Here is a 72,089-nt window from a genome sequence, read left to right on the forward strand (position 1 = left end):
ATTTCTAGGTATCATGGAAGGTACCAGGGATGCAAGGATAATGAAGCATGATTCCTGTCCTCAAGGAGCTTATAATCTAGCAGGAAAACTGATTAATAGATCAATAATTATAACATGGTGCAGTAGGGAAAGCAATGATGGAGGTGTTTACATCATTTGATGGGCTCACAAATGAGTCCTGTAGGTGATTAAAAAGTGACTTGCGTTGGGTGGCTGTCGTTCTGCCCTCTATGCATCTCTTCTTGTCTTGTCTTGACTGGGAAAGAGGCAGCGTGGTGGGTGGACAGAGTACTGGGTAGGAAATCGGCTCTGGTCTGGCCCTTCAACTAGCCCAGGAAACCTTTTTCATCTTTTGTCATTTGGTGTACAAGACCTTTCTCTGCTTCCAACCTACATTTCCAGTCTCATCTCCCACTGTTGCCTTCATTGACTCTGCGTCCTGCTTCTCGCCTGAACTCTCACTGTCCTCTTGACCTTCCAGACCCTTGAACAACTTGGTGACTTGAAACATACTGTTGTCTTTACCTCTAACCCAGGCTTCTCTACCTCAGCACCATTGACCTTAGGGGCCAGATAATCCTTGGTTATGGGGCTGTGCCGTGCCCATGCCTTGCAGCATCCCTGGCCTCCGCTCTCTAGAAGTAGTAACCTCCCTCCAATTGTGATAATCAAAAATGTCTCCTGACATTGTCAGATGTCCTCTGGGGGAAAAAGTCTCCCCAGGTTAAGAACCACTGCAGCCACCAACCATGTAACCTCGGAAAGGTCACTTAACATCGCTGGGCCTGAGCCATCATCCAGAAAGTCGGGACATGGAAATAGGAGCAAGCAAATATCCTGTGGCTGTGATGGTCTGTGGTTCAGTCAGGTTTACTGGGCTCCCTGCATCTGCTCCACATTGTGCTATGGGTTAAGGGGACACTGGGAGAAGTTCCTGTTCCTGCTCTCTCAAATTGCTGGGGAAAAAAGTGTACATATCAAACAGTTAACAAGCAACAGGCTGCAGCGTGTAAACTGAGTCCAGTTCTGAGGCCCTGAGCGTTCCTGCACTGCAGTCCAGCTGGTGATGCCGTTTCAGGGCCCTGGGACAGTTTCTCTTCTGACATTTGAGCTTTGGTACCGCTCACAGATGGCAGTGCTGGCTGACATCTCTCAAGAAGCCACATGGGGCATCTATGGTTGCAAATCCAAATTTCCAAAACCTCCCGGAGGCCTCATGTGGCCATTGCTGTCCTGGGCTTCTGGGGGCTGCTCTGGGCAGTGCCATGAAAGCTGGGCACTGCTGGCTGGGTGGGAGGCCCCGTCACCCAGGGCTCATCTGAAAATGCTTCCTGTGGAGAAGAACAGCAGGCAGGGGACTCGGTGAAAGGAGAAAGGACATCCACTAAACCATCCCCTCCGTTCTCTTTGGATTACCATGAAGTTTTAACAGTCAACTTCTGTGACTCCAAAATCCCCAAGCTTTGGATAGACACCTGGCATTGGGTCGAGCTAGAGCCTCTTCCTAGAGAAGGACTCAGTCTCTCCCAGGGGACCTAGATTAACCCTGGTGTTTGCTCACGTGGCATGGAACCCAAGGTTGACCTGGTCTTGCCATCAATGCCCTGAAACACTGTGTCTCTGCTAAGGCGTATTTCTCGAGCCCTTGTTCATCATCTTGTTTGACTCCCAACCACGCTGGGAAGTAGGTGGCAGTGTCTTTATTCTACCAATGGGAAATTGTGGTTCTGCGAGGTTTCGTCACTGAGGATGGACAGAACCAGGACCCGAAACCCAGGTCTCTGCCTCTCTCCATGCTCACTGCCCGGCCCCTCAGGAAGCTCCACCTGAAACACACATTCTCTGCCCCCTGTTCTTCACTCCTCTCTGTGCAAGTGCGAAGGGAGCCTCGGAGACAGCGGAGGGCGTGGGAGGGAATCCCCTGCAGACAAGGCTGGACCAGCTTCTAGAGGCCAGGCCCCAGCAGAGCAGGCAGAGACCCAGGGAACCCCCGAAGAGAAGGGTGCCCCACAAGCGCCTGAGCCAGGCCTGACCGCCCTCTGGGGCAGCTGCCAAGGCTCCCACCATGCTGCCTCTGGAGCCCCTCCCCCTCAGGAAGGGCAGTGGTCCTCCAGGCTCAGCGCCCCAACTCCCCCAAGCCACAGGAGTCAGGATCCTCAAGGCCGCCTCTTTCTCCAAGTTCTTCAGGTAAAAAGAGCAGGCACATTGCCAGTGTGATGTGAGAGAGCCCCAGACTTGGCTTGAGAAGAAGCCAATTCAAATCCCAACTCATTCCCTCATCTACAAAATGCAAATAATAGCATTTCCTCCTCCAAGATCTGTGTTAGACTTAAAAATAAAAGTTAACTCTATTCAATATCTTATAATAACCTATGATGGAAAATAATCTGAAAAAGAATATATATATATATATATATATATATATATATATATATATGACTGAATCACTTTGCTATATATCAGAAACTATCACGACAATGTAACTCAACTATACTTCAGTTTTCAAAATGGCAGCGGGGGGGCAAGAGGGGAATCACTGCCCAGACCAGCACACACAAAAAAATCACATACATAAGATATTTTACAGTACCTGGTCCATGAAAGGCAATTTTTTTTTTTTACTAGGAAATGTTTCTTGAGCACTTATTATGCACCAGGAACGAGAAGAGGCCCTGAGGACCTGGGGGAATGAGACAGGCTCCGGGCATCCTCGGTGGTCTGGAGGGACGTTGGTCTGGAGGGCCCGACTGGGCTGCTCAGACTCCCTTAGGGGGCGTTTGGGAAGCTCAGAAGGAGGAGCGTCACAGGCACTGTCCCAGGACTCATATTTGTCTCCTCGCGAGTCGAGACGGTCTCCTCGGTCAAGGAGCTCCGACCACCTGCATTCCCCATACAAAGCTGGCGTTATTGGAAGTGTCCACGCTGCTGGGAAAGATCTGTAACTTGATGCTTAACTCAGTGGGACTGGGGAGAATTCCATTTTGCTATCGGGAGCCAACTTCCAATGCATCCATCTGAATTTTTAAATCAATGGGCTCCTTAAGTGAGCACATCTGGCAAACAGCTCCTTCTGCCTGTTGCCCACGGCTTGCATATTCTTTGACAGAACCGCCAGGAGGTGAATGCAGTGATTTCTATGAATGAGGAGCTATTCTGGCACCATGGAGCTGGGCATTTGTTGTTTACCCCAACTGCTTCGAACCAATCAAGCCTAGTGGACAACTGGTTATCGATAGCATAATGGGAAACCCTGTTATTATTTTATTAAGGTAAACCACATTTGGGACTCCTGGGGTGCAGCAGGGGTCCATTCTGGGGTGCCGTGGGGTGGAGCAGCTCACAGGCAAGAGTCCAAGACTTGCTGCAGAGCAGCCGGCAGCAGGGGAGGCACCTTGACAAAGAGAAGCTTAGAAATCGGAGTAGGAGGCTGGGCTCCTGGGCTGCAGCAGGAGCCGGCTGTCAGCTTGGTTTCCGTTGAGGGTGCAGATCCAGCTGGCTCGGAAGATGGGTCAGCATCTCCGAGAGAGCCCTGCCCTGGAGGAGCCAACCCAGCCCAAGGGCTCAGCTGTCCAAAGGAGAATTTTGCCAACTGGAGCTGAAAGAACTTGACAGGAGTCCCATTCTGCCTCTGCCCTGGGGGGAGGCACAGGTCATGCCGATGCAGTGCTGAGGTGTAGCATGGGCAGCCCACACCCACTCTCAGCCCCCCCGTTTGCACACTGCACACACACCCTGCACTATGTTTGGGTGAGGGCATGGGTAGTGTTCCGGGTATGGGTAGCCCAGAGCTCTGACGACCAAAGCAAAATTCCGTAACTGAAGCAAATCCAGATCACTTCCCCCTCCACTTGCGTATCTGCGGGCAGAGCCCATCCCAAAGGCCACGGAGGCCCCATTCTGCCTCCAGGGCACCCAGTGCGCAGGCTCTGGGCCCCAGTGGGAGGTGACTGAGGTGGCCACTGGCATGGATTCTAAGTTCTTTCTCTCTCCTCCTGCACACGAAATAGTCCTTCCTAAGGCCTGTTTTCCTGGTGGGTTAGGGCCCTTGCCCCTAACCCCCATCTCTACTCTCTACCCCTTCTTCATTTATTTATATTACCTGAAGATTCCACGCCAGAGCCTGGACACAAGTCCCTAGCAGAGCATGGGCCACGGGGAAGGCATTGGGTACAAGGGGCTTCCCTCCCATCCCCTCCCTCTTTCCCTCCAGGTTTTGGTGTTCACTCTGTTACCCCGAGGACCCCCATCACTTCTTCCAACCCATCACAGGCCCTACAGCCCTCTCCCCTGGCCTCGATCCTATCTGCCAAGATATCTAGGGGTCAGGGAGAGTAAACAGGGGACCAGTATGTGTCCTGCTGCCTGGAGATTTGGAAAGTCCCCAGAAGTATCCAAAAAACTGAGACTCACAAAGGTTTTTGCTTTCCATCCATCACTCACTCAGTACTTACTGTCTGCCAGGTTCGGTGTTAGGGACTGGGGCCATAGAAATGAGTAAGTCATGTGGGTCCCAGGCTCCAAGGAACTCACAGGACACACACACACACACACACACACACACACACACACAGCTTGATGCTCTTCCTGTGTCCGAAGCCAGCACTCTCAAGGCAAGGAGGACTGTCAACTGTATCCATTACTTCACGGCTCTGCAGGGACCTACGTTCTAGACCCGGTGTTAGTTCCCATACCTCGTTGGGCCTTAAATTAGTCAGTTCCCCAGGGAAACAGAACCAATGGAATGTGTGTATATAGAAAGAGAGATTTATTTTAAGGAATTGACTCACAGGATTATGGGGCTGGCAAGTCTAAAGCCTGCAGGGTGGGCCGGCGGGCTGAGCACCCAGGGCAGAGCTGCAGTCGGAGTTCGAAGGCCGTCTGCCGCCAGGATTCCCTCTCACTCAGGGGAGGTCAGTGATTGTTCTATTCAGGCCTTCAGCTGATTGGATGAAGCCCACCCACAAGCAGAGCACGTTGGAGGGTAATCGGCTTTATTCCAAGTCCACCGACTTCAATGCTAAATCCAAACAACACCTTCGCGGAAACCACCAGGATATGTTTAACCAAGTATCTGGGCACGGGGATCAGTTGACACATGAAATTAACCATCACTGTCCTGTTAAATCAAGAGATTGAACTGCAGTGAGTTGGAAGATTCCTTCATTTCCGGTATTTTAGGAGGCTAACAGCTCTGGTAAACGAGACACAGACAGTGCTTTCCCTGTTGGAACTTTTTAGAGAAGCAAGCTATCCTTAGTGGTTTGCCCAAGATCAGTGATGCCGCCAAATGATTCCACAGTGGACCCCCCCTCCCCAGCTGACTCCAGATGACGAAACCTCAGGACATGACTTTGTTCAGTGGCCTAGTTCTAATGTTTATGGGAATCACCCGGGGACCTTTCAACCGAGCAGTTTTCCAACCCATCTGTGAAGATTCTTATTTGTTAGATGTGGCATCGTGTTGGGGGCCTGGGCCCTAAAACCTACCCAGCAAGAAAGTAGCTACTTGGGACCTGGGAAGAAACACCCCCGGGGCAGGAGGCTGCCAAAAGTACCATGACTGCCTCCCCAGGAGGCTGCTTGATTAAGGAGCCCCCAGGTGACTTCATCTGGTGTGATCTGTGGACACACTTTGAGATATGCTGGCCCGGCCTCTTCAGAGCATCCCAGGCTGAAGCAGTGAGGGTGGGGGGGTGAGTGCAAAGGGGGTAGGTAGGTGCCTTTGGAGACACATCAGTTAGCAGCTCGCCACTCCCCTTTGCTCTTTCCTACACGTCTCACTGCTCACCTGTCCCTCCTACCCGGTGGCTGAAACTTCCTCCCCACAAACCTCTTCCTCAAATTATCCCAAATTATGAACCATCCCTGCTGGGCGGGAGGGGAGGTGCCCAGGTCGGCGTTTCACCTGTACGTGTGCTGCCTTTCACTCTCTATCCCAGAAACCCTCTTAGCAGCCTCGAGTTTCAGGGTCTGCTCCTCCAAAAAATGACCAGGAAGGAATTTAGCATCCTTCCTGAGCACCGTACCCAAAAATCTTACTGCTGTGTTTTGTTTTTAATTTGTAGCGTCTCTTTCCTCCCAAACAACACGGGGAGATTTCATCAGACCTGATGATTTGGAGTCTAGACTAGATAAGAACTCCCGTCAGTGAGAGCTACACTGGGTCTGTCTGCCCAGGGAAGCAGCTGGAGCCTCCCTGCTCTCCAGGCAGGGGGGGGAGGTTGTGGTTCCCTGAGATTGCCCTCTCGCCACCCCCCTAAGACAGGGAGCAGGGGGAGAGGAAGGGGTTTAGGGAGCAGGGCTGGGTCAGAGGATATTAAGATATAATTAAGGCAAGAGGATGCTGTTTTCTATTGATGGATGCTCAGCCCGTCCACAAGAAGTGTACAGATGGGCCTCAGATCTTTGGGTCAGGAGTCGATGCCTGCAGGACGGAAGCCATGTCTGGCCGGATTAGTCTGCACCAAATCTATTGCTTCACCTGAAAATGTTTTTTAATAAAGATGTTGATTGGTGACCAGATGATCTTACATTGGTCACTTCTAATGGTTCATAGCCACGGAGGAAACCAGTCATTCATTCACCAACTACTTTTCTAACTGCCCGCAGGCACCAAGATAGAGCCTGGCGATACAGTGCAGAGTAGGAAAGACAGTGATGCCCTACCCTGGTGAAAGCCCACAGCAGAGCCGGGAGGAGAGGCAGGCAAATGATTAGTCAGATGGAGGATGAATAACAGTTTAAGTACTCGGAAGGAGAAGCTCAGGGAGTACTGTAGCATGGGAAGGAGTACGGGCTCCCTAACCAGGCGCTGCAAGTTCAAATATTTCTGCCAAATGGTCTCAAACAAGGCTAAACCTCAGTTTCCTCGTCTGTTAAAAAAAAATAATAAAGTGAAGGGATGAAATGTCTTTCCTTGCAGGTGGGTTAGTGATGACTGAGATACAAGAGTCAGAGCCAGAGCATCTCACACAAGGCTTGGTCTGTATCCCTTTGTAGCAAATGTTGGTTCCTCTTTCTGACCCTCCACCTTCCAGTGGTGCCGATGTCCGTTCCCTTGCCTGCCCGGGGTGAGACGTGGAGCCCAGGCAAGGGCTTCAGGAAGAAGCCAAAGTGAGTCTTCCTCCAAGGCTGTCTTGAGGAAGAGTCCCAGGGGGTCCCATGAAAGTTGAGGGAGCGTCTCTCGTTGGGCGTGACTGGGTGGAAATATCAGGTCCTTCAAAGCCTGTGCATAATCAGTCGCCCCGTAATCACTTGCAACAGAGACATGATGTGCTTCGCCTTCCATTTTATAACAATCAAGGCATTTTTTAAAAGATTCTGTTAATTGCCATCTGCAGACGATTATTATCTATTCAGAATCCCCTGGCGCAAATGAACCACACACCGTACATCGTGTCTGAGCTCTCGCAACCCGTTCACTGACCCCAAATGCCGCTGGGACTGGAGAGACAGGAAGAGAAAGGGGCTGAGTGGCAGGGAAGGGGCAGAAGTCTTGGGAGAAAACCAGAAGGCTCCTTCGGGTGTCTGTAGGTCGGAAGCGGGTGAGTGGATTTATGATCTCTCTGGGGTATGTTTAAGGCAAGAGAAGAGAAAGGTAGCGAATGGGTGGATTCTGCTCACAACTGAAGCAGCAGAGAAGGGAGGACCCTGGCCAGCTTGCAGCACGGAGGCTCCACCCCACACCCAACCGGGGCTCCCAGCTGCTGGCTCCATCACCGTTCCAAGTGGAGCTGCAGTTATCCTGACTCTGAGGCTTGGAATGTGGGAAGCAAGGAAGCTGGACATGCCTACAGAGTCTAGCCAGGAGTTTTTAATGGAATCTGTAAATCCTCCCATAGAGGGAGCTGGGAAAAACAGTAATCACCAGCTGTTACCCACAGAGTTCTAGCTATATGCCCAAAGCTCTGTCAAGTCAACCCAACTAGTTATGTATTGTTACCTTCACTTTATAAATGAGGAACCGAGGCTCAAGGAGATTAAGCCAGTTGCCTAAGATCACACAACTCGTCAGTGTTGAAACCCACATCTTCTGATTTCAGAACCCCAGCTGGAAACTGTATTATATTCCTCTGCCTCTCCCCTGGGGGCCAACCTATGTAATCTCACCAAAGACAAATTTTTACTTCCTTATCCTTCACAGGGCCTAGTATCAAGCAGGATATTCAGGAAACATTTAATTAAAAGTTGCTAAATGAAAGAAGGAAGGAACCAGGGGATTGAGAAGTCTGTCTGTGCATTTCAATGTTAAATGGAAATATGCAAAATGCATGAATATCGTATGCAAATCAACCTCTCTCATTCTCATCAACTGCCTGTATTGGTGTCCCATTGGAGAGAGGAGAGGGTTGCATGGATTTCACTGGGATGGGCTTCCCTTCTTGATGACAATATCTTTCAATCATGGCTCCTGTTGACTTGAGCAGGTATTGTAGGATGTGTGTGACTCCGGCCTCTCTTGGTCATCTATCAAAATTCTATCCATCCTTCAAGATTCGCTTCCACAGAGCCTACCCTGACTACTGGCCCTGATCGAATCTATTAACCCCCTTCCATGTTCTGGGTCCTTTGCTAGAGGAGACACTTGTAAGCAGGTAAATCTGTTAGACTTTGTGCAAAATAGAGGTGTGTATGAAGCATAGGAATAAGAAAAGGAGTGATGGACAGGAGACAGGGCCTGCAGGAAGGTCAAGGGAGGCTTCACAAAGGGAGAGATACCTGAATGAGATCTTAAAGGCTCTGTAGGAGACTGACAGGTAAACAAGACAGAAAGGAGATCCCAGGGGACAGCCTACACAGAGGCATGGCAGTGTCCCACAGAAATGTGTATTTTGGAAGCTACGAGTACTATTTTATTTTTAATGATTTTGAAACATAAACCAGATTATGCTATTTCCCCGCTGAAAATGCTTCACTGGTTCCCACACACAGAGAAAGCAATCCTGACACCTCGGCATGGCCTGCCGTGTTCTGGTGCCTGCATTCTGCTCAGACGCCAGGTCCCCTTGCTCCCAGATTCGTCAAGCTCCAGCCACAGCAGCCTTCCTTCTGTTCCTGAAGGGTACCCAGCTCATTTGCACCTCAGACCCTTGGCACTTGCTATTCCATGTGCGTGGAATTCTCTTTTCTCAGCTCCACTCCCCCGCCCCCATTTTGGGGAAAGGATGCTCATATTCAAGTCTCAGCTCAAATATCACATCCCCCAAGAGTCCCACTCTGACCACCCCATCCAAAGTACTCTTCCAACCCACCTCCAGTCACTCATCACCCTGTTTTACTTTCTCCTGTGTACTTCTCACTGTTTGAACCTACCTCATTTATTTCTTTACTTTTTATTGTCAGTCTCTTCTACACACACTAAACCATAAGTTCGTAAGATCCTCAGCCTCCCTGACCGATTCACATGCATCCCCAGAGATCAGGGACACACAGTGCCTGCACCTAATAGGCCCTCAGTATTTGTGGAATAAGTGGATGGATGGATGGATGGATGGATGGATGGAATAAATAAATGAATGAATGATTGTTGTTGGACAAGGCTGATACGAGGAACCCTAAGGATGGAGAGACATTCAGGGAGCCAACCCCACTGGACTTTGGATGTCATGCAGATCATTTATCCTATAGCTGATGGGGAAACTAGGAAATTATCATTCTCACCAGACAACTTAGCATTTGATTATCTCTTGCTTTGCATTGGCTTTTGAGAGTTTCTTATGCCTGAACCTTATCTCACCAAATCACCAACCAGATAGCGTGAACCAATTTTTGCAGAGAACTCTACGTAGTCCTTCTTTTACTGGGTTTTCATGGGCAAGTTTCTCCTTGTAAATCCCTCTAGCACTTGGTTGAACATAGAGTAGGTTCTCAATAAATATCTGTTAACTGATTGAATGTCTGAGGTGGTCCTTTAAAAGAGTAAAAAGAAGGAAACTGACATATCCAGCATGGTGATGTCTGGACACCAGGCTAGGGCTTTACATATTCAGTCCCCATAGCTGCCTTATGCAGTGTGTGTCATTAGCCCCCTCATGGTCAAACTAGGGCTTAGAGAGGATTGACAGTGGGTCTTACAGCGGAGAAGCAGCAGGGCCAGGACTCAAGCCTCAGGCTCAGGACTCCTTCCGTTGGTCCATGTTGCCCTGCAATCCGTCCACAGTCCTGGCCTCAGCAGCTGCTGGGAGTGTCTGTCCCAGAGGCAGACTCAGTGTCCACAACTTAGGCAAGAGCTCAGTGGGCTCCTAAGTGTATCTGGAGCCTAATCACTAAGGACGTGATTAGGCCTCTTGCCCTGAGGATGCCCCCAGCCCCATCCCATTAGATTTGGTAGAAAATGCCCTTGGACTTTCCAAGAGGCCCTTTGACCATGGGGCTGGGTGCCTGGTATAAAACACGTAGAGAGGTAGGCTGATTCCTAGGCTTGCTTCTCCTCCTGTGTCCTGGTGTGTACTCCCAGTGCCTCCGTCACCCCCATTTGAGCCTGACACCCCCTGGAAAACCCAGCACTTCCACCAAGAGGCTTCTAGCGTTGTTCCTAAACATCCATGCTCAGCAGGAGTCTGGGAGCCTCAGCCTTGCACGTCTCTTTGTTGTGTTAAACCAGCCTGCATATCTCATGTTGAATGTTCCCCATCCCCACAATGCAGCCACGCCTCAACCCCCTACTGTCTGCAGAGCCCTCAGTCTCTATGCCTGGACCAGTCCCTGATGGCCAGACAGTTAGTGCTTTGACCCAGCTCCCTGTGCCTCAGTTTGCCCATATGCCAAGTGGAGCAATCTCTTTCTCTCACCTCCACAAGGGAGTCCTAGGGACTAATTACTGTAAGCAAATCACTTTAATCATCATAATTATCAACAGCACTTTATGATCCCCAGTCAGAAAGATGATCATTAAGTTCTGCGACACCCCTTCTTCCCTGCCCAAGGCAGAAAGTTAATTTTGTAAGTGCCTGTTGAGACTATGAAAGCCCCAGCAAAGAGCATCCGTGAACAGACTGCATTTGGGGAAATGATCATGGGATGACACTGCTGGCTCCACCATGGTTCCCTCAGACCCCAGTGATACCTTCCCCTTCCCAGAAAACGTGTTCGCTGGGTTAGCGATATATGGTTGCACGCTTGTTTATCTATTTAATGAAATAAAGGAAAATGAAAGAGAAATAATGCCACTTCTTAAGAGGAGGAAAGAGAGAAAGAAAGCAAAACAGCACAAGATTTCAACCCTGCCCCCTCTCTCCCCAGTTTTTTTCTTCTCTAGGTAGGAGTGAGTGTTCTAATTCTGCAATGCTGTCATTACTGTAATGGGTTTGGCAGGTCCATATTACAGCACCGAGGCTGTCAGGAATGGATGACATGCTGTCTGTTACGGGCTCCTGCTGTTCTCAGCCAACAGAGGGCCAGGAAGACAGGGGAGGAGGTGGGGGACAGAGAGACTCCAGTTGGTTTAGGCATCCTAAGAGATGATCGTTTTAACCCGCTCACAACATTAGGGATGAAGTGATACTCGATGCCACCCCTGGAGGGCTGGCGAATGCAAAGGGTTATGGGGGTTGGACGTAAACAGCACCACGAGGAGGTGAATTAACTCCGCTGAGAGCTGCTTTCCACTGTGGCCAAGCTCAGACGGCTTGCGATGGATTCTGCAGCACAAAGTGGAAACCACAGAGCACTGGGTTATGGGGCTTCGTGGGAAGGGGAGCGGGGGCTGCTTCCTTATCCACGTAGCAAATTTAAAAAAAAAAAAAAGTTTTCACTGGGAAAAAAAAGGGTGAGCTCGAACCTAGTGAGAAGCTGGCTCTAATCACTTCCTCACCTTTCAGCCAGGTGGCAGGAGCGGGAACGATTGATCACCCTGAGGAGTGAGGTGGGTCCCACTCTCTCGGCTGAGGTCAACTTTGTTGCTGTGCAGCTCCTTCTAAAACTGCCTGGTTCCCTTTGCCTGACCTTTGACCTCATTAAAGGGAGACAGTGAAGAAAATTATAGGGGCTTCCCTGGTGGCGCAGTGGTTGAGAATCCGCCTGCCAAGGCAGGGGACACGGGTTCGAGCCCTGGTCCGGGAAGATCCCACATGCCGCGGAGCAACTAAGCCCGTGCGCCACAACTACTGAGCCTGCGTGCCGCAAGTACTGAAGCCCACGCGCCTAGAGCCCGTGCTCCTCAACGAGAGAAGCCACCGCAATGAGAAACCCGCACACCGCAACGAAGAGTAGCCCCCGCTCGCCGCAGCTAGAGAAAGCCTGCGCACAGCAACGAAGACCCAACACAGCCAAAAATAAATAAATTTAAAAAAAAAATTATAGTAGCACCCTCTTCCCAGAGCCCTAAGGAAAAGGGCTTTCTGTGATCAAAAATAACTGTAGAAGTAAATAATGGTGTCCCCGCAATTATCAGAACATTGTTTATTCCACAGCCAAAAGCTGCAGCCACAGTCCTGCCTGAATATAGCCTGAGGAGCACCTGTGATGAGGAAGCCCGCCTGCCGCGTGCCCCGCGAGGGCCGAGGAGCAGGTGCAGCGACAGACTCGCCGGCTGTAAGGCACCCCTGGTCCTCAGGAGGACGTGGGCGCATTGGTCTAGGCTTTCCCTTTGCTCTGCACTGTCTGCCATCGGGAGCTGGCCCGGAAAGGAGAAATACTGGGAAGAGAGTGGAAAAGCACACAGGGGCTTAGCTCTGTGGGGTTTTAGTAAGTAGATAAATCCATAGATGAACTTGACGACCATTAGGTCAAGACTTTCCTATTTCAGCCCTAGAACGTTGTCCATCATCATGGCCTCCATTTTACAGATGGGGAAACTGATAACCTAGCCAGTAAAAAGAGTTTGCAGAACCATGGAATATGGTTGGCCTGGGGTATTTGGTGATCATCAGGGGCTTCTGAATTACCACTCTGTGGCCACAGAAAGCTGGGAGACTCTAGGCACTTCTTATTACACTCTGATCTTTCACGAAAGGCTTCCTTTCTCCATCTCTAGGATGTCATGATGGTCCCCTTGTGCTGTCTCTAAGCTGATACCTTTTACTTTTTCACCTGTATACCAATTGATTACACCCCAGAATTCTTCAAACTGCAGCGAGGAACTCTTTCACTTGACAAACAGAGCTGAGGTATCGGTGGGAGTGACACTTAGATGGTTCAATGCAGGCGATCCAGGAGTGTGGGACTCCTGGCCTAAGGCTCAGTCTTAAGGTGACCTGCCCCTTTGGGTCCTGAAGTCAGATCATGGAATAGCCATGTTTATGGGGCCCCAGAGGCCGACAGCGCAAGCCCCAAGCTCCACTCATGTGTAAAATAACTTATCAGGTTGGCCCAAAAGTTTGTTCGGGTTTTTCCATAAGATGATACAGAAAAACCCAAATGAACTTTTTGGCCAACCGAATACGAACCCAGCATTCAGGACCTACAAGTCCAGAGAGAGGGAGACGGTGATAACCAAGATGACATTAACTGAGACCCATGGAATGAGTGGGGAATTGTTTTGGGGATGGAGGTCTAGCTGTCATTGGCACATGGAGGGCTGGCAGGAGACTCCTGAGGCGGTGGGAGTGCCATAGAGAAGGAGGTGGGCATCGGAGATGGATGTGAGAGGAGAAGGTCCTCAGCACCCCTGGAAAAAGTGCCTCTGCTGAGAGCAAACCGGGAGCAACACAGCCCTGAAGCCACCGTGCCACCTGTTTGTAGGACAGACATTCGTAGCTTCCCCTGAAGGCAGAACACAGCACAGTGCAGTCATCTTCTTCCGTCAACATCTAGCTAAGGAAGGTGGTGAGAGGCAGGACACAGGGCAGAACCGATACTTGCCAAGACCACTGGCACTGCTGCTGTCGGCCCATTGACCACAATGACCTGCTGTCTGATGGCTTTCCTGGAGAAACTGAGTTATGTTTCATTTTGTCCCAGGGTGTACGGGTGAGTGGGTTAGACAGGGGGAAGGTTAGCATTCTATTCATTCCAATCTGAATCCTTTTTCAAACTCAAATGGCGTCCATAATCTTCCCCTTAATTAGAGCTTCTCAAATATCACCGGGCATCTGTATAACACCACCTTTCCTTGCCCTCTACAGAGAAGGAGGGTGGGAGAGCTTGGCTGGGGAAAGAGGTGGGGGGGGCTGGGTTGTGCAGAGTTGTAGGGGAAACAAAGATACGGGAAAAGAGAGGAAAGATTCAGGGGGCAGAAGCCAGGGGAGTTGGAATGTTGGCTGGAAACTAAGTGGGATCTTTAATCAGAGTCTGATGTTTTCAGAGAAGAAAAGGAGTGAGAGGGAGGGCCAGAGAAACGGAATTCACTCAGCACCTACTGTGGGTCAGGTGCTTTAGGAACATTCCCGCCCTACATGTGCACATGTGAGGGGGGCTGCTTGCATCATCCTGACCTGACAGGTGAGGAAACTGAGGCTCCAAAGCCCGGAAACTCATTCAAGGTCATATAGCAAGAACGGGGGCGGGCAGACTTCAGTCCTGTGCTAAGGGCACCACGCTCACCTCTCCCCGAGCCCCACCTGAGCTTTGGCCTCTCCTCGGGGGCACACTACTTGAGTCACTTATTAGGCTGTTCTCACAGATTCTATGCATGTGTCGTGTGGCTCCAGAGAGACTAGCCCCCTCAAGCCGAAGGTGCCTGTCAGCTGTCACCTTTGTAATGCCTGTCGCCCCCTGCACCCCCATGCCCTCACCCCTCCCCCTCCACCAAGCACCATTCAGGGCTCAGCAAATGATGAGAAGTGAGCAGAGCTGCTCTGCCGGGCCCTCAGCACAGACGTGGACCTTCCTGAGGTCGTTTGCCTTGTGTACTGAAGATAACACCGCAGCCACAAGGCTGGCCGTGGAGTTGTCACATTATGGAATGCCAAGCTGGAAGGAATTCCAGCCATCAGCTAGCCTAGCTCCTTTATTTGGCTCGGAAAGACAGAGAGTTGTTCAAAATCACACAGCTGGTTAATGGCAGAGCCAGAGTCAGCTCTCGAACCCAGCCCAAGACCAGACCATGAGAAGAATTTGTTTGGGAGTCAGGACGGTGCTGCTGGGCCCCTGCCCCCTCCTCCTACCTTGTCATGCTCTCAAACTTCAACCCCAGGAGCGCAGAGTATGAGTGGCCTCTGAGAGTGTATCTCCAGAGCTGTCAGACACAACCAAAGAAAACAAAGGAGAAATTTGGGGCCAAGCGTGGTTTGGAAGGGACTGTTGCAAAAGATGGCCCCAGATTCAACAGAGTTGGGTCCCAGCTCCTACTTAGCTTTTACCTGCAGGGACCCTGCCTAGCAGGTTGACAAAGGAGAACAAGACAGGAGCCCCCATCCCAGGTCCCCCACTGAAGGTCTCCATAGCAAAGGTTTCTGTTTAGGGTCATGTGACAAAGACCCAACTTAGCAATGTTGTAAACCACAAAAGCATTCATTTCTCTGTCACAGGTAGTCAGGAGGTAGGCAGCAGAGCATGACTCCCATCTCTGGTCCCCCATGGTTTCTCCAGCTCCCACTGTCGTGCCCAGATGCCAGTCGATGGGAAGGGGAGAAACAGAAGGGAAGCACTTGTCTCCTTCTCTTAAGGGCAGAGTCCAGAAGTTGTACACATCCCTTCCGCTCACATCCTGTTGGCCAGGAGTTGATCGTATAAGGCGCAAGGGCAGATGGGGAATGTGGGGCTTATTCTGGGCAGCCTCATTTTCTCCTAATATTTAGGGTGTCCTTTAGTAGTAGCTAAAAAAGCAGAGAAGAATGGATATTAAAGGACATCTAGTGGAAAAAAAAAAAAGACATCTAGTAATTTTTGTCTCAGTGAAGAGATTATTTCTAATGAACCTTATGCATCTTCTTTGGGAGCCCAGTGCAACCCAGATACCCCAGCCAAGAGAGGGATCCTTCTGCAAGGCATTGCAAAATGAAAGGTGAGTAAGCCAAGATGAACAACCAGGAGACCCAGAGTAAATTCAATTACGGGAGATTCAGAGCTAGATATCAGAAAATGAGATTGAAAGCAGGGAGCAACCTCCTGGGGAGGCTCCCTAAGAGATTTTATAGGAAAGAAGATAAAACCAAGAAGAAACAGCACAGATCATAACTCTCCTCCAGCCCCCAGGGGCTGAGTGGGGTGCCCACTGGTCTACATCGTATGATCCAGCGATACACAGAGACTACACGGTAATTACATTTGTACAAGATTAGTTAGCATTAAGAGTAACTACGTCCCAAAGTAATAACAGTATAACCATATAATCTGCTTTGTGAGTTAGGCTTACGTTTGCTTCCTAAATCCTCTTCCCACTTACTGATCTTGACATTACTCGGCGGGGCGGGGAGGCAGGAGGAATGGACTCTGGACACTGCCCTCTGCTGGTGACCAGCGGCGAATCACCATCCCTGCAAGTCTCAAGGAGTAAGAAATTGTCCGGAGAGGCCAGTCCACTGCAGTCCCCCCCAGTGAGCCTCAGGGAGGGAGAGCTGTCAGTAGCCTTTGCCTGGGCAGAGCGCTGGGGCCTGACAGGCTGACTGCCATCCCTCTTCCCTTATTTAGGCCGTGCATGACCCCGAGCCCCTGTCAACTCCATTTCCACCCAGAGTTTCCATTCTTCTCAGACTGGTCAAGACAAGGACTCCAAGCCCTAGCCGACTCCTCAGAAGAAGGGGTGGGTTGGAGGAAGTGGACCACCTCCGTGTCCATCCCATACGTCTCCCATGGTCCAGCATCAAGGAATATGAACTGATGAACTGATCTTCAGCTTCTTATCCCATGTATGGTTAGCAGTATTTGCCCCAGAGGGCAAAAATGGACAAGAGAATAACCACCTTCCAAGCCACCCCAAACCAGACTGACCACCTTTAATAGTAACTCCTAAACGTGCATGGCACTTTCCAGCTTATAAAGCATTTCCACAGCCACTGTCTCATTTAATCCTCAAGACGATCCTATCAATAGGTATTATCACTCCTGTTCTATTGCTAAGACTCAGAGAGAGAAGTAGCTTGCCCAAGGGTAGGTAGCCAATCAGTGATGGAGCTAAGCCTGGAATCCTGACCATATGACGTCAAGTCTTCGACTTGTTCTAGTACATCACAGTGGCCTCCCAACTCCTAGCAGACCCTGAGTAGAGCACTAGCATTAATGGGTGTGGTGCTGTGTTATAGTGGGTATGTCTTGCTCTGTGATAATCCTCCTGTGTAGTCTTGGGTTTCTGGTTGATCCCTCCAACTATGATGCAAGTCAATGAGAACAGGCACTGACTCTTACACCCTCCTTTGGATCCCTCCAGCGTCAAGCTCAAGGTGGAACATAAAGGAGGTTCTCAGATATGAGTGGATTCGTTGTTGATGGTCCACAGAAGTGCAAGCTGTAAGAAAACGCTAGGATGAAACCATCTGAAGGAGCAGCTACCAGGAAGGAGTGAGGACGGTGCAGACAGGCTGGGCGTGGAAGGCTCCCATTCTCTGTGACAGCTCTCCCTCTCCTCCTACTGTTGGAGCTCTGTTGGAACATATTTGATGAGCTACAGTTCTCAGTATGGGAGCAATGAACAATAAATAGGAGCCATGAGTTGGCAGCCTCCCCAGAATTCCAGAGTGGAAACCAATGGGTGACTCCCAGCCAAAGAGGAGGGAGGGAAGGAGAATCTCAGGCTGATCAGAACCATGCCTGACACATCTTAAACACCCAGTAAATATCTGTGATTGAATGAATGGGGAACCAGAGCAAAAGGTTCTTGGGAACAAGGAGAACTGTGCTAGATAAAAATCAGTTGCATGGGAAATCTCAGAGGTCTTTATGTCTGTGTAGGGAGTCCTGGGGTTGAGTTGGGTTTGGGTAGGGTGCCTTTGGACGCTAGGCCTATGTTTGGGCTTGCTTAGCTGGCATTACATATTTCCCACTTCTTCTCCATCTTGGCCATTCTTCTCTGAAAACACCTCATTCTATTTTATTCCAGATGTATTTCCTTACCCAAAGAGAATTGAATCTCTTTTAGCAATATTGATAACTGTATTTCAGAAAAGCATATTTATTATTGTCTGAATAGAAAAGTGTATAAAATGTTAGGTGTATTTATGTCCAATTCTTATAGTCAGGCTTCCTTATGTCATAGAAGTACCTTCTCTAACAGTATATTTGTTCATACAGCTAATGAGCTTTTCCTTCTAGAAAATTCTCTTTAAAAGCAGGCCATCCTCCTGGCCAGCATCATAATATATGTTGTCTACTAATGATTGCCAAAGATTTTTCTTTTATCACTAGCCCCTATCTGTAAAAAATTTAGCATATACCCAGAGTATGTGCATTTCTACATAAATTATACACATGTACTCCAGTTCCAATGTATTATATGCATTAAAAATATATCTGCAAAATAGGCAATATAGAATTAAGAGATGAAGTACTTTTTTTCCTGTACTCCAAAGGATCAGATGACTTCCTGGGGTGCCCACAGCCCATTTTGGAGGCCACTGGCTTACACAAGATGACACCCAATGCACCCAAACTAAACATAATCAAAGAAGAATTTTACATTGTTTTCCAAATCAGTGCTGAAACATCTCATTCCAAAAGGTCCCATTCCATCTTGTAAGGGTTGAAAAAAATACCAACATGCCACATTTCAGATCAGTCAAAGCTTTTTCTGCCCCAGAAGCAGTTTTGAGGGAGAAATTGTCATCTAGCGCTACAGTTATGCAAATGTGATAGTTATTTTTGACACTAGTAAATAATAGTTCTGTATGCACAAGCACTGTGTTCTTATCTTATCATGCAAGGTCTCAAGTCATAATTTAGACGTTCGTAAGTGATTAGCATTTTGGAGCTATGGTAAGCAATTTGTGCAGTGTTCCCCATCTATCTTGTGTGTTGAAAAGGTGATTAGCACCTTGGTGGTGGGGAAGGGAATACCTAACAAAATGCTTCTCTGATCAAGGCAAATCAAGCTGGCTGACAGATGACTGGCTGATGTACGTATACAAGCCATACCCTGGGTTGTCCTGTGTTCATGTTGGAATTAACGAAGCCTGCTTTTATCAGAAATACATCTGACTTCTCTTCAAATGGTATGAAAATCACTACCCCTCAAAATAGTAGTACTACAAATTATTTGATGCAGAATAAAAATATACACGCAACACTGGTAATACAACAAGCATAGTACTATTATAAAAATCTTTAAAAGACTACAAGACAGCATTGCCAGCCCACTCTAAAAATAGCTAATTGAGAAAGATTCCTTTATGCTAATGCTCTTAATTGCCTGGGCAGCTTTATAGAAAAGTCAGTTACTGGCTAGTACTTTGAGAAGCTTAATAGCCAAAACCAGGAGCCCAGTTAAATAGTGTCACAGCGGGAACACTGGTTCCTTCCTGCATGGCTGTACTGGATGTCTTTCTGGCTAATTAGTGAATCACAGCCATTGTGCAAATGAGCACCTCCTGATTGGCAACAGCTTGTATCTCTCCCCACCGCCCATGCAAAACGAGGCCAACTGAATGTCTGTTTGTAGTCCAATGCAGAATGAGGGAATGGTAAAGTGTTAGAGCCAATCTCCTTCAGAGATCACATAGTCTAACTTCTCAATTTACAGATGAGGAAACTGAGTCTTCAGAGATTAGGATCCTTGCCTAAAGTTCTTCAGTTAGCTAGTGGTAAAGCCAAGCTTAATTTCAGGCTTTTAAACTTGTAATAGACTCTGTTCTCTTCTGCCTTTAATTTTTATTTCATCTTGGAAACGTTGGGATGCTACACACAGAAACTCATGAGACCCTATTATAGTGACAGGGAAACTAAGGTTGATAGAATGAAGTGTCACCAGATCAAGGACTCAAGAGACCTGTCATTTGAAGGATACTAAAACCACAGACTCTCTGCCCATCATGTGGGAATTGAGCCTTTTCCCATGGGAAGATTCGTGGGTCATCTAACACCATCATGAAAGGACATAGACATGACTTTCATGAGTCCTTGAAACACCCCCCCACAGTGCTTAGGAAGTACCCAGGGTTTTCCTATTCCCCCGCACCCCGAGATCTGAGCTGAGGCCAATGGCTTCAGTCATAGCAAATTTGGATTATGAAACCTCTTCTCTTCTGAATTGTTGGGACTGACTTTTTCTTTTCTTTCCTTTTCTTTTCTTTTTCCAGTTCCTTTGTAATCATCTCAAAGCCAAGTGCTCATTTCCACCAGAACTTTAAACATTGTGCCTCTATGTAGCACAGCTTTTAATTTTCCTCCCTAACAGAAGTGATTGTTTATGTTGTAAATGCCACATTAGTCTCCATGAAATGGAGATGGAATTGATTTTCATTTCAGAGATTTCACAGCTTGCCCCAGAACTTTATGCTTGATTGCCAATGCTCAGAAATGCATGGGCTTCTGAGAGGTTCAGAAATGATGTAACATGGCATATAAAAATGTGAGAATTGGAGCCGCATTTGTTGGGAGATAGACCCCTGTGTCTCAGTAGCTGTGCCTGTCCAGGTACTCAAAGAAAAACAATGCCTTGAGGGACTTCCCTGGTGACGCAGTGGTTAAGAATCCGCCTGCCAATGCAGGGGACACAGGTTCAAGCCCTGGTCCGGGAGGATCCCACATGCCACAGAGCAACTAAGCCTGTGTGCCACAACTACTGAGCCTGCGCTCTAGAGCTCGCGAGCCACAACTACTGAACCTGCGCTCTAGAGCTCGTGAGCCACAGCTACTGAGCCTGCGCTCTAGAGCTTGTGAGCCACAACTACTGAGCCTGCATGCCACAACTACTGAAACCCATACTCCTAGAGACCGTGCTCCACAACAAGAGAAGTCACTGCAATGAGAAACCTGCACAGAGCCATGAAGACCCAACGCAGCCATAAATAAATAAATAGATAGATAGATAAATTTATTTATTTATTTATTTTTTAAAAATGCCTTGAGTAGAGGTGACACCTTCAAGAACCAGACTTCAGTCTCAAGTCAGCTCACCCACAATACCACCATCTTTCCCCTCCAGAAAGCTCTGGAAGATTTATTCATGGATCGCTTATTTCAACAAGCATTTCCTGAACACCTGCCCAGAGCTGCTTGGGCATTATAGGAGTGAAAGGAGGAGTAGCACGCACCTTGGGAAGTTTATAACCTAATCGGGGAGACAAGACGCAGGATGCCACCAGCGTATTTGGCAGGGACACGTGGCTGCACTCCAAACTGAATTCAGAATGTACACTGCTCAAAGCAAAGGAAGGGAAAAGCTACAGAGGCACATGAGGAATGGAGGTGGAATGAAGGGCAGGTGTCAGATTGACCCAAAGGAAATGTTTTGTTTTTACTTGTCTCCCCTGCTGCTTACAGAGCTGCAGCCCCCTCCTCCTTGGGGAACCTGTTGTATTTAACTGCTGAAGCCAAGATGACAGATGGCTCCACTCTCTTTCAGAGATGTGAGATAATGCCACTGGCATTTCATGGGCTTGGACAAATACTACATCTGTCCTGGTCTTGGTCATCTATTGGCCTGATCATCCAGAGGGCATGCCTTCCAAAGGACCTGCCTTAATTTCCTGGAAGCCCCTTCCTCTTCAAGAGCTCCTTTGAAACTGGAGTTTTTAGAACACAGTTAACATTCAATACAATATAATTAAGATATTCCCTATCATTCTATTGACTATTACATTGGGCAGACCATTTTAAAGGTCTACATTTTCATATGGGGTGGACAGAATGACATCTCTGTAGCACACTACTTTTTTTTCTGTGCAAGTTTGTTTATTTTCTAACACAAATTTCAAATGTTTTCATTGAAGTATAATTGACTTACAATATTATATTAGTTTCAGGTGTGTAACATAGTGACTCAATATTTTTATGTATTACAAAATGGTCACCATTATAAGTCTAGTTATCATCAGTCATGATACAAAGTTATTACAATATTTTTGACATGTATATATATATGTAATATACCTTCAAGCAACTTAGGCTGCTTCCATATCTCAGCTATTGTAGATAATGCTGCAATGAACACTAGGGTGCATAAACCTTTTCAAATTAGTGTTTTCATTTTCTTCAGATAAGTACCCAGAAGTGGAATTCCTGGATCAGATGGTAGTTCTATTTTCAATTTTTGGAGGAACCTACATACTGTTTTCCATACTGGCTGTATCAGTTTACATTCCCATGCAAGTGTTCCCTTTTCTCCACATCCTTTCCAAAACTTGTAATTTCTTGTCTTTTTGATAATAGACATTCTGACAGGTGTGAGATAATATCTCATTGTGGTTTTGATTTGCATTTCACTGATGATTAGTGATGCTGAGCATCTCTTCATGTGCCGTTTGTAGTACCACACAAATATTAGTATTATCTATTCCAGTTCTGTGAAAAATGCCCTTGGTATTTTGACAGGGATTACATTGAATCTATAGCTTTCTTTAAGTAGTATGGACATTTTAACAATATTAATTTTTCCAATCTATGATCATAGTATATCTTTCCATTTATTTGTCTCATATTCAGTTTTTTCATTGATGTCTTGTAGTTTTCGGAGTACAGGTCTTTCACCTCCTTGGTTAAATTTATTCCTAGGTATTTTATCCTTTTATTTTATTCTTTTTGATGCAACTGTAAATGGGATTGCTTTCTTATTTTCTCTTTCTGATAGTTTGTTATTAAGTGTATAAAAATGCAAAAGATTTCTCTATATTAACTTTGTACCCTTCACAAAATTAATTCAAAATTAATTCAACTTTTTGGAATTCATGTATTAGTTCTAGTAGTTTCTTGGTGGAGTCTTTAGGGTTTTCTATATGAAATATCATGTCATCTGCAAATAGTGACAGTTTTGCTTCTTCCCTTCCAATTTGGATGCCTTGCATTTTATTTTTTCTTGTTTGATTGCTGTGGCTGAGACTTCCAACACCATGTTGAATAAAAGTGGCAGGAGTGGGCATTCTTGTTTTCTTCCTGATCTTAGAGAGAATGCTTTCAGCTTTTCACTATTGAATATGATGTTAGCTGTGGGTTTGTCATATATGGCCTTTATTATGTTGGGGTATGTTTTCTCTATACACACTTTGTTGAGAGTTTTTATCATAAATGGATGCTGGACTTTGTCAAAAGCTTTTTCTACATCTTTTGAGATGATTATATGATTTTTATCCTTTGTTTTGTTAATGTGGTACCTCACATTGATTTTTCAGATATTGAACCATCCTTGCATCCCTGGAATAAATCCCACTTGATCATAGTGTATGATCTTTTTAATATATTATTGAATTCAGTTTGCTAATATTTTGTTGAAATTTTTTGATTCGCTGTTTATCAAGGATATTGACCTGTACTTTTCTTTTCTTGTAGTGTCTTTGTCTGGTTCGATATCAGGGTAATGCTGACCTCATAGAATGAATTAGAAAGTGTTCCTCCCTGTTCAATTTTTTGGAATAGTGGAGAAGGACAGGTATTAACTCTTCTTTAAATATTTGGTAGAATTCACCTGTGAAGTCATCTGCTCCTGAAATTTTGTTTGTTGGAAGTTTTAATTACCAATTCAATTTCATTACTAGTAATCAGTCTTTTCAGCTTTTCTGTTTCTTCCTGATTAATCTTGGAAGATTGTATGTTTCTAGGAATTTACCCATTTCTTCTAGGTTTTTCAAATTTTTGGCATATGATTGTTTACAGCAGTCTCTTATGATTATTTGTATTTCTGTGGTATTGATTGTAACTTCTTCCCTTTTATTTCTGATTTTATTTATTTAGGTCTTCTCTCTTTTTTTCTTGATGAATGTGGGTAAAGGTTTATCAATTTTGTTTATCTTTTCAAAGAACCATCTCTTAGTTTCACTGATATTTCCTATTGTTTTTTATTCTCTATTTCATTTTTTCCATGCTATTCTTTATTATTTCTTCCTTCTACTAACTTTGGGCTTTGTTCTTCTTTTTCTAATTTCTTTAGCTGTAAAGTCAGATTGTTTATTTGAGATTTTTCTTGTTTCTTGAGGTAGGCCTGTATTGCTATAAACATCCCTCTTAGAACTGCTTTTGCTGCATTCCACACGTTTTGGAAATTGCATTTCCATTTTCATTTGCCTCAAGATATATTTTGATTTCCTCTTTGATTTCTCCATTGACCCATTGGTTGTTTAGTCTCCATGTGTTTATGTTTTTTCCAGGTTTCTTCTTGTAATTGATTTATAGTTTCTTACTGTTGTGGTCAGAAAAGATGCTTGATATCATTTCAGTCTTCTTAAATTTATTGAGACTTGTTTTGTGGTCAGACATGTGATCTATGCTGGAGTATGTTCCATGTGCACTTGAAAAGAGTATGCATTCTGCAGTTCTGGGATGGAATGTTCTTTATATATCTATTAAATCCATCTGGTTTAATGTGTCACTTAAAGCCAATGTTTCCTTATTGATTTTCTGTCTGGATGACCTATCCATTGATGTAAGTGGGGCATTAAAGTCCTCTACCATTATTGCATTGCTGTCAATTTCTTCCTTTACATTTGATAATATTTGCTGTACATATTTATGTGCTCCTATGTTGGGTGCCTAAATATTTACAAATGTTATATCCTCTTTTTGGATTTACCATTTTATCATTATGTAATGCCCTACTTTGTCTTTTGTTACAGTCTTTGTTTTGAAGTCTATTTTTTCTCATATTAGTATTGCTACCCCAGCTTTCTTTTTGTTTCCATCTGCATGGAATATGTTTTTCCATCCCTTCACTTTCAGTCTGTGTGTGTCTTTAGATCTGAAGTGGGTCTCTTACAGGCAGCATATAGAGAGGCCTTGTGTTTGTTTGTTTGTTTTTTTAATCCATTCAGCCACCCTTTGTCTTATGATTGGAGCATTTAGTACATTTACATTTAAAGGGATTATTGATAGGTATGTATTATTTCCAGTTTGTTCATTGTTTTCTGGTTGTTTTCATAGTTCTTCTCTGTTCCTTTCTTCTTGTCTTTGTTTCTTCTTTTGTGGTTTGATGAGTTTCTTTAGTGTTATGTTTGGGTTCCTTTCTCTTAATTTTTTGTGTGTATATTGTAGGTTTTGGTTTGTGATTACAATGAGGTTCATATATATCAGCCTACATATAGCAGTTTATTTTAAGCTGGTAGTTGCTTAAGTTTGAATGCATTGTAAAAGCACTACAGTTTTACTAGCCCCTCCATGTTTTATGCTTTTGATATCATATTTTACATCTTTTTATTTTGTGTATCCCTTAACTACTTATTGTAGTTATATTTGATTTTACTACTTTTGTCTTTTAACCTTCATACTACCTTTTTAAGTGGCTGCTCCACTGCCTTTGCTATATATTTGCCTTTACCAGTGAGATTATTTTTCTTTCATAGATTTTCTTATTACTAGCTATGACCTTTTCTTTTCTCTTAAAGAAGACCCTTTAACATTTCTTGTAAGGCTGCTTTAGTGATGGTGAACTCCTTTACTTTTTGCTTTCCTGGGAAACTCTGTATCTCTCCTTCAATTTTGAACGATAACCTTGCCGTGTAGAGTACTCTTGGTTGTGTTTTTTCCTTTTGGCACTTTAAATATATCATGCCACTTTCTTCTAGCCTGTAAGGTTTCTGCTTAAAAATCAGCTTATAGCCTTATGGGAGTTCCCTTGTATGTGACTAGTTGTTTTCTCTTGCTGTCTTTTAAATTGCCTCTTTATCTTTAAATTTTGCCATTTTAATTTTAGTTTGTCTTAGCGTGGTTCTCTTTAGATTCATCTTGTTTAGGACTCTCTGGGCTTCCTGAAACTGGTCTCTTTCCTGCCCCAGGTTAGGGAGGTTTTCAGTCATTTCTTCTTCAAATAAGTTTTCTGCCTCTTTCTCTCTCTCTTGTTTCTATGAAACAGCTACCTCTCCCAGTCTTGAAGGCATGACCTTGTGCAGGTGCATCTGCTGTGTAGACTGTGTGTGCTGGGTGGCTTTGGTAGGCTGGGTGGAGCAGGAGTGGTCATGGGCTGGGGTGAGGAGGAGGGGTCCCAAGGTAAGCCATGCAGTGTATAATTTACATGGCAGTGTTGGGAGATGGAGTCTTCTGCCGGAGGATATCAGGAAATCTTATTTTGAATGATTATCATTATTTTTATTATAAACATTTCTACTTAATTATAACTAGCTCCATTGAGTTATAAATACGTATATTTTAATGTTAACAATATGAGCTTTATTGGCCAAAGACATAATCAGTGATTAAAACAGAAATCTCTTGATGTCTAAAACAGCCACCCTAAATTAATGATACTGTGTATAGAGCCCCAATTCCACTGCCAGTCAATGAACGAAATTTCTTTACATCAAGATAACAACTGGGTGTGATTTAATATTTCTGAGTGAGACTTCAAAATTGAGTGCTGGGTCATGTAGGCTGGCGCAAGACTCTCTCCCTGTCAGTCTGTCTGTCTCTCTTTCTCTCTCGCTCTCTCTCTCTCTCTCTCGCCCTGAATGGCAGATGGCAGACACACATGTGCAAGGTAGGGGAAAGGGGGTGGAAACAAGTGCAAATAAGTGGCATGGAGAAGAGTTACTTGAAGCTGTCAGGGAGACACGTTTTGACAGAGAGAGCTGGAATTAGTTGGCTGCCAGGGGAAGCTCTGGAGCAACAGGAAATGGGGGAGGGGGCAGCATAGATACTCAGGGAAGCTTCTGTCAGTATGCAGACCATTTCCTATGTAAGCCTTTTTCTTCTTATTCTCTGTTTTCTCTCTCTCTCTCTCTCTCTCTCTCTCTCTCTCTCTCTTTCTCACACACACACAAACACACACACTTTTTGGTGTGTTTCTTCTTTAAACAGAGTAGGGGGAGGAGGTGGCTTTATCAAGTCCAGTTCTCATTTTGTGTCGAAGAGTAGTATTGATTTTCCACCCATGACTGCTGAAAATTAAAATTTCTTCATGAAGCTGGGTTCTATTCTTGTTGTGTTCCTTATCTTTCTAAATATGATTACCTGCACTTCAAGGCTTCATGGCTAAAATCATAATGAACTTCCCCATCCACCACAGTGCACAGGATCAAGAGAGATTTGCCTGCAGGCCCGTGTTTGTGGCTGTAGGAGGGGCGGCTAGGGCCTTGGGCTGGAATAAATGTTTTTCCTCTGGTTACTTAATGCCCTATCTTTGGGCCACCGGCTTATTGACTTACTACTAATTTTCCTGTCAGGATAATTCTTCCAATCAAGATTTAAAACAAACTAGGAGGTTACTAAAGTGCTGAGATTAAAGCCTAATGCTTCTTTTTATTTGATTAAGATACTCTTATCTGGTTTCTTTGGGCCCAATTTAGACTCGGCACAAACCTTCCTTAAAGGGCCAGGCTTGTTTGTTTCAAGCAGACACTTTCTTTCACATCTGCCTCCTGCTGTGTATTTGCTCACTGGGAAGAAGAAATAGATTATTCCCCCCTGAATCGACTTTCAGGCAGCTGCTCAGGGCAGCTTTCTTCAATGTCTTGCCATGGAAAAAGAGACCAGTCATTTCCTAAGCGGTGATTTGGGGTGACTTATATTTTTGGAAACTGTTGGATTCACCATCACCTCCTCTTCTTCCAACATGTGGACCCAAAGCCTGAATAGAGAACTGCACTTAGAGGAGAGATTATTGAGAAAGGAGAGACAATCTGGGAAGAACACAGCATGTTCACCTGACACCCCTAAATGCACAGACTCACCATGACTTTAAAGGTGGTCTTTTAAATTTATCTCTTATCCCCATTGTTTGCTTCACAAATGATGTTGAGCCCCTTCACCAGTATCTGAGGAAGATATTATCCAGTTTATAGCCCATAAACCAAGTAGACTTTGCCCATCCCCTTATGTTATTTTCTGTATATGTTCATTTGAGCCCCCGAGAGAAAGGTCCCCAACCAAACATCCAGCCCAGCTACATAGTCTGAGTTGAAGGCCAGAGACAGACGTACAGAGAACATGAAGTTAGTGAGGAAGGTTCTGTGGATGCTGTTTTCAGCACTGAACATCTTTATTTTCCACCAAGTTTTCTTTTAATCTCTCTTTCTATTAAAAGTCTTCTCAATGCTAATGCAATAAATTTAGATCTGTAGCCAGATGCAAAGCAAAACTTTTGGCAGGGAATACTCCATCAAAAGACATTGCAAATGAAATATGCTCTCCCTTGGGGATTATTCTACAGTTTAATTTAATTTGATATTTCAAATTAAATTAATTCAAATGGTTATGCAGTTTCCAGGGAAAACAGACTTCATTTATGATGTTCTGCCACCAAATTGTTTAGCAGCCATCATACATCTCACATTGTTAACTAAGAAAGATAAATAGTGACAAGGTAGGCTCTTCCCCTCATTTCCCAGTCCCGGCCTTAAATAGAACACAAGGAAATCCTTCCAATATCATACGCTCCCTTACTGGGCAGCATAAATATTTATTAAGACCATTATAATTAAGACTATTACTATCTGTGGACCCTTCTATCTAATCATTTCCTAGCATGTAATGAAGATGTATGGAGCCTCATGAGAGGAACAGATGTGATGATTCCTGTTTTATAGACCAGGAGACAGGTGGTGATGGGATTTACCCAGCCTCACACAGAGCACCCGGAGGAGAGGCAGGAGCTCAGATCCAGCCCCCAGGTTCTCAACCCTTCACTGTATCAGGTTATGCTCCCTGCTTGTAGCCCTTCACTCGGTCTTAATATGATCTGAACTAGGTCTGCACTGTCCGAGCAAACAGAAAATGAAGTCATTGAGTAAATGAATCAACATAGGCATGCCATCTGGGGAGCTAAGGAGAAGAAGACTCATGTCCCACAGCTGTCTTTTATGTCATTTTATTTTTTAGATTAACAGACAGAAAATTGCCTCTTTTCTTCAGTTGTCATTTTTGTTTGTTGTTTGTCCTAAATAATCTAGGTTACCCACGCTCTTTTACGAGTGTGGTTAGCCGGGAAGGGAGCCCTACGTCCCTGTGGTGCAGGAAGGAGCTGGTGGCTCCTCAGGGTCACTACAGGACCCCCCTGCCTGGTTCTGGAAGGCCTGGTTGGCTGTGAGTTGGAGAGGAAGATGCAAAGCCCCGCCAAGGCAGCGAGCTATGCTTGGTGATCTGATGCCAGGTCACTTGGATTGGAAAGGCTTCCTCCAGTGTGGAGAGTGGGCAAGCAAACATTTACCAACATGTTACGTCCTGGGGACCTTTTTTGCCTGTTTTTCTTCTTTCTTTTATAGCATAGGTTTATTGAACGCATGCTGTTCCTCGAATCTACTAACCTCATGTCCCTAAATGTTGACTGGAGGAAGGCAGACCATTTGTGGAAGGCTTACGTCTCTGCTATTGCCTTCGTGCCCACTGGCCACATGAAATCTCCAAGGCTTCGCTGCTAAAACAGAATTTAATATTATCACAAGAGACGGTGGCAGAGCACAGAAAGCTAGATTTACAGCAGTTCATTGCTACTTCCTTCAACAAAGGACACAAGTTTTACAGAACAAAGGGGGTGTATCTGTACCAACATCTCATGCCATCAGCACTGTTCAGCTCAATCCCATGTCCTCCTAACATCCACAAGGAAACATGCAGACGCCTTTATTCTTTTTTATGCCTTCACTTTAGGAGAGTTCTTTTTCAGGGGTACAGCTAGGAGAATCCATGGATTTAGATTTCCTTGACAGGAGAAACGGAATTTTCATTCCTCTGACATGTGAACCTTTAGGGGAAAAAACAGTAATTATTAGAACAGTGATACTTGGTACAATAGATGCTTGTAAATTGTTCCCAAACATGAAAGCCTTCAGTGTCCTATAGTTCTGCATTTGTTTTCAGGTACAACACCCAGTGGGCTTTTTCTGTTGTAAGGATAATGCTATTATGCAATCAATATTATTAGCACAGTAATAATAATGTAAATGCTGCAGCTACATAATCAACTCACCAGCTACTTAGCACCTGGGATCTCTTGAACTCATAAATGCCTAACTAATCCTGACATTTTTTAAAGCCATCGTTTCAATTCTTGAAAAAGAAATCCACAAAATCCAAAAGTGAGGAAGCTCCTAAAGATAATTTTGAAAGCCAAGACCCATAGCCAGCTACCTGGTTGAAGAGAATCATAAAGGCTACAAGGTTTTGAATACCTACCAAGAGCCTGGGAAATGTTTAAATGCAGTATCTTATTCCATCTTCACAACTCAGAGATAGGGGTTCCTGTCCCCACTTTGCAAAAGAAGAAACTGAGCCACAAGGAGGTGAAGTAACTCGATCAAAGTTGCATGCCCAGGCAGAGTTGGGATTTGAAACCAGTTCTTTTTTTGCTGTCAAGCCCAGATTCTGACTGACTGTATATAATTCTCTGGCTGCCCTGGTTACAGATAAACACAAACCGAGGAGACTGGACTTTTGTCTCTCTTTTTCTATTCATCTCCTTTCACTTTTCCCTTTGCATTTTTTTTCCCCTCTGGCTTTCTTCTTATAATCAGATAGACACTGGAATTTTACACTAGCTCTCACCTTTATTTTTTTCTCTTTCGCTTAACAAAAATATTTGGTAAGAATCCATTTGCAGCAGGTTTTGTAACAATTACTTTGCACAGTTTTTTAACCGATGGTCCCTCTTGCCCCTAAGATCTCACATTCCAAAATTATTTTAACTCTCTTATCAAAGGGCTAGATGCGTAGAAAATGATCTCTCTCTGTGACAAATACTAAATGAACTGAGTTTATTTAGCCAGCAGAAGAGAAACTTGAACAGTGTTTTTAAAACAGCTTTCGAGTTTATAACAGAGATATTGAAACCTTCCCAGCTGTTCTCCACTGCTAGCAAAAACGGAACAGAAGGAAAGTGGTTCACTCAAAGCAATAGACATTCTGATTATGTGTAAGAACTTTCTGGCTGTGAAGAACTGTTAGACAAGGACATGGTTTACCGAGGCGGGTTGTCCTTGAACACCTTTCTGAATAGGACGGTTTGCTTCCTGGGGCACTTTTGACTTAGGGGGAGTAGTTTGAATGAGCTGAGTGGACGCTGAGTCCAGGCTGGGTCCTCAGCTCCTCCAGGCTGAGTCCTCTCATTGTACAGAATGTGTTTAGGTAGTTTGTCTACACTGTCAACACGAAGTGGAAGCTTCATCAATTTTCTGGTAAATTCTGAAGCACAGATATAAGATAAAATATATTTCATCTAAAGGATCCAAATTGATTTCTCTGTCCAAATCACATGTATACACATCCATATAGAGAAACTAGACAAGATCATATTAAGATAACAAACTTAATTGGATTTATAAAAATCTATAAATGTTGTTAGCTTCTTAGAGGTAGGTGCCATGTAAATGTAAGCCATCTCTAGAATGATAGCCACTATGCATTTTATTAGCACAATTATGGAAACGGAGACAAATGAGCATCGGTCACTAAGGACCTGGGTTCAGATCCTTGTACAATTCATGTGATATATCTGAGAGCCTGCTTTCCTCTCTATAAGATGAAAAAAAGATTACGCCTACTCCCTGGTATGGGGAGAGGGAGCTTAGATTAGATAGCATTTGTACATCACCCCTCCGAGTGCCTGCCAATACCAGTTGGTTCTTTGCTAATAAAATGTTCCATGGCACCTCTTGCATGGTCCAGCCCAGGAGCCCTGTAAGGCCTCACTGCTACATTCACTGGCAAGTTGAAACCACATGCCTAAGCCTCTCTCAGCCAGCTCCCCTCCCACCCCCAGTCTGGGCCCTCGTTTCCAAAGAGGATAGGAGAGGAGTGCTTCTCTCTGGTTTTGAGCTCCTACATGTTTGAGCATTGAGTATTTTTACAGCCAATGTGTCATAACTGAAAACATTTTCATGGCACCTCTAAGGAATAGGAGTATGTTCAATGGGATGGGTATTGAGGAGGAAGCACCATAGTAGAAGCAGCGAACTGGGGATTAAAGGACCCGAGTTCTGGATGCAGGGTTGCCAAAGTGATTTGGGGCAGGTCACTTCACTGCTCTGTGACTCAGCAGCAATTAACATTTATTCTGTGCCTACTATGTGCCAGGGACCTGTTTACTACCTTCATTATTTTCAATATCCACAGTACCCCGAGGTAGATAGACAACACACCCTTCCTTTTACAGATGGGGAAACTGAGGTTCAGCCAAGTTGGGAAGGACCCCTGATGGCCGGTGAACAGATGAGCTGACATTAGCACCCAAGATGCAGGACGTCATAGCATGAACCCGTCCCACTCCACAGCCCTGACTCAGTTTCCTTGTGGAAAAAAATGAGGTTAGGTGAAGTTCTCTAGGGTCTTCTATGTCCCAGATAGTTGATGAATCTAATTCTGGACTCCTTCCCAGCCTCACAGCCAGCCTGGACTCATTAAGGGTGGAGTCATGGAAACGGTCACAACCATCAATTTCCACCTCTCTCACTCCCACCCCTTCATTTGTCTCCCTTCCTCTCTAAAGACTATTTGGAAGTTCTCTTTTATTTCCTTCCCTGAGAAATAATTGTTGACATTTTTTTGAAAAGAAGGGCTTTTTGGTGAGGGGACAGAATCGAAAGAGTACTTTGGTAAAAAAGTCACTTGAAAAATGATCCTATTTCCTTTGGAGATGCTCTCGTAACAGCATTATGAGCCATCTGTTAAGCTCCTCTCGCCTTGCATGATCTTTCTGATGCTCATTCCCCCAGAGAAAACCGGCAGGAAGGGAGGACGAGCCCTCCTCATTGGGCACAGAGGAATGGGGCAGTGCTAGTCAGTGCATGTAGCAAAGGTGTAGACAATCCAAGCCAAACACAAATACCAGCAAATGTTCTAGGGATTAGCAGATAAGTCATATCAGGAGAGGGCCAGGGAGCCAAATTTATATAGCCGAGAAAGGATCCAACTCCAAGGGGACACAATCACGGTCTATAAATACCTCTTCAAAAACAGTATAAATGAAGTAAGAGAATTAATCAATCGTGTCTCCAAGGCCAGGGGGACAAGGTGCAGTAGCCCTCAGCATGGAGAGGGAGATGGAAAGCACAGTAGTAAAAAGTTCAGAGCTCAAAGGGGTAATTGGGCAAAGGGCTGGGCTCTCCAGGGCAAGTGGCCATGATCCACCGCTGTCTGGAGACCGGGGCAGGAGGAGATTAAATGCGAATTGAGCCGGAGTCCAAGAAGGCCCAAGAAGGCTAGATGGGGGTCAAACAAGATGACCCAAGTGGTTCTTCCACCTATGATTCAATGAACTGAGGAGTAATTACTTGCTCTTGCAAATTGCTTGGTAAATACGCTGAGTAAATCAAAGAAGCATTTTCAGCAGCAGAGTAGCTGGGGACGAGCAGATTGGCTGCAGATTCCAGAGAGATCCCGTGCAGCGTTGGGTTTGTCAGTGAGACATTTTATCATAACTTTGGATGGCACACCTGCCCCGGTTTAATCCACGTTTATTAACCTGAAAAGCAGCTTCCCTTGTCAGAGGTCAGGCACTCCACCAAGGGCCTTATCCGGCCTCAGCCTGCCTGCCCCTGCCCCTTCCAGAAGAACCTTCCTCCTCTTCCCTCCCCGCCACACACTATGCCTGCCCCGCCCTGCCCTTCAACAATATTAATGGCTCCAGCCTAAGTACTTGAGCGGAGCCAGGACTCTCCTCCACGGAGCCTGTTTAGGATGGCCTGAATGCCTGCCGAGAATAAATCTAGCCATAGGCAAGCTCAAAAATTATTGATGAAATAACCTTTTGGGGCCCGAGTCTGGGGTTTGGCAGATGCAACGGCAGGATTATGGTTTAAGTGGGGACTTGATCAGGCGGTGACCTAGAACACATTTAGTTCCTTTATTGCTTTCGCAGCTTCCTGGGGCTAACACTGACTTCTGCCACGGAAGCCTGGGCAGCTTGTTGGGGAAGGGAGTGAAAGGAAGTGGACGGTGAGATTGTCTGCACGTCCAGAAGGCCAGAAAGTACCGAGGCAGCATCTTGCCCCGGGATGAGAGGGCCCCGGGTCTCCCTTGCGTCGCCAGGACTGGAACGGCGTAAAATAATTCAGCTTTGCAGTGACTTGCTGTTTTCACCTTAAAAGCTCAACCTCACCAGGTTCGAAGAGCAGATAAATCAATGACGAGGGAGGTGGTTATTAAGGCAGCACCCCCTAACAGGGGCCACAGTGCTAGGCTGGAGACAGACCTAGAGGAAGGTCCTCTGGGAAGGCCACGTCCAGAGCCAGAGGGGCAGGAAAGAGGGCAGCACCCTTGTGGTGCTGGCTTCAGCTGACCACGGGTCTCTAGGGGGCAAGGGCCACAGAAAGCACTGTCTGAAAAGAACCGCTCTGCAACACATAGAAAGGGGTGTAGGGATCTTGTCTCTACTCCCTGCACAGGGTTGTTTCCTCACCCGTTCATTTATTCACTCAATTTGTACTGAGTACCTACCCTGTATCGGGCACTTTGCTAGGTTTGGAGATTCCACAATAGATAACATCGTTTCCAGTCTCATGCTCAGGGAAGATGCACTCCCAATCACATCGGGTCCTTAATACCACAATGGAGGGATAGACAAAGCCTTGCCCACTCTCACAGTGGCAACTGCCAAGAGCACTGCTTTGTAGAAAAGTAACACATGAACCTTTGAAGGGTGAATAGGAGTTTTCCAGTCAGAGAAAGACCATCCAGATAGTGGCAATGAGATTGCATGACTAAATCAAGGAGTAATAAATGGTCCAGGATAACTGGGGTATAGAGTGCCTAGGGGGGAAAGCATGAGATAGTATAGCTTTCAGTATTAAGGTCTTATCACACACTGGATACATGGCCAAGAGCTCTGTTTCTGTTATTGTATTTAATCCTTATAACAGCCCTCTGAAGTTTAGAACGATTGTGTAACTTGATGAGGGTCACAGCTAGTCAGGACGGAGTAGGGGATGAAGCCACACCCCAAGCTCTACGCTATTGAGTCACGTTAACTGAAGGAAGGGCTAGGAGGCTTGAAATTTTAGAATCCAGTGCGCCAGAGCTATAAAGTATAAAGACCAACCTGCTCACCGGATAGAGAAAAAAAACAAGTTAGTTACACAGCTGAAAGAATTCCATTCATTTTAAGAATGTCCTTCAGTACCCCATTAAGAAGTTCAAGGAATTCCCTGGTGATCCAGTGGTTAGGACTCTGTGCTTTCACTGCCGAGGGCCCAGGTTCGATCCCACAAGCTGCATGGAGCGGTCAAAAAAATTTTTTTAAGTTCAGAATCACTGAAGGCAGGACATGAACGTGTCTGTTTCAGAATATACTCTAGAGGCAGCAAGGCCTATTAGAGCATGGTGGAAACTGAAGGCAGAAAGACACCACTTATACACAGTGTGGTCCATAAACCACTAACCTTGGAGCCACTGGAGGCCCTTCCCCCAGACCTACCTAACCAGACGTTCTAGGCCAGGGGCTGGAGAATGTATGCTTGTAAACAGCTCCCCGTGTGATTCATAAGTACAATGGTGTTTGAGACCAACAAGTTGAGAAGTGATTGAGATATCTGATATCTGCAGTACTCCAGATGAGAGATAACAAGGGCCTGGATTTGGGCAGTGATCATGACAATGTAGAAAGAGGCAGGCCTTCTTTTTTTTTTTTTTTTTAATTTTATTTATTTTTTATACAGCCAGTTCTTATTAGTTATCTGTTTTATACATATTAGTGTACACATGTCAATCCCAATCTCCCAGTTCATCCCACCACCACCACCCCCGCTTCCCCCCCTTGGTGTCCATACGTTTTTTTCTCTACATCTGTTTCTCTATTTCTGCCTTGCAAACCGGTTCATCTGTACCATTTTTCTAGATTCCACATAGATGCGTTAATATGCAATATTTGTTTTTCTCTTTCTGACTTACTTCACTCTGTATGACAGTCTCTAGGTCCATCCATATCTCTACAAATGACCCAATTTTTTTCCTTTTTATGGCTGAGTAATATTCCATTGTATATATGTACCACATCTTCTTTATCCATTCCTCTGTCGATGGGCATTGAGGTTGCTTCCATGACCTGGCTATTGTAAATAGTGCTGCAGTGAACACTGGGGTGCATATGTCTTTTTGAATTATGGTTTTCTCTGGGTATATGCCCAGTAGTGGGATTGCTGGGTCATATGATAATTTTATTTTTAGTTTTTTAAGGAACTTCCATACTGTTCTCCATAGTGGCTGTATCAATTTACATTCCCACCAACAGTGCAAGAGGGTTCCCTTTTCTCCATGGCAGGCCTTCTTTTGTAGAGAACTTTTGCAGAGATATTGTCATCAGGATGTGGTTGGATGAGGCAGAAAGAGATTTCCAAGATCGCGCTGAGGTCTCCAGCTTGGGTGTCTGGGTAGCTGGTAATGGTGATGCGTGGAGGTTGGAGTTTTAGCTTTGAAAATATTGAGTTTTTGATGTATCTGCAGGATATGCCAGTGGAGATGTCTATCCAGTCATCTGAAACTCCAGTGTGGAAATCAGAAGACAGGAGGCAGATCACGGGCAGAGATAGGAATTTGGGAGCCTTGACTGATTGCTACCTCCTGCATAAAGTTGATCCTGGTGCACGAGGCAGAGTTCATCACTTTCTCTGCCACATATCCTTAACACCTGTACAACACACATCCCACCGTGTTGTATCTATTTGCTTTATGTACCTGCTCTTCTACTAAACCACAGGCTGATTAAGAGCAATGTCCGTATGCCCAAGTGCCCAGCACAGCGTCTGGCACACATGAGTTTCTTTAAAATATCACGGAATACGTGCAAGAGAATAGAGAATTAGACAAAATAGAGAGAAGTTCTGAAGACCTGATCTCAGGGACCATCAACATTTGCAGGGTGGGTGGAAGAGGGCAGAACTGCAAAGAAACCTAACAAAGGGTGGTTAGAGTGGGAGGAGGGAAAGCAAAAGAAACTAGTGACTAGGAGAGAAGAGAGAAGAGAACTCTTCAGCTGCTGCAAAGAGGCCAAGCAGAGCTCTGGCTGGCAGCGGTGACAAGGAATGTTGTCCCTTTCAGGAGTAAGGCTGGGCTGCTACAAAGATAAGCCCCAGACACCAAGCCTGGCCTCTGCCATTTTCATCTGGTTCTTTCCTTGCAAGTCCAAGCAGCCCTGGCATTGTGAGGGTGAGTGGTGAGGCCATGAGAACCCAGTGAGATGGCCAGAAGAATCCAGAAGGCCACTGCAGGCCGAGCTCTCATGTGGTCCTCCCATGGGAGGGAAGCTTAGTGGTTACACCACCTGAGGCCCCCTGGATACATTTTTTCTTCTCTCCCTTATCTCTGGCTTTGGTCCTATGGGCTTCTTTTCATGCAGGTGTTTGGGAATTTGGGGGAAACACAAAGAACCACTGGAAATGGCCATACCGAGTATACCAAGTATTTACTGTAACACAGCCTGGGGGGTTTGTTTGGTTTTGTTGTCTTTCCTTTTCTCTTTTCCTTTTTTCCTGTCTTGGTCTTATCTCACTGGCCTCAGCTCACGTGACCACATTGTAAAATTCTATTTCGTCTTTCTTCAGATGTTGAAATGTGAACCAAATGCAGTTTTTAACGAGTTAGGAAATTGTTTAGGCTTCTGTCTCTCTCTCTCTCTCTCTCTCTCTCTCTCTCTCTCTCGCTCTCTTTTTTTTTTCCTTTTGAATTGCTATAGGGCGTACCTCAAAGCTTCAGTTGGAAGCCTGCAATTTCAGAGTAGTTTTCTTTAGGCAACAGAGGCTGCGCTGTATCACAGAGATATCACCACAGCTCAAATTCAAAGAGTCTGTGGTGGAGGAACCAGGATACTGGACTTGGAACATAGGAGGGTGATGTTGGGGGAGGTTCCCTGAGATCCTCTCAAGGGGGTGGCCAGAGGCAGGGTGACTGCCCAGGATGGCAGGGGTGCCCACTGGTGGCCAGGGTCTCCCTCTTTCAACTGGGCCTCCAGCCCAGAATATTCAACTACCCAGTAGACATTTCCACCAGGATGGCTCCCATCACCTCAAACCTAAAATGTCTTGAACAGAGTCGATTGCTTTCCTTACTGAACCAGTTCTATTATTGTTTCAATCTTTATTTAGTGTCTACTATGCGGCAGACAGAATTTTAAGTGTTGGGGTCACGGTGTGCAGCAAAGACACAGTATCTGGCTCCTGAAGCCTACACTCTAGCAGGGAAAGCAGATCTGAAATGTTGTTGCCGTTGTCCTGAGAGCCATAAATAACAGTAATAAGAGTAATGTTCATTGAGTCCTTACCGTCTACCAGACGCCATTGCCGTCACCACTGGACATGGACGGGGAGCCCGGACTTAGCCCGGAGGGTCAGGACAGGCTCTGCACCCTCTTCCTCAGTCCCATGTAGTGTCCCCCTCGGCCCCCATTTGTTCTCAGACACACACTTTTGAAACTGAGGTCTCTGCCTCTTCTGTCCTTCCTCTCTAACATCACCAAACATGGCTCTGCCTCCATCACCTGTCCCTCCTCTCCTGGCCCTCTCTGGTCCAGCAGACTGGCTCCCCCAGCTGGACATCACAACAGCCCTGGCCTCTCTGCCTCCAGCCTCCCTTCTGTCCTCTCTGCTGTGCACATCTCCTCCAGATGAACTTTCCGAAAGGCTGCTCCCTGCTCAACGTCTTAGTCACTAATTCAACAAAGATTTATCAGAGGGTCTGCCTCACTCAAAAACTCAGGTTACACCACTTCAAAAACAAGTTTAGAAGACTTGTAAAAAGCAAGTCATCTGCTTACTTATTACAAGACTGTTTTAAAATCAGATGGAATCACTTTACCTGTGCATTCCTTCATAGCAAAATAATTGTTAAACTTTATGAAATAAAAGACTAATAAAGCATAAAAGAAATCAGGTTATATGTTTCAATAGAGAAACTGATGCCAATTGTTGTCCCTTGACTAAAGACAGTCCAACCTCCTTCACCTAGCACGCTTGCCCTCCCCTCATAGGCCAGCTTTCCAGGTTCATCTCCACAAATGACCTGTTCACCACTTCCCCAAACACAACTTCTGCCTTCTTGGGCCCCATGCCCCTCTCCATTTCTACTTGTTATTCAGAAATAAGACCCTAATCAAATGTCACCTCTCCATGAGGCCTTCCCTGATGAAGCCAAGCGGAGGTGCAGAAGTAGTTTCTCCCATCACTGAATTTATTCCGAGATACATCCTCAGTGCACGTGCCTGCCTGTGTGTGTCTGACACACTCATATGCATGCCACACAGATGGCTGAGAACCCCTAGGAATCCCTGTGTGCACCTGCCGTTGATAAACCTTGGCTCTGCTCGAGGAACTGTGCTAAGTGGCCAGCCAGAGTCTCCCTTGTATTCATCACAACCATTTAATGAAGTGGGCACCATCATCATATCCCCACATTACAGATAAGATCAAAGAGGTTAGGTGAGTTGCATAAACAAGGTCATACAGCCAGTAAGTGGCAAAGCAAAGCTTCAAACCCAATTCTGACCTAATCCCATGTATGTAATACTACACTGCCACTCATCAGGCAAGAATTCCTCTTTAAACAATCATGTACCTCAATTGCCTTATATAGTGCTTCTCGTGCAGTATGCATTCACAGTTATATCCCAATACCTCACACAGAGTCCGGAACATCTCCTGCATGTGCAGTAAACACCTTTGACTGAATGAATGGGATTGTTGCCGGGCACCCCAACAAAACTGCTGAATGAGAACAGCTGAAACCGGGGCCTGAGAGTCTCTATGTTGACAAAAATCCAGGTGATTCGTATGCAGCCAGCCAGCCCTCCCCTGTCCACAGACTGACATTACGACACTAGTCCAGCAAAAGACACTGAGGCCCACAGTAGTTAATCGACTTGCCCAAGGTTAGCAGCCTACCTCCCACCCCGAAGCCATTTCTTCTGGCTGGAGCCTTTATAGTCAGCTCCTCTTGGTGTCCGCCTGGCTGGAAGATACGATACTAACACTGGGCAGAAAGCAAGCCCATATCTCCATCTGTCCTGTCTAAGGGGATCTTAAATTGGTTTTCCTGACTCTTCCCTCTGAGGAGGCACTTACTAGGGCCTCATCTCAGAGAAGCTGAGCAGGGGACAGCCTCTGAGCAGCTGACCTAGAAACTCCAAACCACAGCAAACCAAGTCTTTGACCTGGAAGTGCCTTGTTCTCGGGTTTTGCTTAATGCAGATCCATCATCTTCAGAATCTCCCTCTTGCCTCTTCAGAGAGGAGCCACATTGCCTTGCAACCAGTGTGTCAGTGACGCGACAAAGCTGTTGATCAGTAAAGATCGGGCTGCATAACCTCTCTCTGAAGCTATGTTTGGCCTATCTGGTTTTAAAAGCCACTGTCTGCTAATTTCTTAGCAGCTGGGGTGATGTATTCAAAAGAAAATAAGATTTGGAGTTAGACCTACCTGGATTGATGTCCCAATTCAGCCACATACTGGCTGTGTGATCTTGAGAAGTCACTTGCCCTCTCTGATCCTCAGTTTCCTCATCCCTATTGTGAGGAGAGTTTAATGGGGAATCTCTGGTTCCCTCCAGTTCTGACCTCTATGTTCTGTGTTCCACGGCCTGCAGTGTGAGGTCCTCCTATGATCCAAGTTCAGTGTGATGAACAGACTCAGTTCTGCTTCATGTTGGCCATTCTGTGTTATCAGTCCAGCCCACTGAGGCATGAAAATAAATCAGAAGCCATGAGAGGTTAGGATACCTTGTCCTTCCATGAGTACCACCCTCCTCCCAACCCCCAGTCTTGCCTTGATAATAAAGCTCCCCTGCATACAGACAGACAGCACGACTCTCTGGGAAATCCTCGAGAAATGCCATCCATATGTTTTTGAATCATTTACACTGAACCCATCATAATATTGTTCTTTGAAGATCCATCTACATTTGTTCTAAAGGCTTATTTTAAAGCTTATGCAAATGAACTAGATTAAGGTTGCATTCTGGAAGCTGAGGCTGGAAAATGGGAAGTTCATTTTGAAGCTTGGTGTAAATAGAGTTTCGCATGTGTTCCAGATAGTTCTCCCTTCTTAGCCCAAGTGTCCTCCATTCAACCCCCTCATAACCTCAGCCCGAGAGAAGTTCTCTGGGAGGGAAATGCTAATTGGTGGCAGTTAGGAATAATGGAAAGAGCCAGGGAATGGTAGTCTAATTCTCTGCCTCTTAACTAGCCTTATGGCATTGGGTGAGTTACCCAATTTTCCTAGGTTTCAGTTTCTTCATTTGGGCCCCACATAAGACCTCTGTGGTTCCCTGATGTCGGCAGCATTAGAATTGTCTGAGGACCAGATTCTGGACTTCTCGCCCTGATCTACTGAATTATAGTCTCCAGGAGTGAAGCCCCAGAATCGGAATTTTTCACATGTTCCCCAAGTAATTCTGATGTGCGCCCAGGTATGAGAACCACTAGCCTAGATAATCTACAAGGATCTCTCCTCGCTACCTACAAGGTTCTACGATTTGTACTGAAGTATCTCTTTTCAACTCATATTTCCCTACCTGCCTCCTGCACTCTTGTATGTGCTAAAAATTCCCATTTATCATATGGCCCATATTGTGGACTCTCAGGCATTTTCTTTGAAGAATCTTGATGCACTTGTTGAACTCTGGTTGGATGTAAGAAACCGTCACTTATCACCCCAGCACACTCTGATGGCGAGGCTGAAGCTTGGAGCTCAGTATCTGGTGGCACGACAGAGCCCCTGAAGAGTCATTGTGTCTGCGCTACGGAAGCTAGCAGACCCCCTGATGAACAAACACAGCTGCATCAGTAAAATGACCTGCATATTAGCACCCTTCTGTCTCTGTAGGTGTTGAGTGAGTAGCCTTATGGGAATCTGCATTAGAACTTGGATCTGTGCTCCAAAGCACTGGTGAAAATGGAGATGGGGGGAGAAGAGAGAAGAGGCCTGTGCTTTGGAAAGGACACCTTGTCTTTCCCCTGAATTGCCTCTTCCTACTGTTGAGAACAGAGAGTTGGCCTGTGTTACGTAATGCCCAGGATGGTTTTCCATGCAGTGCCCGCAGAAACGAGCTCCTCGTGATGATAGCTTCTCCCTGGTCTGTCACTTGCCCTGTTCTCACACAGCCCCAAAGTCAGCGCTGTTTGATGATATTTCCGAGAGCTTTGTCCCTTGTTATACCATGGAGGACTCCCCTGGGACAATGTACATCTCCTGCTCAATGAGTCTGGCTTTCTCCAAGCAGCATGACCTCATTTTGATGTAAATCTGGCAAGGGTTACCTTCTCTGCTCCCAACAAGGAAAGGATATACCTGAGCCCAGCGAGGCAGAATTAAGAATTTGTCTAACTTTGTCTTTAAGTCCATTTTTGTGCCTCCGCCCCCCTCACCTCTCCATCAAAGCACCAAGCAACCCCCTCCCGGACCCTACCATCTTTGAGTCTCAATCGAGCTATGGGATTATTGTTTTATTAGTCTTCTTTCCCAAGATAAATGAAGATGCTGGGACAGAGCAGTGTCTTACCTATAAGGGATAAGTTGCAAATATAAGCAACATGCTTCCGGGTAAGAGAGAGATCTGTGAGTGAGGGGCTTTTATGTGACCCCCAAGTCAGGGCACATTTGTGACTGCTGAAGCCTGGTCTGGAATATCCAGACGGACTTTTCTAACTTCCAGACGACTGTGGCACCAAAAAGTAGAACGAATACCATCGCCACTGAATTTAGCAATAGAGCAGTTTAGTTTCTTTCAATCCTATTTATAAAACCATATTTTACACCACTGCTTCAATTCAGTTCCATCTGCGGTCTCTTCCATTAATCACAGTAGAACTCCCCACTGTAGCTTTCATTACCTGCTCAAAATGAGTGTGGAGAGAAAACATAATTAGGTGCCACTTTTTAAAAATAATATCTTGAAAACAGAGCGATGACTTAAATAAGAAAGAAGGAAGGGGGAAAAAACACCATTTGAACTAATGGGCCAAATTACCTCAGGTTAAGCTGGATTTTAAATCAGCTCTTTCTTTCTCTCTTTCTCTCTCTCTCTCTCTGCCCCCAGCCCTCCAGTGAATCATGACAAATTTAGAGTTCAGCTGGATGGATGATTAGATTTCCTCGTCTCTGCCGAAACAATGAAATATTTCTATAATATTAAACCCGTCAAACTGATCAAAGTGCAGTGTCACAATTCTAAGTGCTGCTTCTTGCCCAATCCCCTCTGCTCTGGCAAAATGGAGCACATTTTATGTGCTAGCCCTAAATTCCCTGAGGTTTCTGAAACCTGATCCATGCTGCCTGATTGGGGGGGGTTGGTGCCTTTCTCCTGGAGGTGTTTGCCACCATCCACGCCGCTGGCGGGAGTATTCCCCAAGGGCCGTCTCACCCACCAAGCCCGGCACACGCCTTGACTGTTGTTTGCGCCTCCTTCGGCCTATTGAAATACAGACTTTGTATGTTACCAAACCGAGTGGCTGAGCCAGGCAAGAAACCCTCGGGAAGCGTGTGTTGGGTGGTGTAAGACCCAGGCAGAGTTCATGGTTCATGGTGCTACCTGACACCTGGCCCGCGACCAAGGGACCAAATGCTACTCAGGGGCTGCTCAGCTTTACCCCGATTCCTCAGTTTCTTCTCCTGTAAATGAGAGTAATTCAGTAATGCCGGCTCAGCCTACGGCACAAGGCTGTTACGCTGATGAAGATTAAGTGATTTATGGAGAACCCCGTAGCCAGGCCGTGATGAGGTCACATGAACACTATTACGAGTGTCACCCCATGCTCTGTGGGCAAGTTATCTGTGGAAGTCAGGCAATTTGCATCGGTGAATCCACATTTTAGATACTAACATGGAACAGTGGGGAGAGTTCAGCTTCGGAGCCAGATCAGTCTGGATTTGAGTTTCCATTCTGGCACTTTCTAGCTGTGTGGCTGTGAGCAAGTTACTTGGTCTTTCGGAAACACAGTTTCTTCGTTTGTACGATGGAGATGATACATACCTGCCTTTTAAGATCGCTGAGGTGTTATGAGAATTAAATGAAACATATATTTAAGCATCTGGAACACAGTAGGCTCTCAATAAATGATAGCTTTATCACTGAGGTGCTTTGTTTACTAGACATTGTCTGGAAGAATAAGGAAACAAGAGATGTCGCTCTGCCTTTAAGGAGTTTCTTGTCTGACACCAGGTCCTGGGGAGCTGGGGGTGGAGTTCATTTCTTTTTCCATAAACTTTTTTTTCAGGGAACTACCTGACTCATGAAGCAGTAAACCTCTTTCTGGGTTGTCGTGGGTTTTTGTTGTTGTTGTTTTTTAATGTTGTTTTGTTTGGTTCTGGCCTTCTGTTCTTAAGACCTGCTAGGGCTAAAATAGGAAAGGCCATTTCGGGGAAGGGAAAAGGATGGAGGGAGCCAACAAGGGGATGGCTACGGTGACTTCATTTCTTAACAAATGAGGAACAAGCTCAAGATTTACAGATGAAGTGCTATTAATTACCACCCAGCAAATATTGAACCACGATATTGTGCTCCTAGAAAAAAAACCAGGAACCTCAGCCTGGTTACTAAAGGGCTCCGTTAGCCTGCATGAACCTACATCCCACTCGAGTGGCTGCGTCCCATTCATGTGAACCCGCATCCCACTCGTGTGGCTGCATCCCATTCATGTGAACCCGCATCCCACTCGTGTGGCCCTGAGGACTCCAGGGGAGGCACAGGCAGGGCACGCCAGGCAGGGTCTGGCCGGGTGCCTCTAGGAAGCCCACTTGCACCTGTGGCCCATGTCTGGAACGGTGGCGAGGGGGAGCCCTCTGCCAGGAAGGACCAGAAGGAGGCAGAGGACCAGAGGAGGTGGGGTAGGTGGGACGGCCAATGGTGCTGTTGGGGGATTCTCACCTTGGAATCAGAGACAGGTCGGGTTTTGTTCCTTGGCTTAGCTGTGGGCCTTGCACACTTTGTAACTAGCACATGGGAAGCCTTAGGTATACTTGTGCATTTCAAATGTCCTGCCCTGACCAACCTTGTGCATACACAAGCCTCCTGTAGCTCACCATGTCCCCAAATGCCCTCATACGCTGGAGGATGCCGAGATGGGGAAGAAGCTAACACACACTGATGGGTCGTCACCATGCTAAGTGTTCACGTAAGTGATCTCATTCCGTCCACCACTGGGATCATTGCCATCGTTGTACTGGTAGGGAAACCGAGACTTCAAGATGTTGAGCCCTTGCCCAGGTCCTTTACTGGGATCCACATATGACCCAGAAGCCCCTGTTCTCCTCCCCCCCCCCAGCATGCTGCCCCACCCCTAGACCCCAGGACGATGGGGGCTGCTTGGGTGGTGGGAGCGCAGAAGGGCGAGCTCACACCTGCTCTGCCTTTTCCCTGCCTCTGTGGCCGCTGCCCTCGGTGCTCTGGAGCTGAAGCCACCAGCACACTCTCTGCCCTGAACGTTTCCTGCTTCCCTCCCATGTTCCTGGACCCCAGCCCGATGCACTGACAGCCACCATTGTCCCCAAAGTCAGCCCCCCAATCAGGAGGACGCATTCATTCTCCCCTTGGCGAGTGCATCGCCACTCCGTACACTCTCACCCAGATTCTGCCAAATCTGCATCCGAAAATTGCCAAATGAAGCAAAGTGGGAAACTTAGTACTTGAGAAAACTTTAGCCTTTTTTCTTTTCTGAAATCTGAACAAGGGCAGTGCTCCTGAAGATAATGTTTTCTGATGTAACAAATTGCTGGCTCCCTGGATAACTAGAGAGTGCCTTTCCCTCCCATGCTTCCTGACAGCCAGAGTAGGGCACACCCTTTGAGTTCTTTATCCCGGGTACCACAGGGACATGTATGGTGATCCCCAAGCGCCTGTCTCCCTGTGACCTTTAACCCTACCCCCACCTCAGTTTTCTCATCGTAAAATCAGGAGGCTGGTCTACACGAGGGTTTCTCAACCTCAGCACTATTGACATGTCAGGTGGGATGACGCATTGTTGCAGGGACTGTCCTGTGCATTGAAGGATGTGGAGCAGCTTCCCTGGCCCCTGCCCGCTGGATGCCAGGAGCACGCACCCCACCCCTCCATCTAGTTGTGACAACCCAGAATACCTTCAGACATCGTCAGACAACCTCTGGAGAACAAAATTGCCCCCAGTTGAGAACCAATGGCCTACTTGATCGCCGAGCACCCTTCCAACGTTCAAGTTCTCTGCTTAGAAGGTGTATGAACACCCAAAGAGCTTGGATGGGGTTGGTTGACTAGAGGTGGACCTCTATTCAAATCCCAGCTCTGACATGTACATTTCAGCTTTTTACAACTGGTCAAATTACTTTGCTTCTCTGAGCTTCAGTTTGCTTATCTACAAAATGGAGATGATAGTACCTATTTCATAGGGTGGATTGAAGAATTCAATGAGAAAATGTATATAAAACATCTGGCACATAGTATATAGCCCAAAAAATGATTCTGTTTCTGTATGATTGTAACTGAAAGTAAGCCAGATCATCTGCTTTCTCTGGACAGTCCCTCTTGTGACCCGATTCATACAAATTCACACAAAGCTGGCCAGCCAGCTTCAATACCTATGCAAAGAAAGAAATTAATACATGTATTAAATATTGCTATGTCCTTGCACTACATTAGCTGTGGAAATTCTCAGGCTACATCAGGAATGTAAACAGCAGTGAGAACTAGTAAACGCAGTGATAGCTATGGGCAGAGCCAGACCCCTGTCAAAGTCCAATGCCTTTGGAAATGGAAACATCGCGGTATTTATTTTGTACCGTCAGTATCGGGAATGATCCCTCTTATTTTGCCATTAAATTAAGATTATCCATTCCTCTGTTACCCAGGATAAATGCCATATATGAGACAGGAAGGGATGAAAAGTAGTTTTTAGCTGGATTTGTTCACTCCCAGTGAGTTCATGTCTCCTCTTTGGCTTGGTTCTACCCAAAGGGCAATTTACTTCAGTTCATACAGAAAGAGAAATGGAAATAATATCTATCCTTAAACCAGAGTTATAGGTTTCGATTTCCTCTTCTCTCATTTCCCATCTTCCGAGGCCTGACAGCTGTCAGTTACCTTCAAAACCACCTTCTCCAGTAAGCCCCGATTCCCCAGTGCACGTTACGGAGCTCACACCCTGGTCTGGCCTGCCCCACGAGAGGTTTTACTCTTCAATGGAAGTATTGAGCAGTCGCCGGGTTCCAGGCCCGGTTTCTATATTGTGTCAACAAAGAGTGGGCGGAGGAGGCTGGAAATGGAGCTGATGGAAACTCTCCTTTCTCTCTTCCTGGCTGACCATGCTTCAGTCTCTGCTGCTCCGGGGTCCCCGCAGCGCTCACCTGGCTTTGCTGGTTTCCTTTGCTATTACTCACCTCCCAGCTCTACTCATCGGCCTCTGCTTCACGCTCAGATCCAGTCATATTTTGGCACGCCTGCAAAGGGCTGTTCTCTTTCATGTATTTCATCTCACCTAGCCTTCCCAGGAACTTATTTTACAGATTTACAGAGAGGTCAAGGGTATTGTCAAAGGCCACCACTAGGGATTGGTAGAAATGAGTTGAGGGCTTGTTCCTCTCTCCAGCAGCAGCCAACCACGGTCCCGACAGGAAAACCCTTTCTTCCTTAGGATGGGAAACATCCCCTATGAGCCTCTGCACTACAGATGCTGTGATTGGTCCAGGCCATGCCAGTCAGCCCTGCCCTTGACCAGAGACAGAAACAGGGCTGGACCAAAGGACAGTGTCATTCCCTGAACATCAATGTCCGTGTCTTTTAGCCATCATTCCCTCGGCCTCAATTAACACCCAACCACCCCTTCTCTTCTACCTGGCGAACTCCTGTTCATCCTTCTAGAATCAGTTCAAGAATCATCTCTTCAATGAAACCTTCTCTGACCTCTCCATGAGTCTCCCCCTCCGTGTGCCTTTAGCACTGTGAACACGTCTCTAGCAGGTGACATTCCATGTCTTCTTTATTACTTCCTGCAATTCCTAGGATACAGCAATACTGAATCAATGTTTCTTAAATGAGCAAATGGATGAATGGAAAAATGGGGGGGGGGTGAAATCTCAAGCCAAATAACAAACACAGTATTTGAACTACTATAGAAATGGCCCAAGAAAAATCTACCATAGATTCTGAAAGTAGAGCTTTTTTTCTTTCTTTCTTTCATGAAAGCCTGGGAATTTTGAGAGAGAAGCAGAGAAAGGTCTATTTTCTTCCCACCCACAGGTTGATTTCCTTCAGTGCAATGCTTCTCAAGCTTTAATGGGCACACAAATAACCTGGGGATCTTGTTAAGATGGAGATTCTGACCCAGTGGTTCTGGGGTGGGGCTCCCAGGTGACCCTCAAGCTGCCAGACCACACTTTGAGAAGCAGACTCTGATTTCTTCTGGGCTGCGTCCTACCTTGTCTGAAGTTGCTGGCCTGTCACTCCGAGCCCCCAGTAGGGCCAGAACGCCCTGGCATCCCTTTGTCAGCTTAACAAAGCAGCTGTCTGCTGGTTTATTTACTTCCTCCCATTATCACCAGGGGAAGAGAATCCGTAGACATGCCACATCTTGTTTACAACAAGCATCAGAAAAGTTAAAAGTGCAAGTTTAAAAAAAAATTGCATCAGCATCCCCTTAGAATCACACATATCAGGGAAAAAATGGGCTAAAGGAGAGTCATAAAATATTAAATGACACTGTGTCAAGACACAGATAGGGGCAGAACAATAATTAAAGTAAACAGCACATCAAAACCCTGGCTAAAACCGTTATTTAAATTGAAAGTAAATGTAGGGACGGATCATGTAGCCTTGTATAAATGTGTTCCCAAGAGCCTTTTAAGAATATTAATGATTATGGAAGTATAATGGCTGCATATCAATGATCATGTTTACAGCAAATGACAGCTCAGAGGGAGAAGAAAAGAGTCTAGATCGTTCCGAAGACGCAACGGGTTTGATCTTCCCTGCACACTGTGTCCCTCCCGGGGACGGAGGGAGTGCTGGGAAGATGATGAAGGTATCCTGAGCTAGCTTTCCTGCGGTGCGAGGGACAGAAGGCTGCTTGGGCAGGGCGCCTTGGCCGTGACCGTGGTCCTCCTCCTCCTGGTCCAAGACACCAGCTGAGCTCCTACTGTGTGTCTGGCCCGTGAGTCCTTACCATCTCTAAAAATACTTTCCCACCTTACTTGAAAGTTTCTGAAAATTGCGGCGGCCCCAAAACCAGAAAGGGAGACTCTAGAGAACTTTCACTGACTTTTCAACAAAGGGACTAGAAATTCCCCGTCTGAATTGGAAGGTTGTACTCTTATCAGAGGTGAAATGCTCCAAATATCTCAAGATGCCTCAGTGCCCAGCATTCATTTCTTCAGTATTCACAACAAGGGCCAATCTCCCTCCTCTGATATTGGATTTCACCAAAACTATCTGAGAAGCCAGTGGGTAGGCAAGCTGTTCAGGGTCCAAAATGAAACACTTAAGCACTGTTTTCCCCTTAGGGTTCAGCCTCTTGCTAACTTCTGGTTTGCTTGGTTTTCTGGTGAGAGAAAGGGCTCCCACTGGGCCTTTCTTGTCTATGGCCCTCTGGGGTCAGATTCCAAATCTCTCCTTAGGATTCTTCTTAGGCAAAGTCTCCTGATGGGCAGCATCCCAGCATCAAAAGGTCACCTTCCTAGAAGCGTCTCCTCTCTTCTCCGAGATGGCAGCTGAGCCAGAGACGGTGTCCTGGCTCTGGGCCAGGCTTCCCAGGCCAACTCCAGATCAGGAACTGGAGGGAAATGCTCGGTCTTCATTGCCTCTCCGTCTCTGACTCCAGCCTTCCTGGGGCTGGTGATGGATTGGATTGGCCCTTGTCATGAAGCTGTTAAAGCCTACCTTACTTAGGAGAAACCATAGTCTTATCCGGCTGACCAGAGAGCAACAGAGTTTTGACCCCAAGCCCAGCTAACAACAAAGCATTGCTTCCCTTTCTGTGCTTATATTTTCTCAGGGTGGCTTCACGAGGAGTGGACAGGATTGGGGTATTCCTGCAACCCCGGGCTCAGTACAGAACTTACCAAGTTATTGCATTATTATAAACTATGAAATCGTTTTATTATTAATAATAGCTTCATATTAACTACTATATTATTCTAGCCATTACTTAAATACTCCATCCCAAATCTCTGGCTTCGATTGCCATTCCTGCAGGAACCCTGAGTCTCCTAATGGACACATTGGTGAGGCCCCGAGGCAGGGTGGCGAGGAGGTGACATTAACAAGATCCCCACTCCTGGCGCCCCAGAAACCCACCGAGCCACTAGCGGGACCCTCCCTTCATGACTTTATTCCCCTTCCGGCAGCCACTTCTCCCTCTCCTCCCTGCTGGAGGCTCAGTCCCCAGTTGCTTCCTCAAAGAGCTACCTGCATCAAAGTGGCCACTGTTTCCATCATCTTCCCTTCCTGGTCCCTTTTGTTCTTTGCTTTTGATCTGGCATATGCTGGGGGCCAGGCTTTTGTCTTTCAGCTTGTGAATAAATGGAAGCACTTAGGCAGCAGCTCCAGCCGCTGGTTAGTTCCTTGTTCTTCCCTAACTGGGAGCGGGAGGGGTCAGGCGGCTTGGGACCTACTAGTGGTCTCCTTGGGGCCATCAGGTCTGGTGAGCAGTGCAGAGCTTGGGCGTCCCAAGGCCTGAGTGCCAGGCCTGGTCCTTCCAGCCACAAGGGGTGGCTTCACTCACTCGTTCACCAGGCACGGTTCAGGGCGCTGGTCTGCAACGACCAGTAAAGCCACATCTCAAGGAGACTGGAGGAATGTGAGAGGTACACATAAGAATGCACACAAGTCGTGGTGCAGGGGACACTCGGCTGAAGCTTGAAGGATTAAGTAAACTCTGGCCAGACGCAGACAGTGGACCTGGTGGGTGAGCCCTGGTGGGACAGGGTCATGAAAGAGCGTGATTTCCCCAGGGAGCTGCAAGTTCTCCCATCTGGCTGGAGCAGAGAATGAGGGGAGAGCCGGAACACGGGGCTGGAGGGGTGGTAGGCAGGGGCCATATCACGGAGAGTTTGCAAACTACGGTCGCCCTCTGTATCCGCGGGTTCCGCATCCTCAGATCCAACCAACCACCATTCAATCAACCGAGGATCGATAATATTTGATAAAAACAAATTCCAGAAAGTTCCAAAAAGCAAAATTGGAATTTGCGAGGCACCAGTAACTATTTGCACAGTGTTTACATTGCGCTAGGTATTGTAAGTAATCTAGAGATGACCTAAAAGTATACGGGAGGATGTGCGTATGTTATATGCAAATACTAGGGCATTTTGTGTAAGGGACTGGAGCGTCTGGGGATTTGGGTATCCATGGGGGCTCCTGAAACAATCCCCCGTGGATACAGAGGGAGGACTGTATGCTAAGAAGTTGGGAAGTGGAGAAATGCAGATGGATTTGTTTGTGGTTAAGAATTCTCTCAGGAAGCAATGAAAAAAGAGTGGTTTAAAGGGGGAACCTGAGGTCAGAGAAACCAGTTAGGGAAACATGGCATCATCTTAGCCAGGGTTTTGTCAGCTCTGCACCGTCCACATTTGGGACTGTAAACTCTTGGGGGTGGAGGCTTGTCCCGTGCGTTGTAAGATGCTCAGCCGCATCCCTGCCCTCCACCTGCTGGATGCCAGCAGCAACCACTCAGTCATGACGATCAAAAAGGTCCCCAGACATCACCAACTATTCCCACGGGAGCAAAGTCTCCCGTGAGTGAGAACCGTTCATCTAAGCAGAGGATGATGCAATCCGAAGTATGGTGTGAAGATGGGGGCAGATTGAAGACACATTTAGGAGTCAAGCTGAGAAGGACTCGTGACTCACAGATAGATGTGTGTGTTGGGGAGAAGGGCTGAGGCCAGGATGACCCCGAGATCTTCAGTGGACAACTAGGGCATGTTGGAGGTGCACTGAGATGTGGGGAAGAGAGGACAGAGCAGACTTGGTGGCAACGGAGATCAGGCTGTTTGGACACACCACACCTGAGGGCCTGTGGGTCTCTGGGTGCAGGGTCCAATAGGCACTTGGCTCCATGGGACTGAGGGTCAGAGCCCAGGTGTGGGTGGAAGACACAGATTGCAGGCTCTGGGATTGATGAGGCTGCCCCCAGGAGGGGTGTCCTGGAGAGACGGGGGCCGAGGATAGATCCTAGGGACACCAACATTTAAGGGGCTGGGAAAAGGACAGGTCACTGAGAAGAAACAGAGATGTCAGTGGAAGATCAGGAGGACGGTGTCCCAGAAAGAAGATGGGGAAAGAGAGTTTGCAGAGGAAATGTCAAGGAAGGGAGGGAAGTATCCACTGATAACCTCAAAGGGTTGCTTTTGGAGCGAATGTGAAAGATCTGTTAAAGGTTCATACTGCAGGACAAACACGCTGGCGCTCGGTGGCAACTAAGTTCCCCCCACCACCGCTGCCGCCACTGACCAGGGCTCCCTGGGCTTCTGGCTGCCTCCCCAGCTCATAAAATACAGATGCATGCCCTTGGGGTGGCTGCACTGCAGCTCGTCCGTGCCCCTGGGGGTGCCCTGGGCCTCACAGTGGCCACAGCAGGACCCAGGCCCATGCCCACCTGGGAGCACCGGCCAGCCTGTCCCCTGGGCCCCCTGCTGTCTCCAGGAATCCAAAGGCCAGGAGTGGCTCCTGTCTCCCTGTCCTCCCTGTGTTTACAAGGAGAACCCCCGGCGTGTTAGGTGACTCGCCCCCCGAAGAAGCGAGGAGACGCCCTGTTGACCCACCGATTCCCTCCAGGGCTTTGTGAGCTCCGCTGCAGTGACCTAGAGGAATGGTCCAAATTCCCACTCTCTGTGTCTCCTGCATCGTCCCTAAGACGACCCTCCCCAGGCTCCACTCCGTCCCTTCCTCCTTTCTCTTTCCGTACTTTACCCATGCACCACCCTCTTCCCCGAAAGAATTAGGGTTTTTGTTAAATCAGAAGTCTTGTGTTTCTTAGAAGTCTGTTTCCCCTGCTTTATTAGGCCATCTCTTTCCAGCAGCTCTCTTACCCCACCTACGACTCAGGCAGGACTCAGGTGAGACGAGAGGAGAGGACCAGCTTGTGTTTATGTGGCCTGGGGTGGGCACCCATCACCCTGGCCCGATTCAAGCCCCAAAGCATGCACACCTGCTCCCAAAGCACCTCCTTCGGGGTCTCCCCAGCAACTGGACAGCCCACTGCCCGGCCCAGCCCCACCATTCCTCCCACCCCTCAAGCTTCAGAGCCAGGGCTCTGCTCCCCAAATACAAACAGCACACCGGGAATGGGGGCAGCGAGAGATCAGGGCAGGAGCCACGAGAGAGGGGAAGGGCGGTGGAATCAGCACAGGGCGTGGGAGAGACTGGGTGCAGAATCTTTTGCCCAGAGGACCACATTACTTAATGGACAGACCTGCCCCTAAATCCTTTACAGCCCTTACTCCATTGATCAGTACTCGGGGCTTCTTCTGCCTCTCTTCCCCTCCCTGTACAAAGTCCAGGTTGTCCAGGGTTTCTTGGGTTCTACGTCAGCGTCACTCAGCCTGGAAACTAATAACCGTGTACAGCAGGCAGCCAGCTGTCTACCCTGTATCATTTCAGCTCAGGTGAACAGACATCCCTAAACTCCGTACGGGCCAGGCAGGGTGCTTAGCACTGGAATAGAGCAGGAGCACCCTGCCCCTCTAGGGGCCTACACTCTAGTGGGGAAAACACATCCATGGACACCGCGCTTTAGTATGTGGGTAAGTGTGATGTGGGTGCTACAGAAGGACATCCACCCCCATACCCATTCTGCAGAGGGGAAAACTGAGGCTCAGGAGCTTGGAGTGACTCAGCCAAGGTCACATAGCGTCCTCTGACCCTGCCCTTCTGTGGTCGTGTTTATTTCACTGGGACTGGCTGCCCTGCTGTGACGGCCACCTCATCCACTGGTGGCCCTGCCCTGCAGCATCATTTCCCCGTCACGTCCAGCCCCTCTGATTCTGCCCCGCCTCCGTGACTCTGATATGCCTCATGAGGGACTGCCTTTGCCCCATGTCCTGTGTGATGTGCTGGAGGCTCCCAGGCAGCGTTGCCCTGCTTCTCTCCGAGCTGTGGGGGTTGGAGTCTTCGGGAGAAATACTCCCACCTGGGGCGGCTCTACTCCAAGCTCTGGGCCTCCTCATCCCTGGGCTTGGGGGACCAAGGGCTCCAGGTCAGCATCCTGCGGGCTGCAGGTGTCTCCACTGTGTCTGAGCCAGGTTAGTCACTCAGATACTGCTGCGCCTCACCCCAACTCCCCACCCCCCTAGGAAGCCACCAGTTTAGCCCTTCTGTCCTCACAGAGACAGTGCTTCAGTAGCAATTGTGGAAATGGCTCAAGCTAAGTCAAATCTGATTTTCTTTGGGGAGAAAATTGAATTCTCCACTTTGTGAGGTAGACAGAGAGATTGGAAGGAGGAGGACCAGAAAAGCACAGCTCACCCAGGGTGGGACAGCCAATCGCTCCGAGGGGCAGAGGGAGGTGTCCGTGCAGATCGGAAACGCCGGCCTGGTGGGCCGGGCCCTGGGGGACAGCTGAGCAGCTCTCGGTCTTTGAGCCTCACGGAAGCCAAGTCCTCCAAACTGAGCCTCGTCACGAAGCCAGAGCACCGCTGTCCATTTACTTCCTCATTTTAATTTTAAGATCTGTAAACTCTGAGGCCTTTCTTCTCAGGCTGAGGCCACCAGAGGCAAACCCTCAGATTTCTGGTGGAGAACACGTTCCAAGGGAGCGTGGAGGTGAGGAATAAGAGGTAGCCTGAGCTTCTGCGAATCCAGGCTGGTGGCAGGTGAGGGACGGCCAGCCCGCTGGGTGCAGGGAGTGTCCACATGGGATCCCTCTCAGCCCCACCTCTTCTGGGGAAACACCCGCTGTACGTGCGCCTTTGCTGTTCTTCTCAGTCATTTCACACACATGTATTGATGGTTTCTCCCCGGGAGGCTCTGTGCTGGGCACTGGGAATTTGGAGCTAAGGTCCTGTCCTCATGGAGCTCTTAATCAGGTGGGGAGGATGGGCTTGTCTACGGTAGCCACGACACACCCTGCTGAGACCTCTGATAGAGGTGGCCCAGAGGATAAGGTGTCTCAGAGGAAGAAGCAGCTGACTGCCCTATAGGAGTGGATGAGAAAGAGAGGAAACTTTTCAAGAAAGGGGGCATCTGAGCCAGGCCTTGAAGGATGAGTAGGAGTTTTCTGGGAAGAACGTAGAAAGGGGACATTCCTAGCACAGGCAACAGCATAAGCAAAGGTAAGGAGGCACAGACACATGGCGTGTTCAGAAATGGTGTGTGGTCCAATACAGAGTTTCACTGAGAGAAGGGAAATGGCAGGGGTGGGGAGAAGAGGCTGGAAAGGTAGGCTGAAGCCACTCAAAAAGAGGCATCTTGAGAAGTTTAGACTCTTCCATGAAGCCAAAAGTTTACTCCAGAGAGGTTCCAAAAGAAACAATGGGAGATTTATGAGAGAAAATTCTAGAAAACATGTCAGAGCTCTTCCATGGATTTGTGAGGGATTTGTAAGTGCTCCCCTAGAATCACTGAATGTCAGAACTTTAAGAAACTTAGGACAGGATCTCTGTGGTTGTCAAGCTGGGTTCAGCGGAGCCCCAGGGTTCCACGGAAAGGCCTTCGAGAGCCACTCCAGGGTGCTGGGTTTAGAATGAGAGGGAGGGCGCTCAGTGTGGTGGTCTGCAGGGCCCCGAGGACAGAGACCACCAGCCCTGAACATGCTCTCCCGGAGTCCTCCAGCAAGGTCGGCGCCCTGATGGTCCACGCCCCTGCATCCTCCAAGCAAGGCTGGCTTCTGAGGAAGGCAGGAGCACTGCTGAGCACGCATCCACACTCAGAAGAAAATGGGAGGGCCAGCCAGCTTGTGAGTGAGCGAGGGCAAGCTGATAGGCATGATAATGTTTTTGTTTATGGACCGGCAACAGTGAGATGTAAGGAAATGTCAAAAAAAAAAAAAAAGAAAAGAAAAGTCCAGGTGGGTGTTAGCACAATTCCCAAATCACGATGGTCTGCTTTGTGCCCGGAGTCAGGGAGCCAGGCCACTGATGCACAGGGCACCAAAATGAACCCTTTTGTTTTGCTTTGATCGCTGCTGATAGCACACCCTGCCAGAGATATCATAGCTTTGATCTCTCGGCACTGATGTTAAGTGTCTGGAGCTCAGTAGCATCTCCTTGAGATTAATTCTTCATGGCACAGCCGGCACCACGCTGTCCTCTTCCATATACATCACACCCAGTCACGCGTCCCTCTGGCCTGCGCCATGGTGGTTACCCACAGGCTTAGGAAAGAACCCCCTATGTCCTCCCCTCCAACCTCCCCTCACCGAAACCCACGTTGGTTAAAGCCTTGGTAAAATGAAAAGGCCATTAGGCAGACAGGGGAAGCCAGGCCTTTGATTCCTGAAGCAGCCACTTTTCAGGCGAATTCCTCACCTCTCCGAAACCTCAGTCTCTTCATCTGTAAAACAGGAAGGAAAGTACCTACTCCCGCACGCAGCACACCCGCCTGGCACAAGGTCAAGTCGCCATAAATATTCATCAAATGAAGGACTAATTGACTGGCTGATCTGTGATAAAGGGGAATGCAGGAAAGTTGCTATTATTCAGGTTATTCAAGTTTAGCAAGAACTCTTGGCGCATAAGCAAGGCTTGGTCTTGCTTCCCGTGCTCAGCATTCAAGAGGTCTCATTGGAATTCAAAAGGGGAAAGAAAGGCCTCAAGAAGAAAGGCGGCTAAAACACACGCCTGGACTCAATCTTGGCATGACGTACCTGCTGAGCAGCGGAAGAGACCAGCCCTCGGGGAGAGAAAGGTTTCACTCCAGCTGGAAATTCATGGCGCCCACCCATCTCATCAGCAGCCCCTCCCAGAGCCTGCCTGGATCTTTGGAGAAGGCTGATAGGGAGTGACATGGCTCAGGACCTCCAGGGTGTCCGTCTGCCAGCTCGCGCACTCTGCATCTTATCCGTAAGAGGAACGAACTCTGACAACAAGTCTGCGTGTGCGTGTGTGCGTGTGCATGTGTGTGCGTGTGCGTGTGTGCACGCGTGTGTGCGTGTGTGTGTGCGTGTGTGTGTGTCTGTGTCTCTGTGCTGGACCAGGGGCCTGTCTTGTGATGGTGTCTGTGTACCACAGCACAGGTGTTTAAGGTGTAGAGAAAATGAACCAACCTCAAGGAGGTGGAAACCAGAAATCTTACATAGGAGCCTATCTTCCCATGGCCAGGGTAGAAGAAACCTACTTTTGAAGGGTGACCTACTTTCAGGTGTCATGTTTTTCTCCCCACTTGTCTCTTAGGTCACCCATGGGGCGAGTGAGGGCAGGGTATGGTCTCCATCTCTGTCCTTGTCAGGAGGCTTGGGTCTGAGAAAGAGCCAGGCAAGACACAAAGGCTCAGAAGAGGCAGGTCCAGCAATTCCTCTTCCCACTGAGCGTGCCCGTGGATCCGCCTACCGACGTCTCCTTTCATCATCAGAAAGCTTCGTGAAAGCAGCCAGCTCAGAGCCTGGTTTCCTGCAACTGTGTTCTTGAAGAGAAGAAAATTCCCAGGAACCCCAGATGGGGAGATAACAGTGCTGGTGTTTACCTTCTCTTACAGGATTCTGAGTATTTTGTTGGTTTGGGGGCTTGTTTCCCAAGTTCCAAGTCCCAGAAAGCATGTGTGCTGACCCCTTTCTTCCTTCTTTCCCTCCTCCCTTCCTTTTTCATATCATATCGGATCATTTATGTAGCTCAACAAAAATTAATTGAGCATTTACTCTGTAATCAGGCACTGGTCTAAGTGCTAAGAATATAAACACATAACACACAGTTGCTGCTTTCAAAAAGCTCACAGTTTCGAAGAGTAGAAAATACTACGTTTGCTTTGGTTGCTCTACTAGGGCTTTTATTTTATTTATTTATTTATTTTTGCTTTTTTGTTTTGTTTTGGTTTGGCTTCGGGGTTTTTTGGCCACACCATGCAGCTTGCAGGATCTTAGTTCCCTGAGCAGCGATTAAACCTGGGCCCCCCGTAGTGGAAGCGCGGAGTCCTAACCACTGGACAGCCAGGGAATTCCCTGAGGCCTTTATATTAAAAGCATGGAGGAGAAGGGTCCAGGAAATGGTTTCTTGCCTAAGGTGAGGTGCTAGGTAGTGTCAGCCCCAACTGTTTACTGGTCCCACAGAGCATGTGAGTCAGGAAGCCACAGAGAATCCGTTTGAAAAAAAGGATACCTCTTCATAGCAGAATGTGATGGACAGAGCACGGCCCCTCCCCCTCCTTGCTTAACCATTTCTGGCTCCCTCTCCACTGCCCCACCCCCATGAATGCCGTGTTCTCTGGTTCAGCCCTGTTCCCTTTTCTTTCCATTGTATTCCGCAGACACAAGAGCCCTGCTAAGTAGGAGGGCTACCAGGGTTTCAGTGGGGAAGTCCAGCTGTGTTCACTGAATACCTACCCCGTGCCCAGGCCACAGGCATTGCGCTAGATGCCTGGCAGAGATGACTAGCCCACAGTCCCTGCCCACGAGGGTCTCGGTCAAGTGCAGGAGCCCTATCTGTGCCAGACACTGCAATGCCATTTCCATGGGCAGCCATAGATGATGAAAGAGGGATAGAGAGGCCAAGTGTTGATACTGTCTTGGGAGACAAAGGATGGTTTCACGATAGAGGTGACACCTGGAGCTTACCATGTAGTGAGAGAAGTGAGATTTTGTGCAGAAATCACTATGCTCCAAAGTAAAACTAAAGCACCATGGAGCAAACAGGAAGGAGCATATATCTGGTTAGAAGATAAGGAGTTCTTCATGAAGAGGTGCTCTTGGAGCTGGACTTTGCCAAGGGGTAGAATTTTCAACATTATTTACTCAGCCAATATTTACTGGATAATTATCATGTTCTTCTAGGTCAAGAGGAATGCAATAATTTAGAAGACAGACAAAATTTCTCACCCTTCTCTAGTAGAGAAGACAGAAAATGAACAATGTAAATTAGGTAGAGCAGCGGTTCAGCAAACTTCCGGGGAAGGGTTAGTTAATAAAGAGTTTAGCCTATAGGGCCATATGGTCTCTGTCACAACTACTCAACTCTGCTGTTACAGCACAAAAGCAGTCGTAGGTATGACTGTGCTCCAGTAAAACTGTATTTACAGAAACAGGGAGTGAGCTGGACGTGGCCATAGGCCATCACTTGCCAAGCCCTGATAGAGTATGTTAGATAGTCAGAAGTGCTCAAAAGAAAACATAAATCAGGAAGGTAAAACTAAGTGAGGGTGGAAGGGGGTGAAATTTTAGTAGGGTGGCCAGAGAAAATATCCCCAAGAAGGTAGATGAGACTTCCTGTAGGAACTGAGGGAGAAGCTATGCTGGTGACCAGGAGAAGAGCCTTCTGACAGAGGGAACATCATGTCCAGACCTCTGGGTTCAAGTGTCAGTGAAGAGGTGATGCCTGGGATGTTTGCAGGCAGACAGATTTGACAGACTAGGGAGAGAGGCCATACGAGGGAGTCCTAATTTTCTTCCTAGGAAAGGACTTTTCTGCAAATTCCTCTCTTCTGACCAGAGCAGACACAAATGGTTCAGAAGCACAAACAAGCTTTTCAGCTGGAAGGCGCCATCCTGGTATCAGCCACGTATAGCTGTCCTGAGAGCAGGACAGTTCTGGGGGCCCCAGTGGCCCTGCCCAGGCGTGAAGCTGTGCTCGTCCCCCCAAAGCACCCCTGTCACTGTCCCTGCTCCAGTGCACAGCCCTCCTCACCAGGCCCTCCAGCGCACCCCCCAGCTCCTCTCCGCAAGCCCAGCGTGGAGCCTCAGCGATGGGTCCTATCTTCTTCTTCTTGAAGAGCGGGTTCCTTAGAGAAGATGCGGGGGAAGCATCTGTTCTGTGCCACGCATTGTGCTGGATGCCCTCCTGCCTTGTTTACTCCTCAGAATCGCTTCAAGAAGGAGCTAGGAGGACACGGAGGCAGGGACTGTCCGTGACATCCCCACAGTCTAGTTCATGAGCGTCAGGAGGTGAGATCAAGTCAGGACCCGACGTTTCGTCCCGTCGCTGTGATGCTCCTCACTCGGTCGGCCCTGAAGCCACTTTGGCTCCCAGCCAGAATTGTTCTCATTTCATGGCCCCCTCCCAGACCAGCTCAGCTGGTGCCCAGTTAGCTCCATCCGCAGGAATCCCAGTTTCTTTCTTCTCTCGGGCATATGAAATAGACCCTTCTTCCAGACTCTCCCAGGCCCTGCCCTTTTAATGTGGCAGACCTGATGCCCGCACTTCTCTGCCCTTTTCTGGCTCCTCCTCGCCTCCGGATCCCCTCTGTCTCCTTCCGTTTCCCCAGGCATCTTCTTCCACTCTATCCCTCCAGCATCACCCCCATGCCCACCAGACCCAGCCACAGGCCAGCCCCTTCCTCCCTGATTAGGGTGCTATCACCTGCTTTTCCCAGAACAGTCCTGGCTTATGCCCATTGTCCTGGCATTATTATTAAAACTCCCCATTCCCTCCCCAAAGCATCTCTGCTCAGATGATGAATGTCTTCACTTAGACTGAGCATGGGAGTGAACATTAGTTTAAACCCCTTGGATCTAAGTTGAAAATAATTTTCAGTTTGTCACAATTTTCTACTCATCTAATTTTTTTTTTCCTTATATCATCCGGCAGTCTAGCATGTTTCCTTGAGGTCTGATTTTTAACTACTGCGGTAATACCTTCTTGGAGGGATTTGGGGCCTTGGCATTTCGAACTCAATATCACCAGGGTGCCAGGCAGATACATCCCTTAAGCAAAGCCCCACCCTGCAGCGTGCCCCCATCTACATGCAAGCAGCCCTGTAGGGCGGTGGAGGGATGGGGAGGGCAAAACTTCGGAGTCACTCTGGATCTAAATCCATCCCCTCAGCAAATATTGACTGGGCACCTACTCTATGCCCGGGCACCACCTATTTTGAACACTGGGGACACAGGAGTGGACAAAACAGAGCCCCTGTGCCCAAGAGCTCACATTCTAGTGGCAGGAGACAAACAATCCACAAATAAATATATGATGTCAGGGGATGAGAAGTTCAATGACGAAAAATAAGACAGAGTAAAAGAGATAGCAGGCCGAAAAAAATAGTAAGGACCGAGATCCAGAGGAGGGAGCCTGCATGGCGTGTTTGAGAAATAGCAAGTAGGTCAGTCCGGCTGAAGCAGAGGAAGTAAAAAGATGAGTAGCAGCTGAGATGGGAAGAGTGAAGGGGCCACATCCTGGTCCTGAGCCACTGAAGGGTTTGAACAGAGGGGCAATGGGCTCCGATTCACACTGTGTACGGATGGTGTATCCACCGTGGGCTGGGAGGAGGCTGGAGGGGAAAGGAAAGAATCAGAGCGTCTCCTAGGAGCTACTGCTCTCACCCAGGTGCCAGACGATGCTGTCTGGGACCAGGGAGGCTGCCCCAGAGATGGTGAGAAACGGTCATTTTCCGAATACACGATTGAATGTGGAGTGTTAGAGAGAGGGATGACTTCTGAGGTTATAGCCTGAGCAAGAGGAAGAATGAAGTTGCCGTTTTCTGAGTTGGGGATGATACTGAGAGGATCAGGTTGGGGGAGGTGGGCAGGGTGTGGAGAGGGCAGGCTGGGATGCATGAGTTTGGGATTTTGGACTTGGCTTTGGATGGGTTACGTTTGAGATGCTCATAAGACATGCAAATAGAGATGTCAGGCAAGGGGATAGTCTTCAGCATGCGGATGGTATTGGAAGCCACGGGACTAAATGAGATAACCTAGGCAGTAAGTGTAGACGGCCAGAGATGCCCTGAGGTCCTCCAACATCTGGGAATAATAGAGACGGGGAAGGACCACAAAGAGATGGAGAAGGAGCAGCCATGACCTAAGAGTTTGTTCTCCCAGAGGCTAAGAGAAGAAAGCATTCAAACAGGAAGCGCTGATCAACCATGCCAACTAGGAGTTGACCGCTGGATTTGGCAGTAACCTTGAAAAGAACTCTCTCAGTGGAGAGCTGGGAACCAAATCTGAGTGAGTGGGTTCAAGAGAGAATGGATGAAGGGGAATTGGAGATGGTGGGAAACAGCCCTTCTGTTCTGTAAAAGAGAACACAGAATAGGATCTCTAGCAGGAACAGGGTCAAGGGAGGTTTGTCCATTTTTTAAAACTCGGAGATATCACAGCATCTTTGTAAGGAGATGATTAAATAGAGAAGAGGGAAATGATGGCACTGGAGAGGAAGAGGACAAATGTTTGGATCAGTGTCCTTGGGTGGGAGAGAGGGGCTGGAATATAGCGACGAAGAGGAGGGTTTGGCCTCAGGGGGAGAAGGACTCAGGAAGTCCCTCTAGTATCGCACCAATGGGGGTGTCCGGCCAGCGTGTGCTACCCAGAACCCAGGAAGCTCTGGGAGGGCCCCGGTGAACTTGGCAAATCACTTATTGTCTAATTCTCAGTTTCCTTGTCTTAAATATTAGCTGGCCATGCCCACCTCAAACGACCATTGTGAAAAGGAAATCAATTAAAAGAATATGTGCAGAGCGCAGTGCTTACCCCATTGTAGGGGTTCAGCAAAGGCCAGTTCCTTCCCCCCTCCCTCCCCAAGCTAGCCCTCCAGGGTTTCCCTGGGGACATATGACTCATCGTGAGGAACGTGGATGGTCCTTCTGCTTCCATTGCTGCTTCGAGGCCAGCAGGGCTGAAAATAGGAACAGCCGGGAGCTGTCGTTCTCCCAAACACCCCTTTGTATATTCGTCTTAGTAGATTTCTGCCTGTGCGTTTGGTGAGTCATTCTTCTATGACGATTTTTCATTTCTGTGCGGTCTCCTGGAGCTGAGTTCTGTAACCCGCACCTGCTCGCTGCCAGGATCTTCAAAGAGCTACTTCCCACTGAGTGGAGCCCAGCCAGGGATTCCCATTCCTCCGCCGGAGCCGCAGGGCAGGGGCGGGAGATGCCTGCCTGCCATTCCAGGACAGCCTGCCTGAGCCTGAGACAGAGGGCAGCAGTACAGAGCTACAGGAGACAGAAGTCTCCCTCCTGACGGCCTGAGGGCAGCCAGGGTAGGAGAGAGACCCAGGCCCGGGATGCAAACCCTCGTCTTAGCCAAAGCTCTGTGACACTCCGTTGCCCAGCTAGGAGATCTGTGAATCCCTGACCCAGAAAGACTGGGCTCTTGTCATGAGGAAAAGGACATTTTAACTTCCCTCCACAAACCTCCCGAGGAAAAAATGTAAAGTTCTGTCAAAACAGGTTAGCCTGTTAGCAATCACGGCTCACTACCATCTGTATTTGTTCCATTTGTGGCGTTTATGACAGTTATCCACATTAATTATTTCGCTGCTAAAGTCCCTTCTAATTTCTGAACACTGTTATTTCTAAGAAAGACGGATATTAAATGTGCCACACATCAGCACAGGGTGGCATTACAGCATGCTATTAAGTTCGGATGCCAAGACTCAGCAGAAAATAACTTTGCTATTTGTAATCGCAATAAAGTGTTTTATTTTGTGGCTCCAAAAGAAGAATAGCATTGATGGAAATGGATTTCTTAGTTTGGCAATGACCCTGAAGTCACCAAGAAAGACAGGGGCCACCAGCCTGCAGTGGGTGGGCAACCCGAGGACAGAGATGGGGGGGGTGGAGGAGAAGATGTGGGGACAGTGATTCCCCAAATGGTCCCTCAGCAGACCTGCCGGAGGGGCGTTAAAAGGATCAGTTTCCAGCAAGAACCCTCAGAGATTCGGGTGAGGAGTAGCCAATGCTAGAACGTTCTCTCACTGCTGGTTTGCACAGTCCCTTGAGCCCCCATGAGAGAATTTACAGATGGTGGAGGAGGGTGGAACCCCGAGGACAGTAGCCACTTGCAAAGAGCTTTAGCTTACAAACTGTGCTCACACATCACTGGGCATCATGGCAGACTTGGAAAGGAGCCTTTATTACTGTGATTACCAGGACAAAACAAGATAAGTAACCCTCCTCCTACCTCCCAACCCCACCCCCCAAAGAAGACAGCAGTGGGTGAAAGAGCTAAACCCCAAGAAGGCAGTGTTGAAGGCAAGGTCCAGCCTGAAGGCCGTTGGAAAGCAAAGAAATCTCCCTCTGTGGAGCTCTTTGCTTAAAAGTAACATTTGAGATTCCGATCTGAACGGGATTTGGTAGGATTAAATGCTTCCTCAAGAACCCCTCCTGCTCAAGCCCGTCCACATCCTCTCGTTTGCTCATTCATCAAAAATGTACCACACAGCTACGTGCATCAGGCTCTCCGCCCGGCCCCAGGCCCAAAGTTAGGGATGAGACACGAGTCATCTTTCAAGGGATGGACAGCTAACCAGAGCAACAAAGTCCATGGTCACAGGTTGAGAAAGGGGAGCAAACAGATACTGATTGAGAACAGCAGGTAGATCCCATTTAGGTGGAGTCCAGGAGACAGTGAAAATCAGCTGATACAAATCAGCCCAGTCAGCTGTTGCCCTCCCAGATCACCGACCAAACCCACACAAACTCAAGCTAGCAAATACCTCCTTTGCCTGGCGTGGCTAGTTCTTTGATCAACGTGGTTGCAATTTCTGCTGGGGAGATAGCTCCCCCTGGTGGTTGGAGGCCTAAGTTTTTACGTGTGTAGGACGGTATAGGAATCTTCTGTGCTAAATTGGTCCCTTACATGGGACAAGCCCAGCGGTCCATGAAAGCGGGCACTTGCCTGTTCCCCTGGAGTATCCCCTGGAACTCAGGGATAACTCCTTTATCCCTGAGCTCAAATCCCAACCTACCTACTTCCTCAACAAAGGGAATGAATAAAGCGATTTGGGACAAAGTTACTTTAATGGTCAGAGCCCTCGTTTTCCTCAACTTACATAAAAATGAGCATGACAGTTCCCTGGTGGCCTAGTGGTTAGGATCCCGGGCTTTCACTGCCGTGGCCCGGGTTCAGTTCCTGGTGGGGGAACTGAGATCCTGCAAGCTGCAGAGCGTGGCCAAAAAAAATGAGTGTGACAGCACCAGTGTGGTGTTGGCATAAGCACTAAATAAGGTAATGAAATGACACCTAGCTCAGTGTGTGGCGCCTAGCAGGTCCTCCAGAGATGCTGGCTTGCTTTACTCCTCTTAGCTCAAGATTTTCAAAATCTTTCTTTGCAGCTCCCTCCCCTCCCGCCTCCTCTCCCAAACTCCCATCCTATCCTCTCTCTCCTCTTCCCTGGCTCCCTCCCCTCTTTTCCTCCTCCCCTCTCCTTTCCTCCTCTCTCTCTCCATCTCCTTTCTTCTCGTGCCCAACCTCTTGCCAAAGCATCTAAGAACTGACACGGGCACACTGAGGGTGCTCTCCGAAGATAGATCGCATCCTTTGCCAAGTCAAGCAGGAGCCGTCTTCTGCTAGGCAGTAGCACTGCAGATGGCTCTTGTGTTCTTCAGAGGGGCACCGAGCGCCTTTGTGCACGCTTCACGCTGGAACACTAGCCCTTCCGCCGCCACCTTCATCCGCCACCGTGGCGTTTGCTCCTGCTCTGCCTTCCCGCTCGTTCTTTTGAATGCTCTCTGATGTTTGCAGGCTCTGCCTTCCTCTTTCCCTCCTCCTTTGCTTGCCTGCCCTCTTCCTCCTTCTCATCTTACCTTGCTTCTCCCTTCCGTATCATTGCGTGTGCTCACTGTCTCTTGCTTCGTGTTTTTGATTTGCAAAACGGCCCATGTTCCCCTTTATTCCCAAACTGCGTTTGCTCGAGCATCCTGCGATAGCTCTTCCCTGTCACCGTAAAAGCTTTTTCATCTCCATTTGGAGCCATTTGCCCTGATCATATCTCTCTTCAAGATCACACTGATGAGCCCATGTGGTCTCTAGCTGTCAACAATCCCCAGGAAAGGAGAGCCCGTTCTTAAAACTTGCTTTTTAATTTGGGGACCCCTCGGGGGCCAGCGGGTGCCGGGTCAAAGCCACCGACCGGTTCAAATGGGCCAGCTGGGCACTGGGATCTTTGGGAAGGAATCTGGAAAGCACAGAATAGTTGTGTCTCCTTCCCACACAAGACAGATGGAAGGGGTAAGTAGGCCAAGACTGCTTTTCTCAAGTGATTCTTTCTCTAACAGTTTTCTTTTAGGAGGAAGGAAACAGAATTATCAGCTGACAAAACAGAGACATCAGTTGTCCAGGGTTTGTTCCTGGGGTGGAGGGACGGGAGGCTTGCACAAGGACCCAGTGTTAGAGTCCCAGGCAACGCAGTCACACGGAAAGCTTGCGTGTGAGTTTAGAATTTAAAATATATGTATGTGTTAAGTCCGATTCCTCACCCTGAGGCTTGAGGCCTACAGGGGAAAAGAAGTCCTACAAATGAAACTCTGCTAGCTATCCAGAAGAAGGCATCCCTTCTCTATAGTGGGACTTGGTAAATGTGACCCCCTCCCACCTTGGGGCGACTTGGGGACATCCCACTGTCTTGTTGGATTGCCCTCAAAGCAGATTCTGAGACAAAGATTCAAATGCACGTGGTTCGTCTGGGGGGCCGGGGTGGTGATCCCAGAAAACACTGGTGGGGGGCAGGGAGTGAGCAAGAAAGGGAAGGAAAGGAGCCAACGAAGAGTTCATTGTCACTGTCGCATTAGACACTGCTGTGTGTATTGTGCTCTGGCCCACAGGGCAGCTCTGGGGCATAGGCTTCTCCCATTGAGAAGCGAGGAAATTGGGATTTGTCCTCATGAAAACCAGCCATCATTTGTTGAGGGTTGCTTCCAGGGCGATAACTCTGGCACCCACCCCCTTGCCCTGTGCACGGAGTGAGCACGTTTCTGCAGCTGGAGACAATGTCCCCTCCGTCCGCCAGGCCCTGCGGAGGGTCACAGGTGTTTGCACAGGTGCTCCTACGTGCAGAGCTGAGTGCTAAGGGGGGATGGCTGGCGCTCCAACAGCATCCATGCTTGGCCTGTGCCACACGCCCCCTCATTCATGCTGCTCTAGCCCAGGGGCAGCACAGTTTTTCTATAAAGGGCCAGAGAGCAAATACTTCAGGCTCTGTAACCAGCCTCTGCTGCAAGTATTCAATTCTTCCGCAAGAATTCAAGTGCGGCAGGATGGGGGAGTAGCAAAAGGCAAGCAGGGCACCCGGGCTGTGAGATTAGAGGAGGTGCTCGCTGGCAGGGCTGCGGCTGGGCACCTTCAACGCTGCACCCTGGGCACCTACTTCCCTTACACTAGTCCCGACCCAATAAAGTGCAAAAGCGGCCCACCCAAACTGTGCCCCACATGGGTGCAGCTGTGTTCCCATAAAACCACATCAAGTCAGGCAGACAGCTGTCCTTGGCCCCCAGACCGTAGCTGGTCCAGCCCTGCTCTAGCCGGTCTGGTCTCTGAGGTGCTCCGAGCGCCCTGCTCCTTCCTGCTCTACCGTTTCAGGTGCTACTCCCTGCCCTCCACCCATCACCTCACCTGGGCATTTCCTTCTCCGCCTGCCCGTCAACATCACTTCCTCAAGGAAGCCTTCTCCACACCCCCGGCCAGAGCAGATCCTCCCCTAGTAGGCCCTCACCCCCTCCACTCTCTTTCAGAACAACTTATCACAGTAGTAATTGCATAATTAACTGTGTAGTTAGTTGTTTAATGTCTGTCTCCCTCCCCAGAACGTAAGTTCCCATCAGTTACCAAGGCCTGTTAAGTCTGCTTCCTAACATGTCTGGAATCTTCCTTCCTCATTGCCTCTGCCGTCACAGCCCCGGACCAGGTCTTCGTCTGGTCTCACCTAGGCCCCTGCAACAGCCTCCTTAGCGGCCCTCCTGGGTGTGTCACTCCTCTGCTTAAAAGCATCCGTGACCCCCCTGTGTCTTCACGAGAACCCGTTCAGCCCTCATTCGTCTTCCGGCTTCAGCCAATCCCTTTGCTTCAGTCATGCTGAGTTACCGGTGGTCCCTGACTTCCTGAAAGAGAAGGCCTCCAGGCCTTGGCATGGGCTGGCTCCCCTGCATGGATGCCCTTTGTCTCCCCTCTGTGCGTCCCATCATTCCAGGCACTTCGCTGAGAGGCCTTCCCGGGCCATTTGTCCTCACACCCCACAGCACCCCCAAGTCATGTAGGTCTCGGCACCATGGGCCTCCTCAGCTCCCTTGCTTACCCGATTTCATGTTTCTTACACTATATTACAGCTGATTGTCTACCTAATGTTGCCCTTATCAGACTATGAGCATCCTGAGACCAGGAGCCAAGCACCCAGTACCTACCACCTAGCACCCAGCACCTACCACCTAGCACCCAGTACCTACCACCTAGCACCCAGCACCTACCACCTACCACCCACCACCTAGCACCTAGCACCACACCAGAGCTTAGGAGGCTCTGAGTAAGTGGTGAATAACCAAAACCCTTGGAACACCTCAACTGTAGCTTTTACCCAGATGACTGGCAGGGGGCTTGAGTGGCCTCTGGACCTCCCGTTACTTTGTAGGAGGAGCAAAGATGGAAAAAAAGGGGGTTTTGGCCCAAAAGTAGCACTATCTTCACCTGCTTTTCTCTACTGGTAGCTTTTTGGTTGTCACCAACTTCAGAAAGCCAAAGGCCCAAACTTGCAGGCCTCCTGTCCTCTTCCCCTCCCTCCCACAAGCCCGACGCGATGAGTGGATAAGAGCCCTAGATCTCGATGTCAGGGGCACAGGGCATCGTGCCTGGGCCCTCACCTGCATCCCGGTTCCTAAGGAAGAGGTACCAGCACCAGGAGAATAAGGGTAATAACCATAGGCCTCCATGTTACCTTTTCCTCTCACAGCCCTAGGAGACGGGGGGACACGCTGAGTGGACTGGAATCCAGGGGCTGGAGAGGGGGGGCAGGCGGCAGGAGTGGCCCCCTGGCTTGCAGAGGCCCTGGCCTTTGGCCGTCATAGCCTCATCCAGACGAGGGGCCTCCGAGCGTCTCATCCCTCCCAGCCCCTGCCTCACTCAGAAAGGCCCCCTTAGGAATTGCTCTGGTAAGTGAGGACAGCCCCGTCCCCACCCCGTGTGCACAGACAGGCACACGCACACGCACACACGTGCACACACGCACTCCCCACTTATCTGCAGCACACATTTCCTCCTCCTCCAGGCTCCTGGCAGCCTGCTGTACTGTCACTTTTATGATTGCAGATAATTCACATTCAAACAAACTCTGACTCACCAGAGACACAGAAAGAAAATGCTAGGAGAGTGGGAACACCATAGCGCGCTGCTTTGCTTTCCCTTTCCTGGCATCTTTCATGTTCAAACAGGACCATCGGGAGAGGGGCTTGGCCGGCGGTGGTGGAAGCCCAGGTACCACGGCACTGAGGAACAGTAGTTCGGTGCCCCGGGGGAGTGGGCTTCCTGGACCCCAAAGGAGGCACTTGCAGTGGAGTGCCAGTTTGTTCGTGTGACTGGAATATCATGTTCTTAGGGGAGTTGCTGCTTTCAGTAATAAAGTGCTCCATAGCTGGCCACGCAGGTGGGAGGGACGCTGTATGGACTAGCTAAGCCCTGGCCTTTGCCTGCAAAGCATCATCGGGAAGTGGTGACTGTGCTAGAAATCCCCACCTTACTAATCAGATCTCTTAGCCCATCCCCGCTAAATCAAACTTCTATGGGACCAAAGCTTTCCATTTTTTTCCTTACAACTAACATGATTAGTTAGTTAGTTAGTTCTGCTAACTATGTGGGAACCATTGATTTAATAAATTATACTAAGAATTCTCCTTAAACTCAGGTGGTTACTTGCTCACACATCAGGCAGGATGGAGATCCTTACTTTGCACTAACTTGGTCCATGAAAGGATGGAGCAGAATCTTTTCTCTAAGGATCTAAAAACGTGTCACAGTCACCCGAGGTTAGCATTTGCAACCCGAAGCCCAGAATGTTTGACAATTAGGTGATTAATTTGATTAGTGTAAACCAGATTTTTTTCCTTCTTGAGGGAAGGTGAACTTGGCCAGTGTCTCCCTGCGATGAGCTGAGGAGAGACCAGCCGCAGCTCCCACTGCCTGGGGAGGGGGGGGCACCTGGCACCCAGGGCTCCCCTTGCCTAGCCTCCGAGGTGCACCTTCCCTGCAGCCCCCAGCTCCATCGCACCCCCCTCACTGTGAGGACGTCAGTCAGGTTGAGACTGTTGCCATGCATTGATTAAAGTTTCATTAATTATTAAAATGGCATTTATTGAACTCCGAAATCAGCTTTTGTGTTGGTGGCTCTTGTTGCCCTTTAGCGATTCTTTTCGTAATGATTGACTGTGATCTGTTTGACTTGGAATCACTTTTCTTATTAAACTAAACCAAACCTTGATGTGAGGCACTTAATTATAACTGAGACTAATTTGCTTCCCCTCAGGGCACCAGGGACTCCAAGTCCACAGAGGGATGGGGGAGCCCCACGTCTGCGGGCAGAGGAGGGACGCCCTCCCTGGGAGACTTGAAGGGCGATGGTCATTCATGCAGAGCGTCGTTCAGAGAAATATCCCCCCAAGCTCCATCCGCACACACGTTCACTGGAGCTCTAAGCACCGCCTTCTCAGCTTATTAGGAACGTCAGCTGCCCTGGAGGGTTGCTTGAATGAGATTGAACCATCTCGGGAGCTAAAGCTGGCTCCCCATCTGAATACTTCCAGGCCCAGGCTGAATATAAACAGGGAGGGGTGGTGGGTTGGTGGAAAGGACACTGGGCTGTTCCTCCTCCCCTTGGCTCTGTGAAGTCTTGTGTTTCTGACCCCATGAGGGCAGTGAACATGCCCCTCTAGACATGGCACTGCTCCTAAAACCCACCTGGTGGTCAGGTAGACAGGTCTGGGGCCGACGGCTGCCAGCCTACGTGCTGACCGGCACACATAACACGGAAGCATGAGCACAGGTTTCGCGGGTAGGAGACTGGGGTTCATTTCTGAGAGCTGAGGCTCATTTTCCGTGTCTCCTGGGAACCCTTACTATCATTCTGAGCTTTGGATCCGCATATCTCTAAAATGGCTGTGACAGTAACTACCTTGCAGAGTGTTTATGCGGATTAGAGATAATGAATGTGAAATGCTCGCATGGCAGCGGGATGCTGGGCACATAGAAGATGCTCAGTAAACCGAGCTCCCGTTATCAATACGCCCCCTCGTGCCCCGCTGCCGCACTCCCCTCCCCCACTTTTTCAGCCAACACCTGCTTAGGCTCCTGTATTAGTCTGCTAGGGCTGCCATAACAAAGCCCCACAAACTGGGTGACTTAAACAAGGGAAGTTTATTTTCTCACAGTTCTGGAGGCTACAAGTCCAAGATCAAGGTGTCAGCAGATTTGGTTTCTTCTGATGCCTTTCTCTTTGGCTTGAAGATGGCCATCTTCTCCCTGTGTCCTCACATCATCCTCCCTTGAGTGTGTCCGTGTCCTCTTCTCGTAAGGACACAGTCATGTTGGATTAGAACCCTCCCTAATGACCTCATTCTAACTTAATTACCTCTTTAAAGACCCTGAACCCAAATACAGGCACATTCTAAGGTACTGGGGGTTGGGACTTCAGCACGTGAATTTGGGGGGACACAATTCAGCCCATAACAGCTCCCCACCACCACCATAACCACACGTTAGCAGATGCTTCTCTGGACTTTAGCCAGGTAGGTGTGAGCTCTGTCTTTCCTGTTTGACCACACCTTCCACCACAGGGCCTGCCCTGCCACCCCCCACTCCTCCAAGAGACCTTGATTGGAACCAATTTCCCCTTGGGGTAGAGTCTGTGGTAAGGCCGAATAGTCAAATCAGAGCCATATTATAGGGGGAGTTTTGGATGCCAGGAAAAGAACTTGGAATTGCTCTAATAATTTCTTGATCCTTTTGCTTAGGGATATAGTAAAACACACTTCATAAGGCTGTTGACAGTCTTAACTGAAGTGAGCACAGGCTGTAATGGTGCCTGATGCAACATAGGCATTCAAATACCAGTGCCCTTCTCTCTTGATCGGAAGGGGTGCACTGAACACAGTGTTACAGAAGAGTCATCCGGCCATGATGGCACAGGCTGTACCGGGTGGGGGGACCGAAACTGGGGGATTAAGATGGATCAGGGCAGGAAGAGTGGGCTAAGAAGAAGAAACCTTCAAGAGACACCTGAAGGAAGAAGCACTGAATTTAGGGGCAGTTTGGACACAAGGAGGGCACAGTGAAAAAGAAAGGGAGAAATGATTGTTGATCCCGCCATCTTAGACCTGGCTTAGTGGAGAGCGGTGCACTTGACAGAAGGAGAAGCCGGAGGTCATGCAGAAGGGGAAAGGAGGCCCCTGGAGGCACTGGAGAAATGGGGCGGGAGGTCGGATCCATCAGCCAAGGAGTGCGA

This window comes from Eubalaena glacialis, chromosome 10, assembly GCF_028564815.1.
Source record: "Eubalaena glacialis isolate mEubGla1 chromosome 10, mEubGla1.1.hap2.+ XY, whole genome shotgun sequence".
Lineage (NCBI taxonomy): Eukaryota > Metazoa > Chordata > Mammalia > Artiodactyla > Balaenidae > Eubalaena > Eubalaena glacialis.